The sequence below is a fragment of the Hordeum vulgare genome, chromosome 7H (genome assembly GCF_904849725.1).
Source record: "Hordeum vulgare subsp. vulgare chromosome 7H, MorexV3_pseudomolecules_assembly, whole genome shotgun sequence".
Classification (NCBI taxonomy): Eukaryota; Viridiplantae; Streptophyta; class Magnoliopsida; order Poales; family Poaceae; genus Hordeum; species Hordeum vulgare.
In genome coordinates this window covers 455,520,807-455,592,895 of record NC_058524.1, presented here as the reverse complement: position 1 = coordinate 455,592,895, position 72,089 = coordinate 455,520,807, and positions in this window count along the sequence as shown.

The following is a 72,089-nucleotide window of genomic DNA, read 5'->3' as shown; positions in this document are numbered from 1 at the left end:
CAAAAATGAAGGATGAGAGCTCGAGCTATGGGAAAAATAGAGAGGAGAAAATAGAGAGGATTAGCTCGGGCTGTATGAAGGGGTTTATATAGAGACATCTTTAGTCCCGGTTGTTGATACAAACCGGTACTAAAGGTGCATCTCTAGTTCTGGTTGATAATACCAACCGGAACGAAATGAGTTCGCTGGGACCCGAGCCGCCTCAGCATGACGTCAACCTGCCACCACTCCTTTAATCCCGATTGGAATCACCAACCGGCACTATGGGTCTCTCATAGACCGGGATTAATACTAGTCGTGCCACCGGTCACTTCTAGACGTTGAAACCAGGACTATTGATCATTTTAGTCCTGGTCTAAAATACAACCGGGACTAATGTTGCGGACGAAAGGTCATGTTTCTACTAGTGTATTGATATGTGGTTTCTAAGTCAAAAGAAAAATACATGTGTGGGCTGTCGGTGGTCGAGTGGGTCACCGTATTTGGCCGTTTATGCCCAAGATAACTGCTAAGCAGCTGTTCAAAAAAAAATGCACGCTGGCTTTTTTAATCACCACCTGGCCTTTGTTAAACGTCTGTTATTAGTGGAGCGATGCACGGATTTGGCCTTTGGGGAGTCTAGCCCGACGGATTTGGCCTTTGGAAAGTCTAGTCCGGCCATACATGTTTATCCACTCGCGATCCGTGCAGCTGGATCAACCGATAGGCTCAATCCTCTTTGCAGCATATATATATCTGGCTACGCTGACGCGACAACAGAGCTCTTTTCTTGTCGTCTTATCAACACATCCCACGTAGACGTCGCATCATGCATGAAAAGTGCCTAACGGCCGGATTATTCCTACTAAATCGAATCAAGAAAAAAATTCAGAAGCCCGCCACCATGCATCCGTACGATCGATGGATATCATCCGTTAGTTAAGCCAGCTGAACCAACAGGGGTTCCGCCATGCTCATGTTGCCAGCTAGTAATTAATTTGACCGAAAATCTCCGCTCCAAACAATAAGGCCAATTTTATTTTATTTTTAGAAGCTATAAGGCCTAGTTCGGATGTCCAAGTTTACCATTTGATCATATAACACTCGAAAAGTATTTAGTTAATGGTTATACAATCATAATCATACGGAAGTGCTTTCGAATAGAATGTTTCCGATAAAGGACCATTTTGCTAACTCAAAATATAGCATCAAGGACGCTTTGGAATAGACTATAATGGATATATTCTATGTAATACAAACTGCATCGTACTGTCAAAGTACTAAAAGGATGCGGCGCATCAGTGGCGTAGCTAGGGGGGGGGGGGGGGTCCGGGTGGTCCATGGACCACCGTGAAATTTATCTACAGCTTATATATTATAGAAAAAATGAGTAAAATTTAATATGGATAATTAAATACAAATGAAAATTTTACTACTGGACCATCCTGGATTATTGAGCTGGCTACGCTACTGGGCGCATGGTGCTCGGTCGCGTTAACAAAAAAGAGTGTATACATTTTTCATAGTCCTTGTTCGAGACTGGTCAATCGACTGAAGACATCGAATCAAGTTCCCTATATCTAGTAATCTTCTTGTCTCAAGGTGTGTTATCTGATTTGGTTTGTACAATCAACTATGAGTATAAAAGGAGCATGAGTAAGAATTTGCATACTCACCATCTAAGAATCAGAAAATCATCAAATCGATTTTATAATTCTTCACACATATCTTGATCCACTCATCTGCTGACTGTCTCATGGTTATAACTATTTCCTGCTAATAACTTGCCTATTTTTTACATATTTAATTTTGTTTTCTTAAGTTGAGAACCTATTCTTATAAATTCCCCAAAATTAAAAAATTCCCAGAAATGTTAAGCAATTAAGATGAAATTACATAGTTATGTGTACTTCTGAAGTTATTTGCCCCTTAGTAATACTTTTCCTTTCTAAACTATGACTCTAAGAGCATGCACGATTAACTATTTTCTATGATAGTCTTTCAGTTATCAAGGTATAAGAAAACACATACAGATGAGTTGTACTCCCTCTGCCGGGAAATACATGTTGTTTCAGGCGGTATCCAACACATATATACATGTACGCTAGCTAATAAAAGAACATTAAAATATATATATATATATATATATATATATATATATATATATATATATAGAAACTCTATTCATCATTCAGGGTGCAGATTAAATTATTCCTCATCCGAGGTAATTTTACGACCATTTCATAAATAAATTAAATTTGAAATGCAAATAGATACGTTTATATTGATTCACTACCAAAAATTTGACATAAGAAAACAAAAATATAGGTCATAAGACCAGAAAAATCACATTTTATGTATAATTTACACTATGTTTTTATGTTTGTAATTTTACGTGATATAAAATATTTTTTACGGTGACTATGTATTTTTTTACGGTCTCTTTTTACGTATGAGATAAGATTAAAATTTCAAAACGTAAAATTACAGTGTGTTGATGTGAAAATAGAGGGGGATGAAGAATAACTATTCCTCACCCAGGGTGACGAATAGCGCGAACATATATATATATATATATATATATATATATATATATATATATATATATATATATATATATATATATATATATATATATATATATATAGTGGTACTATTCATCATCCAGGGTGTAGAATGAGTTATCCTTCACCCGAGGTAATTTTGGGATTTTTTCATAATTTTTTTTGTTTTGTCTACAAAAATAGGTACATGCATATTCATTCATCATGTAAAATTTGGCATAAGAAAATAAAAATATATGTGAGAAGTCTAATGCATCTTATGTGTATTTTACACTATGTTTTTACGTTCGTAAGTTTGCATAGCATAATTTTTTTTACGGCGATAAAATATTTTCTTACATTCTCTTTTCAGGTAAGAAGTAAGAAAAAAATTATGGGACGTAAAAATATGATGCAGTGGTACTAAAATTAAGGGGGGTGAAGAATAATTATTCCTCACCCAGGGTGACGAATATATAAGTGTGATGTTTCAACATTTTTTTCATGATTGTTAGGAATTTTTACACCGTCGAAAACCCTAACCAGCTATATGTCGAGCTATGATAGAAAATCCTACTCCAATATAGGTAAGTATATTTTATGAAAAACCTAAGAATGTTTTCACTATCGGGATAACTACCTATGCCGACGGCCAAATGCTGTCGGCATAGATCCAAATATCATCGGCAACGGCCTATGCCGATAGCTTCCATTGGGGTAGAACACATCAGACAAGTCCTATCAGGTTGTCAGCAAACTTATGTTGTCGACATAGGCCCTATTCTGACGGTTGTCCATACAGTCGTCAGCGTGCCTTCACCGTCTGGCCAACGGCATAATTTCTATGTATGCCGGCAGCCAAGCAGTGTGCGTACAAGTGACACGTGGCGCCTCCTAGCAGCTCTTGGCAGGGAGCTGAGCCGACGTCAAGGCTGCCGCCATAGTTTGCCACAACATTTTCAGACATGTACGAGGACCCAACGCAAGATCTTGTGGCATAACTAATTTCGGAGAGCCCCCATCACATTTTTAGACATGCAACAAAGAACAATCCGTAAAGAGAAATCAATTAATATATTTAGACATCTTTTAAAATTATGAAAAAGAATATCAGATAGCTTATATCACATGCCTCTACACTGTGTAAAAAATATTCATTAATTTATCATGTTTTTACTTTTCAAACAATTCAGGCAATAGTAAAAGTAACGGAGAGTGTTAACATGCTGCTTATTCGCGAAAAAATAAGAGTGTTAATATGGTGCTGTTCCTAATTCACGCAATAGTTGTGTATAGTTGTGGTTTCTATGACAGAGAGTGTTAACATGCTGCTTATTCGCGAAAAAATAAGGGAGTGCTCTGCGCCGGCGGCGTCGGTCGAAACTTAATTTCGGCCGGCCGCGCGCGGGCCGCACGATCCACCAATCCCCGCGCGTCCGCACCATTGGATCTCCATGCAACATTTTTTTCTTCGATGTAGCAATTTTTTCAACGGTTGCAACAAAAAACAAATTTTGTAGTCAAAAAAATATCTACGTGATCGTAGCAAAAAAACGAAGCTTATGGTACGTGGTAGCAAAAGTCAAATGCCGATTGTAACAAATATTTATGTGACGTGTATGAACTTTTTTAGTGAACGGTTGCAGCAAAAAATGATGCCGGTTGTAGCAAAAATTAACACGTTTGTAGCAAAAGTAAAAAACATCGATTGTAACGAAAAATTCGACGAATTAGAGTTGCAACCAAACGTATATGCAACTTTTTTACCGGACAAATGTACCACAAAAATAACGCTTACAACAAATATGACGTTGGTTGCAACAATTTAAACGAAAAAATATTGCATGTCCAGTTAGCGGACGCGCGCGGTCGCGTGTGGCCGGCCGAACGGTTCGACCGACGCACCGGCCAGAAACGTTTCTCAAAAAATAAGTGTTAATATGCCGCTGTTCCTAATTAACTGATTGCACTCTGTGGAACCAGAACCATGCACCTCTCCCCCTCTTAAAAAAGCACTACAAAATCTACCGGCTAGCTAGTCAAAGGTAGTGTAAAGACGTAGTGCACAGTCAGACTATCCGAATCACAGTCATTCTATACCTGCATTGCTGGCTCATATTATGCTTTCGTGACACACGCACAAACGATACATTTCACTGTCACATCTCGCTAGCTAGCAAAGCTTGGCTATCCATCAAAAGAAAAGAAAAAACTAGCAAAGCTTGGCTTTGGCCTCCATAAGCAAACAAGGGTTCGACAGAGTATCAGGGTGCCGCTGCACTAGCTGTACTAAACTAATGCTTTCAGGGTGCATGCCCACGATTAACCGCCAGCTCTGGATTTATCTGAATGCACGATCGGAGTCGTTGCGATGCCGAAGCGACCCCCACTACCTCTATCACATGTCCTCTCTCTCTAAAAGATCGTCGCATTTTCGATCCGCCTACGGATGCTTGATCTGTTTTGCTTTGAATGTTTTGCTGAGTATTTAAGCCACGATTAGTTAACGTCGCCATCGATCCAACCGAATGGTCGTCTCGTTATTTCCTCACCTGGACCGGCCTGCGTATATATAAGGGTTTACAGGTGCATGCTTGACCCATCACTGGCTTCCTCCGTCCTAGTACAAGACAAATATCTCAGGGATTGATAGCAATAGAGTGGCAGGCTCGCGGCTTTATTTTCCAAGTAAGGTTTTCTGTTTGCTCATGGCTTCTTCGAGGATGGCCGTGCTGTTCTTCTTGGTTTGCATTCTCGTTGTCGCTAGGAAGATGGAAGCAGCAAGGATGATGCAGGTTGGTGAGGCTGTGGTGGGTAATGGAGGAGGTCAAGGCGGCGGCAGAGGTAATGCGCTGCAGCACGGGTTCGTCGACGGCCACCAGCCAAGGCCTGTTGCGTCGTTCTCGATGGGGGACGACGTCGTCGAGACGCCGTCGAGCCAGAGAGCTGGCGGAGACGGCGCGGATAGGGAGGTGCCAGGCGGGCCTGACCCGATACACCACCATGGCAGCGTGCCGCCAAATTCGGTCGCTCCATAGAGGCATGCAGTCAAAGAGACTCTGCGTGAGGGAGATAGTCAATGAATGATGTCGTCTTCGCGCGTGCATGCATGTTATCCGGCGAAAGCGTACGTAGGTGCCCGCGTACGTACGAGTTGTTCGCAACACCGTACCACTAGTAGTACGTCGAATAAATTTGTTGTAGTAATGCATGTGTGTCTATTACTCCAGTGGGTTTATGCCTAGTGCACCACCTCCAAGTAGTTTACAGTAGTTAATTTGGGTTTATGTGTGTGAGCGGACGAGGCCGTCTTTAGGTGTGCTGTCACCGGTGTGATGACCAGAGTTCGCAAGGAAAATACCAATCACAAGTTAGTTCGGTTGAGATTTTACTATAATGATGAAGTATAAATCTGATGATATTTTGTACTCTCCCAATATTTAATCTCCAGATACATACCGTGGTTGTGAGGCATGCATGGTGAACAATATCAAAATAAAGGCACCGTCTATGCATCAGGTGTGGAAAAATATCCATCAAAAACTTTCTAGGCAGTTGGATCATCATCCAAGATCCAACGACCAATATCCTCCCACACATTTTCATCTTCAAGACTTCAACCTCTCTCAATCACTTCCTCCATGGGCCTACCCAGCTACCTCACTCCATCAGCTTGCTCGGTGCCTCGTGGCCCACAAGCATTGCTACACCTTGCCTCGTTGCGGCGTCCTCCCCTCAATCTTAACCTCTTCCATGGTCATTGCTTGCCACCGCCGTCACAACCACCCCTCTAAGGGACACGCACCCGTCAACCTGCTTCCTCACATCTTCTTGGGACGTGCATCATCGTTTTCGTCTTCGAGGTCTTGGCTTGGCCTCGAGAAAAAAATAAATTTACTGGTGCTCAACAGAAATTAGGCATATGACGATTAGCATGCGTGAAGAAACTAGCAGGCACAAAAGATTGTCATGAAAGATTGAACCATTGTTTTTGTATGCAGTATGCTCGTTTTGTTTAAGTGACCGGTATAAGCGGTTTTGTACGTACATACGCGCATGGGTGATAATGCTGCATCATTGTGTCCATGCATGCACGATGTCATGTCACCAAATAGATAAAGGGGCAGTAAGGTCACTGACCGAATCACTTTCAATAAACTAGTTGGAAGCCTTGCTTTTGGGTTTGTTCTCCAAAAGAAGTTGACATGCACATGCATGTCTTGGACAGAATAGAACAACTTCTCTCATCTAATAAAAACAAGAACAAGAACTTAGCAATGGTTTGGGGAACTCCTTTTTCTAGGGAAGGTTTGGGGGAGCTTTATTTTGAGTCCAAACACACTTTCTATTACAAATTAACAATGTTCATAGGATACAATTTAATTCCGGAGGATTGAGGAGCCACACATTGCGTCCCAACCAAATGTTTAGCGAGACTGTATGCCTCGAAGTTGATCTCCTTACTTCAAAGATCAACGGACAAACTGTAAACTGAGCAGCTGTAGAATTGATTTTCTTGATGACACATTTCTTGATGACACTTGCAAAATGTAGTCTCGTACTTCTGCTAATGTCGTTGATGACCCCTTGACAATCTGATGCTATAATTATGTTGTTGAGATGAAGATCTATGCTAAGGCCAAACCTTCACGACATGCCATCACCTCAAGGGTAATTGGATCGGTGATGCTCGTGCACCTAATAGATGAAGATCCTAAGTGTATGCTAGTGGAGTCCCTACAAACAGCGCAAAAGGATCAATGAGAAGCTGCAGGAGACAAAACACTGTTGACTTGGATCTTTGTGAAATCCGGGGCTGGCGCGATCCATCTCATGCAGCACCTTCTGCTGTGAGTGCCAAATCGCCCACAACATGATAAGTATGTTGACAAAATCTGTGTGTGGTAGTGACTCCATAAGCGAGAAGATGAACTGTTTTGCATCCGGATCTATGTAGGATCGCAAGTAGGTCTAGAGGGGTTGATTATACTACTTGACTAGATAAAACCTAGGTGTTTCCCAATTTTAGTTTTTGACAAGTTTTAGTGATTCACACAAGTCAAATAACACCCTACACATGCAACCCTAGATAGTAGGCAGTGGAAAGTAAATACTTTGCATATGAACATAAAGGAAGGATTGGAGAAATCAAACATAATGAAGACACAGTGATTTTTGGCATGGTTCCAATAGGTGGTGCTATCGTACGTCTTTGTTGATGGAGACTTCAACCCACGAGGGTAGTGGTTGTGCAAGTCAACGGAGGGCTCCACCCACGAGGGGTCCATTAGGAAGCAACCTTGTCTATGCCACCATGGCTTACGTCCATGAAGGACTAGTCTCACTCGTGGTAGATCTTCATGAAGTAGGCGATCATCTTGCCCTTACAAACTCCTTGGTTCAACTTCACAAGATTTGGAGGCTCCCAAGTGATACCTAACTAATCTAGGAGACACCACTCCCCAAAAGGTATAAATGTTGTTGATGCTGATGAACTCCTTGCTCTTGTGATTAAAAATATAGTCTCCTCAACACTTAATCAATCTCTCATAGATTTGGCATGGTGGTGGGAGATGGATTGGAGTGGAAAGCAACTTGGGGAAGCTAGAAATCAAGGATCATATGATTGGAGTGTAATCCCTTGACTCAACACAAGTGTAGGTGGTTCTTGATACGTCTCCAACGTATCTATAATTTTTTATTGTTCCATGCTGATATATTATAATTCTAGAATACTTTTGGGATATTTATTTACCATTTATATTATTTTTGAGCACTAACCTATTGACCCAGTGCTCAGTGCCAGTTGCAGTTTTGTGCGTGTTTTTCACTTTTCAAGTTTTCCATACCAAACAGACTCCAATTGCCCTGAAACTATTTGGTGATTTTTTCTGGACCAAAAGAAGACCAACGAGCATCGTAAGAAGGCTAGAGGCCTCGCGAGGGGACCGCAAGCCAACAAGGCGCAACCTAGGGGTGCCCTGATGGCTTGTGCCTCCCTCGTGGCCCTCCCAACTATGTTCTTCGGCTTATAAATTCCCATCTACCATAAAAAAGGAGAGGGAGTCCCGAAACACTTTTTACAATGTCGCAAGTCTCTGCTCAGACGGGAGGCCATTGATAACCCACAATTATAGGGGATCAACTGTAGCCTTTCTCGATAAGTAAGAGTGTCGAACCCAACGAGGAGCTAAAGGTAGGACAAATATTCCCTCAAGTTCTATCGACCACCGATACAACTCTACGCACACTTTACGTTCGCTTTACCTAGAATAAGTATGAAACTAGAAGTACTTTGTAGGAGTGATAGGATAGGCTTGCAAGAAAGTAAAGAACACGTAAATAAAACTAGGGGCTGGTTAGATAAAGAAACAACTACGAGTGTCTAACGAGTGTGGAAAAGTGGTGGTAGGAGTTGCGGAATTGTCCCTAAGCAATTGACTACGTCACTAGATCGATAGCAAGTATTATGTGGGAGAGGCCTCTGCTAGCATGTCATCCCTTACTTGGAATTCTATGCACTTATGATTGGAACTATTAGCAAGCGTCCGCAACTACTAACGTTCATTAAGGTAAAACCCAACCATAGCAATAAGATATATTGGCCCCCCTTCAATCCCATATGCATCAATTTCTATGCTAGGTTTGAAGCTTCTGTCACTCTAACCTGCCAATACATAGTCCTATCAACATACAACTAACCCTATAGTGTGATCCATGCACACGATCATATGATGGGCACCAAAGGACAGCAACATAACCACAAGCAAATTAAACCAATCATAGCAATTCATCAATCACCGATAGGACAATGATAATATACTCAGACATCATAGGATGGCAACACAACATTGGATAATAATATGTAGCATAAAGCACCATGTTCAAGTAGAGGGTACAACGGGTTGCGGGAGAGTGAACCGCTGAATATAGATGGGGGAAGATGATGGAGATGTTGGTGAAGATGACGGAGGTGTTGGTGTAGATCGTCGTCACACGATGATGTCCCGGGCGGCGTTCCAGCGCCGCCGGGAGAGAGGGGGAGAGAGCCCCCCTCCTTCTTCTTCTTCCTTAACCTCCTCCCTAGATGGGAGAAGGGTTTCCCCTATAGTCCATGGTCTCCATGGCGGCGGAGAGGCGAGAGCCCCTCCGAGATTGGATCTCTCTCTCTCTCTGTGTCCTTCTGTTTCTCCGCTCCGAGATCCTGCGTTTCACCGTTTCTTAAATTCCCGGAGATCCGTAACTCCGATTGGGATGAAATTTAACACGATTTTCTTCCGGATATTATCTTTCTTGCGGCGAAAGAAGGGCTCCAACCGCCTTAAGGAGTGGCCACAAGCCTGCCTGCCGCGGGCCCACCGTGCATCGCCTCACGTTGATTCTTCTTCCCAAAAATCATAAATATTCCAAAAAAATCCTCGTAAGTTTTTATTACGTTTGGACTTCGTTTGGTATGGATATTCCGCGAAACAAAAAACATGCAACAAACAGGAACTGGCATTGGGCACTGGATCAATATGTTAGTCCCAAAAATAGTATAAAAAGTTGCCAAAAGTATATGAAAGTTGTAGAATATTGGCATGAATTAAACAATCAAAAATTATAGATACGACGGAGACATATCAGCATCCCCAAGCTTAATTCCTGCTCGTCCTCGTGTAGGTAAATGATAAAAAAGATAATTTTTGATGTGGAATGCTACCTAGCATAATCTTGATCATATAATCTAATCATGGCATGAATACTAAAACACGAGTGATTCGAAGCAATAGTCTATCATTTTACATAAAGACAATAATATTTTAAGCACACTAACAAAGCAATCATGTCTTCTCAAAATATCATGGCCAAAGAAAGTTATCCCTACAAAATCATATAGTCTGGCTATGCTCCATCTTCCCCACACAATGTATTTAAATCATGCACAACCCCGGTTTTAGCCAAGCAATTGTTTCATACTTTAATGTTCTCAAACCTTTTCAACTTTCACGCAATACATGAGCGTGAGCCATGGACATAGCACTATAGGTGGAATAGAATATGGTGGCCGTGGAGAAGACAAAAAAGGAGGAGATAGTCTCACATCAACTGGACGTATCAACGGGCTATGGAGATGCCCATCAATAGATATCAATGTGAGTGAGTACGGATTGCCACGCAACGGATGCACTAGAGCTTATAAGTGTATGAAAGCTCACAAAAAAACTAGTGGGTGTGCATCCAACTTGCTTGCTCACGAAGACCTAGGCAATTTTGAGGAAGCCCATCATTGGAATATACAAGCCAAGATCAATATGTTAGTCCCAAAAATAGTATAAAAAGTTGCCAAAAGTATATTAAAGTTGTAGAATATTGGCATGAAACAATCAAAAATTATAGATACGACGGAGACGTATCAACCATCTGGAGCTTCGTCCCGGCACCTTGCCGGAGGGGGGGGGGGAGTCGATCACGGAGGGCCTCTTCATCAACCTTGTTGCCCTCACGATGATGTGTGAGTAGTTCACCACAGACATACGGGTCCATAGTGAGTACCTAGATGGCAATCTCTCTCTCTCTCTCTCTCTCTCTCTCTTTGATCTTCAACAAATGATCATCGCATCTTTGCTTTGATCCATATGATGTAATTCCTTTTGTGCGGTGCGTTTGTTGGGATCCAATGAGTTGTGTGTTTATGTTCATATTATTCATGACAAATATTGGAGTCTCTCTGAATAATTATATGATTATTATGTGCAAGGTTCTGATAGCTTTGTAAGTCTCTCCAATCTATTGAAATTGTTTGGCCAACTAGATCGATATTTCTTCGGTGAAAGAGGTTTATTGTGGTAGGTTCAACCTGACAAATTTCTACATCCAAGTGATAGATGGGGAAAAGATGCGTCTTTGTGTTCCTGCTACTAAGGATAAAACGATGGGGGTTATTCATATTCCTTGAGTTTACTTTGTCTACATCATGTCATTGTTCTCCATGCATTACTCTATTTTATTTAATACTTTAGATGCATCATGTCATGGAGTAATAGTAATAGGTGTAGGAAGGAATCGGCCTATCTGTTTACGGATGTGATGCCTATATACACATGATCATTGCCGTGAATATCGCATAACTATCCACTTTTCTGTCAATTCCCTAAAAGTAATTTGTTTACCCACCGTATGCTATTTTTCATGAGAAATGCCATTAGGGAAAGCTATGGCCCCCGGGTCTATTCACAACATATTGATAAAGACTTCATTACATTGCTCCCATTTACTTGTTTCTATTTTATCTTGCTATCTACAATTATCTACACGCCTCACTTGCTTGCAAATAACAAGACAAGAGGATTAACAACCCTATTGCCCGTGTTGGGTGCAAGTTGTTTGTCCTTTTGTGTGCAGGCGCTGAATATGGTTGTGGTTGATATTCCTATTGGTTCGATAAACCTTGGTTTCATAACTGAGGGAGATACTTAACAACATTGTGCTGCAATAACCCGTTGCTCTTCATGGAAAACCCAACGCAGATCACAAGTATCAGGAAGAACTTCTAGCGCCGTTGCCGGGGAATATCGTCACCAACTATAAAGTAACTCCACACAAAATTTTATTCACTTGTTCCTCTTTTTATTTTCTGGTATATTTAGTTTGTCTCATAAAAAATAAAAATACAAACATATTTACCTTTGCTTGTTTTGCTTGTCACTAGATTCCATCTTTGCTCTCTAGTTTGCTTGAAAGTTGCTATCATGTTTGAGTTTGAAGTGAGTAATGCTTCCGCCTCCTGTGCGGAAACCCTTGATTTTCCAACTTCACCTTGCTATGAGAATGCTAAAAGAAATTTTTATGAAGTTGCTAATGAAAAACTTGATGGTCTTGCGAATGATGATCCTCCTAAGGTGGAACCTATTATGCAAACAAAGACACTCCGAACAGGAAGTGGTAATATTATTGGAAAGAGTGTGATACAAGATTTTTTAACTTGTGCGGGATCATTACCTTTGATAGGAGGTTCTATTGTTTCTATAACTACAAGTTATGAGGATGCGATATCTTTGCTTATAACAGAATTGGAGAGACAATTTGTGCACATGCATCCTTTTATACAATGGTTGTTCCTAGAATTATCTAATATCCATGAAGCTTCCACTAAATGTCTAGCCACTATATTCCTTTGTGAAGAATTTAGTAATATCATACAAGAAGCTAGGGAACGGCTAGTGCGCACCCATAGAGGGAATTCTTTATGAGTTGGAAGAAATAAGGAAACTAAGATCCATGGACTATGTTTCTTATGATGAGAACCTTAGAAAGAAGGTACCGCTTAATGTCCTAGTTGATAAGATTTCTGAACACAATGATTAGTTTGCTATACCAAAACTTGGATTGGATTATGAGCTTAAAAAAATAAGGAAATGCCTCCATAGTAATATATATAATGAGGAACTAACTATCACTTATAAAAAACCCAAGGAAGAGCCTCATGTTCCTCCAGAAGTAGACCTTTCAGATCCTAATATTGTGCTATTTAGTCCCTTCAATTATTTTTTCTTACCTATCAGAAAGCTTGCTACTGAAAGAAGGGAATATTCTTATAGCATGATGGGTCATTCCTACAAACATGACAACACTTGAAACTATGCAATATGCCTAGCTAGGGGCGTAAAACAATAGCTCTTGTTGGGAGGCAACCCAATAGTTATCTTTATTTTTGCTTTTTATTTTATGTTAGTTTGTGTTAACATGATTATTTCCTTCGTAATTATTGTGTTTTTATGTTTAATTAGTGTTTGTGCCAACTAAAGACTTTGGGATGATTTGCATGATGAGTAGAATTGGTACGGTGCAAAAACAGAAACTTTGACATCCAGTGCAGAATTTCTCTAATTTTACTAGAATATCATTTTAAGCTGAATGTTTTACACAGTATTGATATACAAATTCCTCAGTTTGTCCTATTTTTTCAGAATTTTGAACTTACATAAGTATAGGTTCATTACATATTACTACAGACTGTTATGTTTTAGTCAGATTCTATAAGCCATGAAGGAGTTATAATAGCACCTGGAAGGATAGGGTTGCCTCCCAACAAGAGCTTTCTTTTATGCCTTTGAGCTAGGCATGATGCAAAAAAGATCAAGTATTATCAACTCCATAAGAATAACTTGCCCGAATAACAGACTCATAAGGTAACTTAATCTTCTTTCGAGGGAAGTGTTCCATTACCTTTTGAAGGGGAAATTGGAATCTAATGATAGCACCAACTGTGCAGAGAAAAGGACGTCCCAAAATAATTGGACATGAGGGATCACACTAAATGTCCATAATAAGAAAATCAACGGGCACATAATTATCATTGACAACAATAAGAACATCATCAATTCTCCCTAAGGGTTTCTTTATAGAAGAATCAACAAGACGAACACCAAAAGAACATTGATCATAAGGTTTAAAATCAAGCATATCATACATTCTTTTGGGCATAACGGAGGCACTAGCTCCAACATCACATAAAGCAAAGCAAGAGATATTAATCAATTCAATCTTGACCATAGGATCCCAACCATGTTCTAGTTTTCTAGGAATAGAAGTCTCTAGCTTGAGCTTTCTCCTCCCTAGCTTTGATACGAGCATTGGTAATATGATCGGTGAAGGCAATATTGAGTGTACTAGTGTGGGGGTCTTTAGCCATTTTTGCAAAAAAGTGATAACTTCGAAAACACTACAATTGTCAAAATCAAGATTACTACCATTAATTAGAGTGGTAGTGATGCCATCTAAGATCATTCTTTTGGTAGTCTCTAAATTCAAAGGACCTTCTTGTCCTATAGTTGAGCTATTAGCATCACCATTAATAGGTCCATTGGGACTAGGGGTGTGATGGGTGCTAAAAGTTTTGAGATCCTCAACAACTGGCATAGTAGAAATGGTAGTATGTGTAGGAAGGCTCTTAATCCTATCTTCCTCTTCTTTTTCTCTAGCCCATCTATCTTTAAGTTTGGCTAGCATTCTTATGTTCTCATTAATTTGGACTTGGATAGCATTCATGGGTGTGGTGTTCCTTTCCTCAAGGTGGGAAGTTCTAATTTTAAGAATCTCTACATCATGAGCTATGTTGTCTACCTTCAAAGAGAGACTATCTAATTTTTCTAATTTCTCTTCTACACTATTGTTGAAGGCTTTTTGAGAAGTGATAAAGTCTTTAAGCATGCTCTCTAATTCAGTAGTGGAGTTTTTGGTGCTAGGATAATTGTCGTTGTTCCCATAGTTGTTGGATGGGATCGGTGTAGGATTGCTACCAAAATTACTCCTATATATAAGCATTATTATTAAAGTTGTTCCTAGAGATAAAATTAACATCAACTTGCTCTCTTTCTTGAGCAACCAAAGAATTTAAAGGAACATCATGAGGATCAATAGGAGCTTGCTTAGTGAGTAAAGTCATGATCATGTCAACCTTATCATTAAGGGAGGAGATCTCTTCAACAGAGTTTACCTTCCTACCTGTTGGAGATCTCTCGGTGTGCGAGTGAGAATAATTTGTCATCATCTCATCCAATAGCTTTGTGGAAGCACCAAGTGTAGTTGACATAAAGGTTCCTCCCGCGGCCGAGTCTAACAGATTCCGCGAGGTAAAGTTCAATCCTGCATAGAAAGTTTGCATAACCATCCAACTAGTCAAACCATGTGCAGGGCAATTCTTAACAAGAGATTTCATACGTTCCCAAGCTTGAGCAACGTGTTCATTATCCAGTTGCCTAAAATTCATAATGTTACTTCTTAACTGGATAATCTTAGCAGGTGGGTAATACTTCCCAATAAAAGCATCTTTGCACTTATCCCAAGAATATATGCTATTCCTATGCAAAGATTGAAGCCACACTTTAGCTCCTCCTCTCAAAGAGAAAGGAAAAAAAGCTTAAGTTTAACAATATCACCATCCACTTCTTTATATTTTTGCATATCACAAAGCTCAACAAAATTATTCAAGTGCAAAGCAGCATCTCCAGCACCGAAGAATTGATCTTTCATAACAAGGTTCAGTAAAGCGGGTTTAATCTCATAGGAGGTAGCCCAGTGGCGGGAGCAGCAATAGGAGTGCAGATAAATTCATTGTTGTTGTGACTAGTGAAGTCACACAACTTGGTGTTTCCAGTGGAACCCATAGCTGCAGCAACAAGCAAGAACAAAGCAACTATTTTTGTGGTTTTTGGTATAAGACTGTAAAGCAAAAACTAGAAAGAAAACTAACTAGACTAAAAAGCAAAGGTAAAAGATAGCGTGCAACTCCCCTATCTTGAAGACTGGAGTCCCCGACAACGGCGCCAGAAACATGCTTGATGACGAGTTAATGAATATACTTCTCGCCCCTCGTTGGTTACCCCAAGTGGAAGGTGGAGATGTAGTCAGCAGCAAGTTTCCCTTACACGGAGATTGTAAGGTTTATCGAACCAGGAGGACTCCGAGGATCAATAAGTAGGTGTCCGCTACCCTAGCGCTAGAAAAAGACATGGACCTGCACACACACAACAAATAACTTTGCTCCCAATGAGTACACAGAGGTTGTCAATCTCCCCGGCCTTGTAGTTTGCAAAGGATCAAAACACAAGCGGGAATAGTGATAGTGATTGCAACGGAAAAGTAAATGAAAGCAGTAAATGATGGAGGTGTAAGCAATGGTGGTGATGTGGACCTGAGTCACATGATGTTCACTAGTGATGTCTCTCTCCCAAAAGACGATAAACAACTATGCATGGGTAAACAAATTACAGCTGGACAATTGACAGAATTGTAAATGCACTACAACGCTAATTATGCTACTTGAAAGTTAGAGACTCAATAGTAATGGGCAATACGCCAAGACAATTAGACCGTTTATTCATCAGCATCTACTTACTAATCATCCACCTTGAGATATCTATCCAGAACATCTCGCTGGTATTAAGTTGCAAGCCCCATCCAAAGTGTAAACTCAAAGCAACGGAAAACTGCATTAACGAACTATGCGTAAGGTAAACAATCCTTGCAACTGTGGTCACACGCACCGTTATTTTCTCCCTGGTGGCAACAACACATCCCCTAGTCTCATGATTCTATCACGCAAGCTAGAAATCAGGGGGCATGAACCCACAATCATGCATAACGCTCCCTCTTGGAGTTACAATCTACTACTCGGCCAAAGCAATAAAGAGCAACGGAGAACATGCATGAATCACTAAACAACAAAATATAAAAGGATAATGAAATATATAACTCATAACAATCTGAACATAATCTCATAATCCATCGGATCCCAACAAACCGAGCATAGCAATAGCATGAAACTTACATAGGTGCCTTGATCATGTAGGGCAGCTCACAAGGGCTAATCACTGAAGCACAACATTGGAGAGAAGACATCACATAGCTATTGGTCATGGACTCATGGTACAAGGAGGACTACTCACAGCACGTCTAGGAAGCATCCATGGCAGTGGAGAAGCTCCCGGATGTCAATCCTCCCTCCGGCAGGGTGCCGGGAAGAGGTCTCCTGACGCTCCCAGTCTCGGAAGCGCTGCGGTGGCGGAACGATGGAATAATTCGCGGTTCTGGATATCATTGAAGAGTTTCCGATTGGAGGGGTAAATATAGGCCAAAGGAAGGCGTCAGAGGAGGTGGGGCCCACCCAGGCGGCCTGTGGGCGCGGCCAGGGGCCAGGCCGCGCAGGGTGGCCGCCTGGGAAGCCCCTGGCTCCCCTCTGGCCTATCTTCGGTGATCTGGAAGCTTCCGTCACGCTGATTTTTGTATATTTTTCTCGGGATTTTTGGGGCTTTGGAAATTTGGGTAAAAGCCCCTGCAAAAAAGACATCAACAGACAAAAACTGGCCCTGGGTGCACTGAGTTAGTAGGTTAGTCCAAATATGTGTAAAAAGATATAAAAGTGTAGCAAAACATATAACAATGTCACCCAAAATATTATGGAGCAGGCAGAAATTATAGATACGTTTGGGACGTATCAGCAGTCGTCGTCGACGGGATACGACATCTCCTGGGCTCCATCATCTGGTCGCAGCAACGGATCAAGGGGAAAAGGGGGGAGCAAAGCAACGGTGAGTACTCATCCAAAGTACTCAGAAGACTGACATCAGAACTATGCTAAGTATGCATCAGTATCAAAGGAAGGGGGTTATATGTGGACTGACTGCAGCAATGCGAGAATAGAGAGAGAAGGCCTAGTCCTATCGAAGACTAGCATCTTCAGGGGGTCTTGCAGCAATAGACGAGAGTAGAATAGGTAACACAATTAATAGTCATATTGTTGCAGCAATATTAATTAAAGTAACGCCCAGAGATCCTTCCTCGACTCCCTGCGAGGAAGCAATCCCGGAGCAAACATTACAGTTAAGTAAGAGTTGTAGTTATATAAGATCGGGGCACAACTCCAAGTCGTCCTATAACCGTGGACACGACTATTCGAATAGTTAATTTTCATCCCTGCAGGGGTGTACAAGGTTTCCCGTCAGGCTCGATAAACTCTAGCCGGACACAATTTCCTGGGTCATGCCCGGCCTCGGAACATCGACACTTCACACCCCACCCAGACTCAACGGAGAGGCCAGCCCACCGATCTAAATCCTAAGCGCAGGGGTCATGGTCCCATCGCCCATTGCGCTCCTGCACGTTGCGTGGGCGGCTGGTATCCGTCCTGGCACCTCTAATACAAGAACGGTGATAATCCAGACCACTCGGGCGCGCGCCGCTCCATTGCTGACGACTGAAGAGGTTCGGCTGATACCACGACGTCGAGTACCCATAACTTCTCCCGCATAGACGGTTGGTGCGAAAAGGTCTCCGAACAACCCAGATCAAATACGCAAATCCATTAACATTTTAATTAACTCATCGACACATCCACGCGGGGAACCACCCGCCTAACATTTATACATGAATGTTCCCAGTAACATGGCCAAGTAATTGTGTGGTTGTAACATCAGGGGGATCTGAGGTGTCACCCTCGTTGGATTCTGGACGATATAACCGTCAAGGTGGACTTAGAGGAATGACCCTCGAGGGTCTCACACTTGAGGGGTTGCGCGACAGAGTCATCATCAGGAGTGGTGAAGGAGGAATCACCCTCGATAACCACGACCGACTAGCTGCACTACAGAGATATCATCATGAGTACTTCGCGAGGTGTCACCCTCGGTACCCCATAGTAGCTCTGCAGCGTCGTACAACTAAGGGGGTGTAAGTGTTGTGTCGGGCCTTCGCTCGTCGATCAGGGATCGAGACTTCACGATAAAGCGGGGGCAACTGGTCTAAGGGGTCGGAAGGGGATGACTGAGCCACCTATACTAAGCAGTTTAAAGTGTGGTACTGGAAAGTAGCAGTTCATCAAAAACAGGCTATGCATCATAATAAGATCTATCTACAACAGTAGCAAAATTCTAATGCAAGCATGAGGGAGAAAGAAATAGGCGATATAGGAATGATCAAGGGGGTTTGCTTGCCTGGTTGCTCTGCAGACAAAATGGATTCCCAATCGGAAAGTAGTCGATCACGGGACCATCATCGATCTCGGGGTCTACCGGAAAGGAAGTAACGTTGGGGAAACACAATAAATAACAGAGCAATCAAATGCATCACAAAGCATGACAAAGCTATATGCAACGCTAGGCATGCACTAACGCAGTAGTACCCGTCATAGACGGATCGGGAAAACATTTGACGATATTTCCCGGGTCTATGGCTACTACCGGACACGCGAAACGGATGGAAAAGTTCCATGTTCGCTATGTCAGGGACGCGTGACAGACGAACATATGGCGCCGGGTTCGTCTCGTTTTTTGGGTCAACTTTCATGTATAAAATATTCTCATCCGAGTTAGAGATTATTATATATGAATTTACAAAGTTTTATTAATTTTGTGAAATTCCTGGAATTTTGTATTTACTTTAGTCCGAATTGACCAAGTCAAATTGACTATTCAAAAAGCCAGGTGTGGGACCCAGGTGTCATTGACTCATTTTTAATTGAGTGCTTTAACAAAGTTAACTAAGTAAGAGGGGCCACTAGCCACATCCTTATAGTCTAATCACTAGGTAACCTAACTACTAACTTACCTAACAAATTACCCAAAGCAAGCCGGGCCGGCCACACACTCACACTCACACATACGATGGACACACAACTCACACCACACGCTGCACACACACAATACACAACACATTTGGTCATGTCCAACACCAGCTTCAGGCAGCGGGTGTCAGCATAGTAGCAGCAAAAGAACAGCAGCGACTGCATGCAGTAGAGACAGCAGAAGCAGGCAGCAGCAAAGCAGCAATGCATCGGCATCTAGTCGCGGCAAGCACAGGCGTGCACGGGCGGGGGGCTGCGGGGGCGCACGGGAGCAGCGACCAGCGGCACGCGAGTGCAGGTGAGAGCGGCGACGACAACGGTTGGGACGGCTGTGCGAGAGTGCAGCAGTGAGCAGCGACACGACAGCAGCGGCGACATAACAACAGCGACATCATGAAAGCAACCACGATGGAGGAGCAGTAGGAAAGCAGGCGCACGTGACCCATGAGCCGCGGGCGGCAAATGCAGCAAGCGCAGAGCAACAACACGCACGCACGTACGCGTACATTTGGGCGAGCTTGGGGGCGGCAACTACGGTGACGGATCGAGTGGAAAAAAGGGGATCAACAAAGGCGCTCAGCTCACCCTGGTTCTCGTGGATAAGGTTAGGAGCTCTGGGGCGGCCCGGAGCAGCGACGACGAAGGTGAGGTGGTGGCGTCCGCGGCGGAGAAGAGCTCGATGGCGATCACACGGTTTGTCCCGACTTGAGGTGGTCCCCGAAACAGGCGAACCCGACAGCGGTGGACGTGGTCCCTCACGCGAGAGAGGCCGTTGGACACGTCAACAAGGTCAAGGCAGCGGTGACCACGTGAGCTCGTGAGCTCAAATTCGAGACAGAGAGGTGGGGAACGAAGGGGGTCGGGGGGGGGGGATGGCAGAGGGCGATCTAGTGTTTTCGGGGGACGTATTTGTAGGTCCAAGAGGGCTACGTGGTGGCCATCGAGCCGTGGTGGTCGTGGATGGCCTCCACGCCATGGCCACTACCTGCTGTGTACGAGAGGTAGGGGAAAGGGCCAGGGTTGGCTGGGCCAAATGCAATGTGGCCACTTATAGCCGAGTAGCACAATAGATCTCGCGTATTTTTCCTTCTTCTTTTTTATAATATTTTGCATCACATTTCTGTATTTAGTTTATGCATCAAACAATCTTTGCTATAACTGAAACTTCGCACATAAAATCAATCACAATATTTTGCGGTGGCACAAAGAGTTCCAAAGTATTTTGTAAGGTTTAAATATTTTAGAAATTGAAACGATCAATTTAATTGTTGTTGTCCAAGTGTTAAAATTCCTGGGGGCATTTTGGTAGTTTACATATGGAATTTTTACAACCCAACCAAGATTTTTCTTTTATAGTCTGAAAAATAATTTATCTGAATTTATTTGAAATTTGAAATTTGGCTTAGATTTTATTAAGTAAAAAATCTAGCTTAGTTAAACATGATGACCTGGCATCATTGGGGTGCGGTTACTGTAGCTTAACTACCGGGGTGTCACAACTCTCGTTGGAATAATAGGGAAAAACGTTGGAAGAACGTACCTATACAAAGTTGGGCATTTGACGGTAAAGTCACACTAGAGGACATGAATTATTCCTCAAGTTGTAGCTTACGGAATTCATCTGGAATAATACCTCGTGGTACAAAGGTTTCAAACGGTTAGGCAATCCTTTGATGCCTAATCAGATATGAAAGGGGATTTAGAACAACGGAAATAAGTATTGTGTGTGATACAAGAATAGATCGTCCCATTGGACGGTGGCTCGAGAATTTCACATGAAGCCAAGTGCAACGACTACTTTGGAGTCAAAGATGTACATGAGAGTCAGGTTTCGATCCTCTGGAACTTTGGGTTATGGTCCCATCATGCGGGCGAAGAGTAGGCAGAGTGGCGACATCTTGTACGGTCTTGATAGCAAGACATGTCAGATGATAACATGTCAGTTATGTTGGCAAACAACGTCGGTACCAAGGGCGAAGGACGAATAGAACCATTTTCCCTGCTCGTTGAAACGAGGCGGACCAATAAGCAAGGATCTCGTCCACCGGCGGCTACCGGAATGTTATCCATAATAGTAACAGGGTCTTACTAACAGAGTTGCACACCGAGGATTTCACCAAAGCAGAGAATTACCACTGCTCACATAAGTTCAGATTCAAGAAAGGTTAAACTGACCAATGAGAAGGAAAAGGTGACTGTTATGTCAAACAGTCCAAATGGAAAGGAAAATGCGTTCACACACAAGTATTAGAGTATACCATTTCCGAGGAAAAATAGAGTATGGTATACATGATAGCTCATCAAGTACATAACCATTTTAATAAAAGGGGAAGGAGAGTCATGATGCTTACCCATACCATACAATTTGGTTAACTGATCAGGAACAATTTAGCATTGCGCTTCCAATGTTCCTGTTGACATTTGACGTACCACATCCGTGCTCGAGGTAGCATCGACATGACCATCATATAAGGGTCGGACTTTGTGTACACAAGGGATACATGAGGAACAACTTATAACACAAGTCTTATAATTTCCTCATGGTAGAATGGCTAACCTTACACATGGAAGAAATTATAACAATAGGTCCTTCGACCCGGTGTGTTGGACAAGACAGAGCCGTACCGGTTTACCTAAAGACCAAAGTTATAATTATTGGGAAAAGTTCCAACCATCGTATCTGCCCGAGATTCAGATCTCGTGTAAGGACACCTCAAACTCAAGATGCCTAAGAAGAAAAGGGGACCACCAAAAACAGACGAGATGATGATGCACGATTCTCGGGATATGAACTACAGAAGCAAGTATTGGATCATGAGTTGGATTGTAAGACACATGAACACAATGTCAAGACATTCGTGCCCACGTGGAATTCTTACAACACTATGCAACCAAGTTCTGATTTGAGAACCATCATCGAGGATATCAAGGCCGTTGTGTATACCCGGATTAGCTCTTATGAAGGAACGTATTTTCCTTGGTCAAATCAGCCAGTGGCTTCGGGTGCTAATAGAAGTTATATGAAGTGAAGACATCAAATCTTCAAAACATATAACACTCCGCACATGCATGAATGATTTGGGATTACCCGAGAGGAAGCGAAACAAAACATTCCCATATTCACGGCGGCAAGAATGCACGCGAACTTTGGGAAAACACATCTTTGATCAAACATTTCTTCATGAGCTAGGCACAATGTAATGCTTCCAAGAGCTTCATCGTCGAACAAGGAGAAATTGAGGGTGTGGCCGATGGGCTCAACAACAATCCCTCAAGATTTCGATAGGGATGAATGTCCAAAATTATAAGAACAAGGAGATAGCATTTGTCGGATCAAATGATATGATGACGTATGCTCGATGGAATATCAACAATTAAACAATGATCGAAGGGTGCACTCGAAAATACGGAATGAGTAGCACGACCAATGCTAGAATGGTGAGTCACCCACCAACACACCAAGAATGAAACAATCAGTTGTTAACCTTGAGGCAATAGGGTTGTCAGAAGTATTGGAATCACACATCAGAGTTCACTTGTTAGTATTCCGGGTTGACACAACATGGGACCAAGAAATGAATGGCGATGGCGAGAAGTATCACTTATATCAAGAATTCTTAAGAGGTGCAACAATTCTCACATCATTTTTGACATAGAAGATGCTAATACTCCAAGGTATAAGATGGATAGCAAGAAACTCAAGGGATAACACAAAACATGAACAAGTTTCTGTTTGGAGGGAAGGCAAAAAGGTTGTCCATGAAAACACAAATCATTGAGGGGCAAGGATGGTATTTTTCATCATGCATCCGATTGATACCCTGAAGGAGGTCAGAATGCTAATAATGACGATCATGACACATTTGTCGAGAAGTTGCATGAAGATGTAATCATTCAACGATGACATCAAGCAAAGGAATAGTGAAGCGAAAGGTTGTCGGAACCACAGATAAAACTGCTAGCTCCGAATCTAGATTGCCTCTTGCTACGACAACAAACAACAGCGCCAGAGATTGACACGTTGACGGAGGCTGGGCTTGCGTTGTTTTTTTCCTTGAAGAGGAAAGGGTGGTGCAGCACAGGAGCAGTAAGTATTTCCCTCAGTCTGAGAACCAAGGTATCAATCCAGTAGGAGAATCTCGTCAAGTCCAGAGTACCTGCACAAACACAAAAGCATTTGCACCCAACGCTATAAAGGGGTTGTCAATCCCTTCAAGATCGATTGCAAAGTGAGATCTGAAGGTGGAAAGTGCAACGAAGTAAAAGAGTAAGGCTGAAAATATGGTGTGGCGTAGATCCAGGGGCCATAGTGTTCACTAGAGGCTTCTCTCAAAATAGCAAATATTACGGTGGGTGAACAAATTACTGTCAAGCAATTGATAGAACCGTACAAAGTCATGACGATATCTAAGGCAATGATCATACATATAGGCATCACGTCCGAGACAAGTAGACCGATACTTTCTGCATCTACTACTATTACTCCACACATCGACCGCTATCCAGCATGCATCTAGTGTATTGAGTTCATGACAAACAGAGTAACGCCTTAAGCAAGATGACATGATGTAGAGGGATAATCTCAAACCAATGATGAAAACCCCCATCTTTTTACCCTTGATGGCAACAACACGATGCGTGCCTCGCTACCCCTTCTGTCACTGGGTGAGGTCACCGCACGGTATGAACCCAAAACCAAGCACTTCTCCCATTGCAAGAATCATAGATCTAGTTGGCCAAACAAAACCCACAACTCGAAGAGAATTACAAGGATATGAAATCATGCATAAGAGAGATCAGAAGAAACTCAAATAAGATTCATAGATAATCTGATCATAAATCCACAATTCATCGGATCTCGGCAAACACACCGCAAAAGAAGATTACATCGGATAGATCTCCATGAAGATCATAGAGACCTTTGTATTGAAGATCCAAGAGAGAGAAGAAGCCATCTAGATACTAGCTATGGACCCGTAGGTCTATGGTGAACTACTCACGCATCATCGGAGAGGTCATGGTGTTGATGAAGAAGCCATCCGTATCCAAATCCCCCCTCCAGCAGGGCACCAGAACGTGGCCCCAGATGGGATCTTACGGAGACAGAAGCTTGCGGCGGCGCAAAAGTACTTTCGCTGATCTCCTGATTATTTTCTGGGATTTTAGGGAATATATAGGCGGAAAACCTAGGGCAGAGGTGGCCCAGGGAGCCCACAAGCCTCGGAGGCGCGGCCCCCCTGGCCGCGGCTAGGGGCTTGTGGGGTCCCTGGTGGCCCCCTGCCCTGATTCTCAGGTTCCCCGATCTTCTTCTGTTTCGGAAAAAATCTTTTTGGAAGTTTCGTTCCGTTTGGACTCCGCTTAAAATCCTCCTCTGAAAGGGGTCAAAAACACGAAAAAACAGGAACTGGCACTTGGCACTGAATTAATAAGTTAGTCCCAAAAAGATATAAAAGGCATACAAAACATCCAAAGTTTGACAAGATAATAGCATGAAACCATCAAAAATTATAGATACGTTGGAGACGTATCAAGCATCCCAAGCTTAACTCCTGCTCGTCTTCGAGTAGGGAAGTGATAAAGACTGAATTTTTGATGTGGAATGCTACCTAGCATAGTTGTCCTTTGTAACTTCTTTCATGTGACATGAATGTTCAGATCCGTAAGATTCAAAACAATAGTTTGCTATTGACATGAAAACAATAATACTTCAAGCAAACTAGCAAAGTAATCATGAACTTTCAAAATAAGAAGGCCAAAGAAAGTTATCCCTACTAAATCATATAGTCTGGCTATGCTCCATCATCCTCACACAACTAATGTAAATCATGCACAACCCTGGTATTGGCCAAGTAATTGTTTTCACACTCTTACTTTCTCAAACCTTTTTATAACTATCACGCAATACATGAGCGTGAGCCATGGATATAACACTATAGGTGGAATAGAGTGTGGTGGTGGTTGTGAGACAAAAAGGAGGAGATGGTCACATTGACTCGACGTATCAAAGGGTTATGGAGATGCCCATTAATAGATATTAATGTGAATGAGTAGGGATTGCCATACAAAGGATGCACTAGAGCTGTAAGTATGTGAAAGCTCAAAAGGAGAACTAGTGGGTGTGCATCCAACTTGCTTGCTCACGAAGACCTAGGGCAATTTTGAGGAAGCCCATCATTGGGATATACAAGCCAAATTATATAATGAAGATTCCCACTATCATATGGTGGTGACGAAACGAGAGGCTCTCAATCATGAAGAACATGGTGCTATTATGAAGCACAAGTGTGGAAAAGGATAGTAGCATTGTCCCTTCTCTCTTTTTCTCTTTTTTTATTTGGGCTCTTGGGCCTCTTTTTTTTTCTTCCCCTTTTTTTTATTTGGGCTCTTTGGCCTCTTTTTTTCCTCACATGGGACAATGCTCTAATAATGATGATCATCACACTTTTATTTACTCACAGCTCAAAGCTTAGAACGATGGTGACTATAGGAAATGCCTTCCGCAGTGTACCGGGATGTGCAACGATCTAGCTTGGCGTATGACGTTGAAACATCTCGCTAGCTATCTTACGATCATGCAATGGAAATATGAGAGTGACGGCACAAGTCATGAGACGGAACGGTGGGAGTTGCATGGCAATATATCTCGGAATGGCTATGAAAATGACATAGTAGGTAGGTATGGTGGCTGTTTTGAGGAAGGCATATGGTGGGTTTGTGCACCGGCGAGAATTGCGCGGCACTAGAGAGGCTAGCAATGGTGGAAGGTGAAAGTGCATCTATACCATGGACTCACATTAGTCATGAAGAACTCACATACTTGTTGCAAAAGTTTTTATTAGTAATCGAAACAAAATGCTAAACGCATACTCCTAGGGGAAGGGTTGGTAGGTGTTAACCATCGCGCGATCCTGACCTCAACGCAAAGGATGACAATGAATAGATCAATTATGCTCCAACTTCCTAACATAGCGGTTCACCAACGTGCATGCTACGGGAATCACTAACTTCAACACAAGTATTTCTAGATGCACAACACCTTACTAACATAACTCTTAATATTACCAAATCCACGTCTCAAAACTAATTGAGAGGAATCAAGACTTATCTTTCTACTCAATGCACATGAAGATGGAGGTTTTTGTATCCTCTTTGGGTACCTATCACCTTTGGGACTACTTTCATATCATAAGCCAACTACCAAGTCACGCACCGCCGTGCTCTAAACGATCTAAGTGAAGCACATAGAGCAAAATTATCTAGCTCAAAAGATATAAGTGAAGCACTATGAGCATTCTAGCAAAATCATGATGAGTGCATGTCTCTCTCAAAGGGTGTGCAACAAGGATGATTGTGACACAACAAAAAGAAAAGACTCCTACGATACAATACGCTCGAAGAAAAACACATACCATGTGGTGAATAAAAATATAGCTCCAAGTAATGGTACCGATGGATTGAAGACGAAAGAGGGGATGCGTTCCCGGGGCATCACCAAGCTTAGGATTTTTGGTGTACTTGAATTTGGCTTGGCATGCCTTGAGCATCCCCAAGCTTGAGCTCTTTCCACTCCTTATTTCTTTGTCCATGAGAACATCACCCAAAACTTGAAAACTTCACAACACAAAACTTAAACAGAAACTCGTGATAACATTGGCACAAGAAAACAAATTACCACCTCTTTAGGTAATGTAGCACTCTTGATTTCTATTTATATTGGAGTTATATTACTGTATTCTCACTTTTCCATGGCTAGTACCCCCCGATACTATCCATAGTTTCATCAAAACAAGCAACCAACTCAACAAAAATAGAATCTGTCAAAAACAGACCAGTATGTAGCAATCTGTATACTTCGTATACTTCTGGTACCTCAAAACTTCTGAAAAATTATGGCTGCCTGGGAAAAAGGCATATCAACCAGAAGCAAAAAAGAATCAACTCAAAATCTCTTTCTGAATAAAAATTAAAAATAATCTCGTGAGCGAAAAGTTTCTGTCTTTTTGCAGCAGGATCAAACAACCATCACCAAGACTAGTCATAAAGGTTTTGCTTGGCTCAAACACAAAAAGAAACACAAAAGACACAATAATGACAGAATTATGATGGTGTGGACACAACAAAACATAAATAAAAAGAAATAAATTCATTGGGTTGCCTCCCAACAAGCGCTATTGTTTAACGCCCTTAGCTAGGCATAAGGTGATAGAATCACGTATCGTCGTCTTTGGTGCTCAGACCATAACTAGCGTGATCACTTATCATCTTAAGGTTTTATCTTTCTTTCTAGATGATTCACCACTATTTTTGGGAACAAAAACAGACTTTGTGACCTTATTGTGGGAAAATTTTGGAGTATTCTGCACAGCGGCAAAAGCGGAACCCAAGTTGGTTATAACATCCTCTAGTTTGCCAATCCTAGCGGAATCATGACCTATTTTTTCGTTAACTGTGGGTTCCTTCTCCTTTAAATTTTTAAAAACCATTCCCACCTTGCATCCGTACTGAGTGATTTGATTGTGGATCTTTTTATCCAAATTCTCAATAAGTTCGATCGTAGAGACTTTATTTTCAATGACATCCAGCCTACGCATCACATGTTCCAGAGTTAAGGTAGTTCCATTAACCATGAGTGGGGGTGAGCCTAACAAATTTATTACTGCTCCATAAGACACAACAGTATGGCTACCCAAGAAATTTCCTCCTACGATAGTGTCAAGAATGTACCTATTACAAGGAGAAACACCCACATAAAAACTGCGAAGCACGACGGTAGTGGATTGCTTGTGAGTAGATCTACTCTGAGCATTGCAAATCCTATACCAAGCGTCCTTTAAGTTTTCTTCCTCAATTTGTTTGAAATTGAGAACTTCGTTCTCGGGAGTATCTTTCAAAGTGGTGGATCTAGCCATGAGGATAGACTATCCCACACAAACGAACAGAAAACAAGCAAGAAAAAAGGGCGAACGAAAAGGCAAACGAAAAAGGCAAATATTTTTTTGTAAATTTTTGTTTTTCATAAGCGGTAAAGAGGAAAAGGAGGGCAAAAAAGGTAAATGCAAGAGATGAGTTTGCGACACTTACTTGGATGAGTTCTTGACTTGATCCTCCCCGGCAACGGCGCCAGAAATTCTTCTGCTACGACAACTGACAACACGGCCAGAGATTGACACGTTGACGGAGGCTGGGCTTGCGTTGTTTTTTCCCTTGAAGATGAAAGGGTGGTGCAGCATAGGAGCAGTAAGTACTTCCCTAAGTTTGAGAACTAAGGTATCAATCCAGTAGGAGAATCTCGTCAAGTCCAGAGTACCTGCACAAACTCAACAGAGCTTGCACCCAACGCTATAAAGGGGTTGTCAATCCCTTCAAGATTGATTGCAAAGTGAGATCTGAAGGCGGAAAGTGCAACGGAGTAAAAGAGTAAGGCTGAAAATATGGTGTGGAGTAGACTAGGGGGGCATAGTGTTCACTAGAGGCTTCTCTGAAAATAGAAAATATAATGGTGGGTGAATAAATTACTGTCGAGCAATTGATAGAACCGCGCAAAGTCATGACGATATCTAAGGCAATGATCATACATATAGGCATCACGTCCGAGACAAGTAGACCGATACTTTCTGCATCTACTACTATTACTCCACACAACGACCGCTGTCTAGCATGCATCTAGTGTATTGAGTTCATGACAAACAGAGTAACGCCTTAAGCAAGATGACATGATGTAGAGGGATAATCTCAAACCAATGATGAAAACCCCATATTTTACCCTTGATGGCAACAACACGATGCGTGCCTCGCTACCCCTTCTGTCTCTGGGTGAGGTCACCGCACGATATGAACCCAAAACCAAGCACTTCTCCCATTGCAAGAATCATAGATCTAGTTGGCGAAACAAAACCCACAACTCGAAGAGAATTACAAGGATATGAAATCATGCATAAGAGAGATCATAATAAACTCAAAGAAGATTCATAGATAATATGATCATAAATCCACAATTCATCGGATCTCGACAAACACACTGCAAAAGAAGATTATATCGGATAGATCTCCGTGAAGATCATGGAGAACTTTGTATTGAAGATCCAAGAGAGAGAAGAAGCCATCTAGCTACTAGCTATGAACCCGTAGGTCTATGGTGAACTACTCACGCATCATCGGAGAGGTCATGGTGTTGATGAAGAAGCCCTCTGTATCCGAATCCCCCCTCCGGCTGGGCACCAGAACGTGGCCCAGATGGGATCTTGCGGAGACAGAAGCTTGCGGCGGCAGAAAAGTACTTTCGATGATCTCCTGATTTTTTTCTGGGATTTTAGGGAATATATAAGCGGAAAAACTAGGGCAGAGGTGGCCCAAGGAGCCCACAAGCCTGGGAGGCGTGGGCCCCCCTGGCCGCGGCTAGGGGGCTTGTGGGGTCCCTGGTGGCCCCCTGCCCTGATTCTCAGGTTCCCCGATCTTCTTCTGTTTCGGAACAAATCTTTTTGGAAGTTTCGTTCCGTTTGGACTCCGTTTAAAATCCTCCTATGAAAGGGATCAAAAACACGGGAAAACAGGAACTGGCACTTGGCACCGAGTTAATAAGTTAGTCCCAAAAAGATATAAAAGGCATACAAAACATCCAAAGTTTGACAAGATAATAGCATGAAACCATCAGAAATTATAGATACGTTGGAGACGTATCACCTCTCAAGACAACCAACATGATATTGAAAGCTTGATGTAAGCTTAACGCACCGTTGGAAATGTGTTCCACTGATGGAGGACATAGATAGCATGGTCAAGCTCTAGCATGACGATGATAATGCAGCCTAACGGCTTGAAATGACAAGATCAAGCACAAACTCATAAACAAAGAAGATTATTAAGAGTTGAGGAATCGCAAAGCGTACTCGATTCAGTTATCGGTGTCCTTGAGTGTCCAACAACTTAGAACACGAGGAAAACCGGAATCAATGAAATATCATAGTTGATGAGGAACACACAAGAAGTTTAAATAACTCCATGGTATTCTCGATATACCAAGGATAATACTCGGAGGAAACTAAGGATACCTTTGATATCTTTAGGACATGGCATCTTTTCAATTGCATCAATTTAGCCTTATCCACCTCAATACCCCGTTCGGAAATTTTATGGCCCAAGACAATACCTTCATTCACCATAAAGTGGCACTTCTCCCAATTCAAGACAATGTTAGTTTGCTCACATCTCTGCAAAACTCGATCAAGGTTGCTTAAGCAATCATTAATAGAAGTTCTGCAAACGGAAAAATCATCCAAGAAGACCTCAACAATCTTTTCACAAAAATCAGAGAAATAGTTGGCATACATCTTTGAAATGTAGCAGGTGCATTGAACAATCCAAAAGTCATACGTCATTAAGCATAGGTTCCAAAAGGACAAGTAAAGGTGGTTTTCGCTTGATCAGGTTGTGACACATGTATTTGAGACAAACCACAATAGCCATCTAGAAATAAATAATGTGTGTGCTTCGATATCTTTCTAGCATTTGGTCCATGAATGGTAAAGGATAATGATCTTTTCTAGTAGCTTTATTTAACTTTCTATAATCAACTATAATTCTATATCCAGTCATAGTTGTTTGTTGGACAACAGTGATACCTTCTTTCTTAGGAACACAATGAATGGGACTTACCCATCTACTATCAGATATGGGATAAACTATACCTGCTTCCAGAAACTTTAATATTTCATTTCTCACCACTTCTTTAATTTTGGGATTCAGTCTTCGTTGGTGATCAACAACGGGTTTAGCATCCGGTTCCATATTAATCTTGTGCTGATAGAGAGTGGGACTAATGCCCTTAAGATCATCAAGAGTATACCCTATAGAAGCTCGGTCCTTCATGCTCTCTAAGGTTAGCACTGATAATAACATGATATATCTTCTTCTCATCAGGATAAGCATATTTCAAAGTGTTAGGTGACTACTTTAATTCAAACACAGGATCACCCTTGGGTGGAGGAGGACCTCCTAGAGTTTCAACAGGAAAGTTGTGTTTAAGAATAGGTTTTTTCTCAAAGAACATATTATCTATTTCATTTCTTTCATGCATATGCATATCATTTTCATGGTCTAGCAAATATTGTTCTAATGGATCTGTGGGAGGAATGGCAATAGAAGCAAGACCAACTACTTCATCTTTACTAGGCAATTCTTTATCATGGGGTTGCTTACTAAACTTGGAGAAATGAAACCGATGAGACGTACCACCAAAATTAACACTGATAATTTCCTTCTTGCAATCTATTTGAGAATTGACAGTGTTCAAGAAGGGTGTACCAAATATTATGGGACAAAAACTATCTTGTGGTGAGCCAAGTACTAGAAAATCAGTAGGGTATTTTAGTTTCCCACACAAGACTTCAACATCTCTAACAATCCCAAGTGGTGTAATGGTGTCTCTATTAGCAAGTTTAATAGTAAAATATATGTCTTCTATCTCACCAGGTGCTATCACATGCATAATTTCTTGATATAAGGTAAAAGGAATAACACTAACACTAGCACCCATATCACATAAGCCATGATAGCAATGATCTCATATTTTGACTAAAACGACGGGCATGCCAACAACCGGTCTATTGTTGTCTTTAGTATCAGGTTTAGCAATTCTAGCAGCTTCATTACAGAAGTAAATAAGATGACCATCAATGTTGTCTACGAAGAGATCTTTAACCATAGCGGTACTAGCTTCTACCCTGATTTTCATAGAGGGTTTGGTTGTCCTAACATAACTTTTATTAACCACATTTGAAGCTTTAGCATATTCCTTTATCCTAACGGAGAAAGGTGGTTTCTCAATGTAAGCAGTAGGCACAACTGGGTCAACATCGTAAATACAAGTTCCAGCTTCAACTTTAATTGGTTCTTCAAGTTTTTCTCCAATAGGTGGATGATATTTAAACCACTTGACTCTAGGTAGATCAACATGTGCAGCAAAGGTTTCACAAAATGAGGCTACTATCTTAGATTCAAGTCCATACTTTGTGCTAAAATCATTGAAAGCAGCGGTATTCATAAAAGATTTCACACAATCAAACTTGGGTTTTATACCTGACTCTTTACCTTCATCGAGCTCCCAATCCTCAGAGTTGCACTTAGTTCTTTCTGAAAGATCTCACCTGAATTTAATAGTGTTCTTCATAAAAGAACCAGAGCAAGAAGTATCGAGCATGGTTTGACCATTACGAGAAAGTCAAGCATAAAAATTCTGAATAATAATTTCTCTCGAGAGCTCATAATTGGGGCATGAATATAACATTGACTTCAGCCTCCCCAAGCTAGAGCAATACTTTCTCCTTCACGAGGCCAAAAATTATAGAGATAAAATTCCAATCACGATGAACAAGATGCATAGGATAACTTTTTTTGGTGAAACTCCAATTGCAATCATTTCCGGTTCCAAGATCACGTATCGTCACATAGCCTATACCATGTTAATGCTTTTATCCCCAAAGGTAAAGGGAAAAACTTCTTCTTGACTTCATCTCCGGATAAACTTGCAAGCTTAAATATTCCACAAACTTAATCCACATGGATTAGGTGCATATCGGGAAGTTTTGTTCCATCTCCTTCGTAAGGATTAGCTAGCAGTTTCTCTATCATACCTGAAGGAATTTCATAATAAACATTTTCAGTAGGTGCAGCAGGTTGAGGGACAACTCTTGGTGCTTCCGTTCGAGGTGAAGATACCCCGAGCAAGCCCCTCAAAGGATTACTTTCCATAGTGACAAGTAACAGTAAATTTCAGCACGTAATATAAAATTTCCCTTACCAAATTCCACTTAGCAAAGTCACTTAAATCTCCGGCAACGGTGTCAGAAAAGAGTCTTGATTACCCACAACTGTAGGGGGTCAATCGTAGTCCTTTCAATAAGTAAGTGTGTCGAACCCAACGAGGAGAGGAAGCAAATGACAAGTGGTTTTCAGCAAGGTAATTTCTGCAAGCACTGAAATAGTGGTAACAGAGTTGTTTGATAGCAAGATAATTGTAACAAGTGACAAGTAGAAATAGTAACAATAGGTCCAGCAATGATTTTGTATCAAAGTACATGCTAGAACAATTCCTTATAATAGGCAAAGCGTTCTTGAGGGGCACATGGGAATTTCATCTAGTCAATTTCGTCATGTTGGGTTAATTCGCCTTCAGTATTTTGATAATTTGATATGTGGGTGAACCAGTGCTTTGGTGTTGTTATTATTTGAAAAAACCTCCCACTTATGATTGACCCTATTGCAAGCAACTACAACTACAAGGAAAGTATTAAGAATAAATTCTAAACATAGCATTAAACATACAAATCCAAATCAGCCCCTTACGAAGTAGTGCATAGGCTGCGGTTTAAGTTTCTATCACTCTCACAATCCACCCTCTAATTAATACTCCACAATTCATTCCCTTAGGACCAAAATATGGTGAAGTTTTATGTAGTCGACATTCACATAACATCACTAAGGGAATCACAACATTCATATCATCAAAATATCGAACGAATATCAACTGCACATGACTACTTGCAACATGGTTTCTCCCGTGGCCTCAAGAACAAGAGTAACTACCCACAAGTGATAAACATGTTCCTGATCAGATAGGTATTATATATCATAATGAATCTGAACATATGACCCTCCACCAAATAAAGTATAAAGCATCAACTACAAGATGTAATTAACACTACTAGACACACCCCATGTACCAATCCGAGGTTCCAGTACAAGATTGAGTACAAGAGATGAACTAGGGTTTTGATAGGAGGTGGTGCTGGCGAAGGTATTGATGGAGATCGGCCTCCCCAAGATGATAGGATTGTTGGTGATGACGATGGCCATGATTTCCCACTCCGGGAGGAAGTTCCTCCGGCTGAATCGCTCCGCGATAGGGCAAAAGTGCTCCTTCCCAGGTTCCACCTCGAGACGTCGACACTTCGTCCCGAAAGTCCTCTCCTTAATTTTTTTAGGTCGGAGGAGAATATATACCAAAAGATGGGCGCCAGAGGTGGGCCAGGTGGCCCACTAGACATAGGTCGCGCTAGGGGTGCCTAGCACGCCCTCATGTCTAGTGGCCGCTTGGTGACCCCCCTTCCGTCACTTCTTCGTTCTAGTATTTTTATATATTATAAAATAAATCCCCGTAAACTTTTAGCGTAATTGGAGGTGTGCAGAATAGGTATCTCTGATGTAGCTTTTCCATGTCGAGAATTCCATCTGCCTGTATTCTCCCACTTGATGTAAACCTTGCATATTATGAGAGAAAAAACATAGAATTACTCCATCAAGTGGTAAAATGCATAAAAACACTATAAATAACAGTAATAAAGCATGATGCAAAATGGTTGTATCAACCGGCACTAAGGTGATGTTGTTACTTTAACTAAGAACATACTTATGATTAAACCCTCTCGCAAGCATCCGCAACTACGAAAGAAAAATTAAGATAAATCTAACCATGGCATGAAACATGAGGATCCAAATCAGCCCCTTATGAAGCAACAAATAAACTGGGTTTTAAGCTTTTGCCACTCTCGCAACCCATCATCTCCTTATTACTCCACGATAACTTCCCTTAGGCCCATAACATGGTGAAGTGTCATGTAGTCGACGCTCACACGACACCACTAAAGGAAGTAACAGCATAGATATCATCAAAATATTGAATGAATACAAACTTTATATGATTACTTATAACCATACCCTTCCCATGTCCTCAGGAACAATAGTAACTACTCACACCTCATCAACATGTGTAGCATCATAGGTATAATAATAATGATTAAGGACATGAACATAATGTCTTCCACCAAGTAATCCAACTACCATCAACTACAAGATGTAATTAACACAACTAGCAACCCACATGTACCAATCTGAGGTTTTGAGACAAAGATTGAATACACGAGATGGGCTAGGGATGGAGATGAGATGGTGTTGGTGAACATGTTGATGAATATTGGTCCTCCCACAAAGGAGGAAGCATTGGTCATGATGATGGCTTTGACTTCCCCCTCCCGAAGAGCAATTCCTCTAGCTGAATTGCTTTGTTGGAGAGCAAAAGGGCGTCCACCCAGGTTTCTGCCTCGAGACAGCAGTGCTTCATCCTGAATGTTATCTCTTAGTTTTTTCTAGGGTAAAACATGTTGGGGAACATAGTAATAATTCAATAAATTTCCTACATCACACCAAGATCATCTAGGAGATACCAGCAATGAGTGAAGTAGAGCATCTGCATACCGTTTAAGATCTCATAGCAGAAGCGTTACTATGAACGCGGTCGATGCAGTCGTACTCGTGGCGATTCAAATCGCGGAAGATCTGATCCAAACACCGAACGTACAGTGTCTCCGTGTTCAACACACCTACAGCCCGGGGACGTCTCTTCCTTCTTGATCCAGCAAGGAGGGAGGAGAAATTGAGGGAGAACTCTGGCAGCACGATGGTGTGGTGGCGGTTATGGTGGTGCTATCCCGGTAGGGCTACGCCCAGCGCTACCGAAACCGCAAACGGAGGAGAAAACGATCTAGGGAGAGAGAGGGGCGCCAAGGGCTTCGTGTGTACTCCTGGGGCACCCCCTCCTCTCTATATATAGGTGGAGGGGGTGAGGAACAGCCCCTCCAATCCCTAGGGCGCAGCCAATGGGAGATGAGGTGGTATCCTAGTCCCCTTCCTTCCCTTCCATACAAAGGTGGACTTTCCACCTTTCCCAACTGCATTGGCCTTGAGGGACTTGCGTGCTTGGCCCAATAAGGCCACCACGTCTACCCTCGGCCCATGCACACCCTTGGGACGTGATGAAACCCTTGGTGGACTTCCGGACTCCTCCGGAAGTTTTTGGAAGCTTCTAGAAGCTTCCCGGTACAATACCGGAAAAACCAAAAACTTTTCCGGTACCCAAAATATGACTTCCCATATATAAATCTTTACCTCCGGACGATTCTGGAACTCCTCGTAATGTTCGAGATCTCATCTGGGAGCCTGAACAACCTTCAGTAACCACATATACGATTCCCATAACAACTCTAGCGTCACCGAACATTAAGTGTGTAGACCCTACGGGTTCGGGAAACATGCACACATGACCGAGACATCTCTCCGGCCAATAACCAACAGTGAGGTCTGGATATCCATGTTGGCTCCCACAAGTTCCTCGATGATCTCATCGGATGAACCACGATGTCAAGGATTCACGTAATCCCGTATGCAATTCCCTTTGTCTACCGGTATGACACTTGCCCGAGATTCGATCGTCGGTATCACTATACCTTGTTCATTCTCGTTACCGACAAGTATCTTTACTCGTTGCGTAACACATCATCTTGTGGCTAACTCCTTAGTCACATTGAGCTCAGTATGATGATGCATTACGGAGTGGGCCCAGAGATACCTCTCCGTCACACGGAGTGACAAATCCCAGTCTCGATTGGTACCAACCCAACAGACACTTTCAGAGATACCTGTAGTGCACCGTTATAATCACCCAGTTACATTGTGACGTTTGATAAACCCAAAGCACTCCTATGGTATCCGGGAGTTGCACAATCTCATGGTCTAAGGAAATGATACTTGACATTAGAAAAGTTTTACCAGACGAACTACATGATCTTGGGCTATGCTTAGGATTTAGTCTTGTCCATCACATCATTCTCCTAATGATGTGTTCTCGTTATCAATGACATCCAATGTCTATGATCAGGAAACCATGACCATCTATTGATCAACGAGCTAACCAACTAGAGGCTCACTAGGGACATGTTGTGGTCTATGTATTAACACATGTATTACGGTTTCCGGTTAATACAATTATTGCATGAACAATAGAAAATTATCATGAACAAGGAAATATAATAATAACCAATGTATTATTACCTCTAGGGCATATTTCCAACAAAACATTCCATATAGGAGAAGAGGGACGTCGGAGGGCCAGCAGGGGGCCCATAAGCCATCAAGGAAAGGCATGGGACGCGCCCTGTTGGCTTGTGCCCAGCTGGCTTCCCGTGTACGGTGTATTTTTGGTCTAATAATTCTCATATATTCCTGAAAAATTCTCCGTGAAGTTTCAGGTCATTTGGAGCAACTTGATTTTTCTGCCTTTTTCTCGGTTTCTCGGTACAGAATTCCAGTTTCTAGATACTTCCTTCTTCGTGATGTACCTTGCATATTCAGAGACAAAAGTCATAAGAATTACATAATAATAGGGAATAATGGACAATAATAAGACAATTATCAATAAAGATTCATGATGCAAAATGGACGTATCAACTCCCCCAAGCTTAGACCTCGCTTGTCCTCAAGCGAAAGCCGAGCTCGAAAATAATGGCCACATGATTTGAGAGGGAGAAGTCGATAAAAAAATTACAAACATGAGAGCATCATGAATGTTAGCATATCAGCAACTATTTTATCATATATCTTCTCATAAATAAGTAAAAAACCATTCACAAATATTGGAGTACGAAGCATAAACTTTGTTGACAAATAGCAAACTATGTTCTCAGTAATTATGACAATCATAATTAAACATTTTTGAGAGGAGAGTCTATGTAAGAGATTTCTTATTGGCAAGTTCACATACTCAACTATCATTTATTATTCTATGATTGCTCATACTCAAGTCATATTTTTGGAGCTCATGTTTTCATGGGGCACATAGGAAGATATGGGCTTAAATGATCACCGCCCAACTCATTTACCTCAAGCATGATGTAAACAATAATGAATCGTGGTAATCTACATTCACTTGGATATATAAATCTGAATCTTTCATCAATGCATGATGCTTTCCACTATATAATTAATAGGTAGAGAGAATAATGAATTTAGTGACTCATACACAAGCGTAAACTTCAAAGATAAAAGATAGGGCCTTAGCATAGGGAAGCACAGGTTGTCATGCACTTTTAGGTTTTTGAATGTGCAAACTCTTAATGCAAAGGAATGTCACTTTATATTACTGTGACAGCCCGATGCCGACGTTCCAGAAGATTCCCTTTCCTTTCCGTTTTCGTCGTGTGTCTATTTTATTTTGTTGCATCATTATTGCATCATTCGCGTCATCTGCATTGCATCGGCATCTCCGTTGCCACCAGTTTTCAAAACTTGCATCCGTTGTTAGTTGCCGGTTCGCGTCGTTGTCCGTTCTGAGCCCGACCGCACACGCACGCGCCCGCGGCACCGTCGAAACCCTGTTTTAAAAGTGTGCGTAAAACTTTCTCTGGTCGGGTTGAGATTTGACATGCGGTGTTATTTTAATATAGGTAGGCCGCGTGTCGAATTTCGTCGCGATCGGAGTCCGTCTGGTACCCGAACGATCGACCGTAGCGGCACTGTCTTCGGTTATTCGTCGGACGTTTGTCAGTGTTTTTAAAATTCGTGCCGCGCCGCCCGTTCTCCCTCTCGTCTCCGGATATCCCCTCTACACGGCCGCATACCCATACCCGCGTTTGGAATCGTCCGAATCCGACCGCACGGTTGGATCCGGAACGCGATTCCGGTTAATGGAGCCCCTCTTTTCTCTATAAATACCCCTCCATCATATTTTTAGACAGCCCCCTCTCCCTTTGCCTCGAAATCCGAGCCCCCCCCATCAAACCCTAGCCGCAGCACCTCCTTTCCCCAGCCGCCGCGGCCCGCCGAGCCCATCCGGCCGCTGCCCCCGTTCTCCTCCCTGCCCGAGATCCTGCCCGTGCTCCTCCCGGTTGTGCCGCCGCCAAGCCATCTGCGCCACCAGCCCGGCCGCCCGCGCCTCGCCGGAGAGCCCCGCCGGACCCAGGCCGGAGCTCCCTCCTCTCTCCTCTCTTCTTCTCTCCCTCACCCGGATCTCTCTCTCCCCCGCAGGTCGCCGCGCCATGGCCGGCGTTCGTCGAAGCTCCCCGAAGGCCGACCGCCGCCGGGAATGGAACCCCGACGGCCGGATCCGTCCAGCCCGCCGGGATCCGGCCTCCTCTCGCCCCCATCGCCGGGGTCTGGCCTCCCATGTCCTGCCGTTGGTCATGCTGCTGCGCCGCTAGAGGTGCGTGCCCACGAGGAGGACGACGGCCACCGAGCGCAGCGCTACTGGTGGGCCTGCTCCACGCACTCGTCCCGTGGGCCTCCTCCGTCCCGGCCCAACCGGCCTCTCCAGCAGATCCCCAACAAGCCCAAGGTGAGATCCTCAGCCTCTATCTTGCACCGCAGGTGCATTGTTCTATATTGCGCTCAATGCCCGTTTAGGCCCAGTGCAAGGATTCGGCCCGATAGTATTTTTTAGGGTTTTCCGAATTAGTTAATTCCAGAATTAGGCAAATATATAACCCCCATAACTTTTAAACCGTAAATCGGATCGAGGCGTATTTTATATGGTTTTGGTGTAGAATTCCGCGTAGTATCCGTTTTTGCAACTTGCATAAATGTTTGATGAGGTTTGACCCACTATTCGCCTAGAGTAACGTGCTGTCCCATTAGAATAGTGCCCGTAATTATTTTTCGCGCAAGACCGGGTTGTTCGTATGCCGTATTAGAAATGCCCATGTTTTAGGAATCATTTTTGCATGTATTTTAGAGCGGCCATTTGTATTTTTACGTTTATGATTTGCCGGTAGTTTATTTTCCCGTATATAGGTGTTTATCTCGCATTAATGTGTGGCATTATTTTGTGTTGCAACCCCGCATATTTTATATGTTTTCGGGGTAGAAAAATTCGTGTGATTTTTCTGTGCAATTAGTTTTAGCTTTTGAGTAAGTTAGTTCGGAAGATATTTTGCCATGTTGCCCTTTTGTTTGATTCGTAGGATTTAATCCGTTCTTCGTTTGACGGAGTTGTCAACTAGAGAGTTGATCTTGGATGTTTTGTTTAGCCCCTGGTATTTTTGGTTGCAATAGAAATGCATGTTTAGGTGTGGTTTGCTTGCTCTCAAGTTACTAGAAATAGTGCTGATTTGGAGGAGCTGAAATATTTCTAAGTCTGGAATCTGTTATTATTTTGTTGCTGTTTTGTTTTGCTTCTAGCTTGTGATCTGTAGCTCTTTTGAGGTTGGTCCAATAGAGTTAGTTGTACCCCTTGTGTTTCTCTAGCATGCTGTAAATTTTCATGCCATTTGGAGTCCTGTAGATATAGGTTTTTCTGCTGTCAATATTGCTTCAGATCGAAAACTGCACTTTCATGAGGTGTAATTTTCACTAAGTCTGAAATAGTGTGTGAGATGCCATTTTGTGTCTTCTTTCCCTAGTGATACATGATGCCATGCTAGTTTTTGTTAGTTGTTTGTAGTAGTGCTTCTTGCCCTCTTCCGTGCCATGCCTTTCTTGAGCATATCGGAGTTGTGTAGCCGTAGTTGTGGGGTGTAGAAAGTGCTATGTGGCTGATTTTGGCAGATTGTAGCGTTTTCTTGTTTTGCTCGTAGTTGTTGAACCGTAGCTCCGATTTGATCGTGTCCTACATGAAACTTGCTTAAAATCTCGTGTAGTTTCATTTTCTCTTGCTGTTTGTATGTTTTGAAGTGCTCGTGTCCGTCGTTGCACACATATTGCATTCATGCCATCATATCTTGCAATGCTTGCATCTTTTGATCCGTAGCTCCGTTGGAGATGATCTCTATGTGTAAATTGCTTGTCATGATGCGTAGAATCACGTGAACCTATTTGTTTTGCTGTTTAACAACTAATTAAAAGCATTAGTTCAGATCTGGACAGAATTGTAAATTAACTTGTGAGGTTGTTTCGGAGGTGCTATAAGACATTTCCGACCTCATTTAAAATGCCTAGATAGATAGGTTATTTACGCTTCACCTCTTGCCATGTTTAACCACATTTAATATTGCCGTGTACCTAACCGGGAGTGAACTAAATAATTCCTATGTGGGGTTTCGTCAATATGCAACCCATTGCATATTGAACTTCACTTAATGTGTAGCGATTAATTGTGTGATTTGTCATGTCGTGACTTGCTTGCTTTCAGCTGCTCATGCATCATATGTGTTGTGCATCGTGTGGTGAATTCTCTGTGTTGATGCTTGTTTCTGGTTTTCCCCGTCTCGTTAGAGTTCCGCAAGCGTGTCGGATTGTGAGGACCCGTTTGACTACGTCGGTTCGTCTGCTTCACGGAGGCATTCTTCTTCCAAGCGGGATCTCAGGCAAGATGACCATTTCCCCAGATACCATTACTATCATTGCCATGCTAGTTATTTCGATGCTATCGATTATGTCTCGCTGCCTACCACTTGTTAAATATCAGCCTCTCAACAATGCCATGATAACCTTCAACCTGTTCGACCTAGCAAACCACTGATTGGCTATATTACCGATTGCTTATCCATGTTGTTAGTGTTGCTAGTTGCAGGTGCATATGCTTCCATGCGAAAGCATGGGTTACTTGTTATATCACCATATTAATGCTATTTAATTTAATGGACCTATATACTTGGTAAAAGGTGGAAGGCTCGGCCTTTCTAGCCTGGTGTTTTGTTCCACCTTTGCCCCCTTAGTTTCCGGCTACCGGCGTTATGTTCCATAAATGAGCGCTCCTAACACGATCGGGGTTGTTATGGGGACCCCCTTGATAATTCGTTTTAGATTAAAGCTGGTCTGGCAAGGCCCAACTTTGGTACTACATTTGCCTAAACACCTAATAAAAATTGCATAGGGACTTTCCGGACCCCGAGTATAATTTAATCAACCCCCGGGCCAGTGCTCCTCATGAGTGTTGGTCCCACCTGAGCGATGTCCGGCGCCCCTCTGGTCACCCGGAGGTTTAGCGATCCCGACGTCTAGCTCATCCGCCGTGTCCTGAGAACGAGGTACGCGACTCCTATCGGGATCGTCGACACGTCGGGCGGCCTTGCTGGATTAGTTTTACCTTTGACGAGATATCTTGTGCATCGGGATTCCGGTGATGCTTTGGGTAATCTCAGAGTTGAGGTTTTCCACTAGGGAATCCGACGAGATCGCTAGCTTCGTGATTGAGGATTTCCATGCGGCTTGTGGTAATTTGTGATGGACTAGTTGGAGCACCCCTGCAGGGTTAAATCTTTCGGAAAGCCGTGCCCGCGGTTATGTGGCAACGTGGAAACTTTGTTTAACACTGGTTCTAGATAACTTGAAATTAACTTAATTAAAACATGCCAACTGTGTGCGTAACCGTGGCTGTCTCTTTTGTGAGTTCCTTCTCCGATCGAGGACACGGTGGGGTTATGTCTGACGTAGGTAGGTGTTCAGGATCATTCATTTGATCATCAGTAGATCACGTCCATTATGCGTAGATCTTCCCCCTCTTATTTCTTGTACTCGTAAGTTTAGCCACCAAATATGTGCTTAGCCGCTGCTGCAACCTCACCACTTAACCATACCTCACCCATTAAGATTTGCTAGTCTTGATACCTTTGGAAATGAGATTGCTGAGTCCCCTGTGGCTCACAGATTACTACAACACCAGTTGCAGGTACAGGTAAAGGTTACTTGACGCGAGCGCGTTGATTGTTCATTTGGAGTTGCTGCTGCTTCTTCTTCTTCATCGATCTAGGATGGGTTCCAGGCCGGCAGCCTGGGATAGCAAGGATGGACGTCATTCTTATTTTTCTTGTTTGTTTTCGTCCGTAGTCGGACCCTGCTCTTCCTCTTGATGTTATGTAATGTACTCATGTGACTCTGATGTAGCTTGTGGCGAGTGTAAGCCAACTCTGCATATATATCTCTTCTTTTCAGTACATGTACTTGTAACGATATCCATTCTCGTGACACGACGAGATGCGCTTCTATCCCTGACGAGGCCTTCGTGCCAAATTGAGGATAAGGTCGCATCTTGGGCGTGACAATTACCCCTTGTGATAACAAACTTTATTATGCAGTCTCTTGGTTTTATTTCTTTGCCATCATAAGAGTGTAAAAAGTTTATTTTCCCTTGCAATAGAAGATCATACATATTTAGGAAAAACTTTATATTGCTTGGTGCACCGATGACATCTTACTTGAAGGATCTTACTCAATCCATGGGTAGGTATGGTGGATTCTCATGGCAAGCAACTCGGTTTGAGGGTTATGGATGCACAAGTAGTATCTCTACTTAGTGCGATGTTTTTGGGCTAGCAAAAGGTCTAAGCAAGCATCACATATTAAAGGATCCAGGACCATATAACTTCTATATGAATGTGAAATACCATCAGTGTTATGTTATCTTCCATGTCCTACGTCAACACTTGATCATTATATAATATTTGATGAGGGCTCACAATCACAAAAGATGTCCAATATAGTTTATTTATATGAGAATCTCCTCTCCTCTTTTATAGTCTAGCTCAGATTGTAACCATGAGTATACTATGTTTGTTTATTTCAACAATCTTCATCACTGATACTCTTTACTATGAGAAGTCATTACTTATCATGGGATGAGCATACGATCTATATCTTTCTTTATATTGACATGCTATGATGATGGGTGTCCCCGGGTAAACCACAAAAACTCAAATAATCTTTATTATAAATATCGCATACTCAATTACAAGCGTAGATGGAACTCAAAGCAAAAATACTAAGCAAAGAAAAACTAAAATTTATTTCTCTAAATCGCAAAGAAACTAAGGATCAAACTAAAATATATAGTAATGATGATGGAAGTGATGGTGATACGATACCGGGGCACCTCCCCCAAGCTTGGAACAAGCCAAGGGTGGTGCCCATACCCAAGTACTCAAGCACCCTTATGATGTGATGGTGGTGGTGTAGTCAAGGTGTCCTCTACCTTCCAAGGTGTAGACTCCCCATCATAATAAGATAATTTTGTCTCAGGAGTCCTAAAACCGACAATAAAGCTCATCCTCTGAAACACTAGATTCATACTCACGGTTTTGGCTTTGGAGTTCATACACTTGATCTTGGAGGTGATCGACCCGCTCTCTAAGTTTGAAAAGAACCTCCCCCACTGTCTTGGTGTACAACTTGTTCTCCTGGATGAAGTCCGTGATCATGGAGTGGCTAGCACTCAAACCACATTCAACCATTCCTTGGCACTTGAAGATCTAATGTTCCATCGCTGCAAGCCTAGCCTTCTCGCCTCCCTTTTTCTTGGGACCTTGAACATCCCGGACGTGAAGCACCCCCTCATGCATCTCGATGGCTTGAGGGTTCCTCATCACCTCCGACACATAGGGGTTGATGACCTTCTTGAAGAGCTTGTCCTTGGAATGGCTTGGTGAAATCATGGAGATCTAGATGTGTCAGAAAAACAGCGTGGAACAAAGAACAGAGAAAAATCCCGCGATCTGATAGTCAAAACAACCGGGAGTATATATAATGATTTTTTCTGGACCAGAATACGTGCTCGGGAAGAAGTCAGAGACCACGAGGCACATGAGAGCCCCACAAGCCATCAAGGCACGGCTAGGGGCGAGCCTTGTTGGCTTGTGCCTCCCTCGTGGATCCCCTATACTCCTTTTTATTTTTGTAATTTTTCTAAAATAACAAAACCGACAGAAATAAATTTTTTGGAACTTTTGGAGTCGGTTTACTTATTGTACCACATACCTACCCTTTTTTAGGCTTCTGGAGTGTTCCGGAAGACTTCCTTTATGTGCTCTTCTCGTGTTATGAATTGGATGATATTAGTCTCCTCATTAATGGGTTCACGTGAAGTATAATGTTTGATTCTTTGTCCATTCACCACTGTCGGGTTTTTACCTTCGAAGTTATTAATTTATATGGCACCAGAGCGATAGACCTCCTCGACAACATAGGTCCTTCTCATTTGGAGAGGAATTTACCTACAAAGAATCTGAAACGAGAATTGTACAAAAGCACTATGTCACCTATACTGATTTATCGTGTTTGAATTATCTAGTCGTGACATATTTTAACTTTATCTTTAAATAACTTATCATTTTCATAAGCTTGCATCCTCCATTCATGTAATGAGCTAATATCAAATAATCTCTTTTCACTGGCAAGTTTGAAATCATAATTAATTTCTTTAATTGCCCAATAATCTTTATGTTCTAGCTCAAGAGGTAAATGGAAAGCTTTTCCATAGACCATTTTGTACGGAGACATCCCCATAGGATTCTTATAAGCAGTCCTATAGGCCAAATAGCATCATCTAGTTTCTTAGACCAATTTTTTCTCGATCTATTAACAATCTTTTGCAAAATTAATATTATTTTGGGATTTCTCAACTCAACTTGTCCATTAGATTGAGGATGATAAGGTGATGCAATCATATGGTTAACATCATATTTAGCTAACACTTTACGGAAATCACCATGAATAAAATGTGAACCACCATCACTTATTAAGTATCTAGGGACACCAAACCTCAGAAAGATAATATCTTTAAGCATTTTAATAGAGGTGTTATGATAAGCACTACTAGTTGGAATATCTTCTACCCATTTAGTAACATAATCAACAGCAACTAGAATATGAGTATATCCATTCGAAGAAGGAGAAGGTCCCATAAAGTCAAAACCCAACACATCAAATGGTTCAATAGCAAGTGAGTAGTTCATAGGCATTTCCTGACGTTTACCAATATTACCTACTCTTTGGCATTCATCACAAGAAATGATATACTTACAAGCATCTTTAAAAAGAGTAGGCCAAGAAAAACCGGATTGTAATACCTTGTGTGTCGTTCTGTCACCAGCATGATGTCTTCCATAAGCTTCAGAATGATACTTAATTAGGATCGGTTCCTATTCATGCTCGGGTATACAACACCTAATAATACCATCTACTCCTTCTTTATAGAGATGTGGGTCGTCCCAAAAGTAATGTCGTAAATCATAGAAGAACTTATCTTTTGTTGGTAGGTGAAACTTGGTGGAATGTATTTAGCGACAAATTTAATTAGCGTAATCTGCATACCAAGGAGTACTATGTGGAGTGTTTACAACAGAAAGTTCCTCATATGGAAAATTCTCGTCAATAGGCAGTGGGTCATCAAGAACATTTTCCATCCTAGACAAGTTATCTCCTACACGGTTATCAGCTCCCTTCCTATCAACGATATGCAAATCAAATTCTTGGAGTAGTAGCACCCATCTAATGAGTCTAGGTTTACCATCTTCCTTTTCCATAAGGTACTTAATAGCAGCATGATCAATGTGAATACTTACTTTAGAATCAACAATGTAAGGTCTAGACTTATCACATGCAAACACAACTGCTAAAAATTCCTTTTCAGTAGTAGCATAATTTGTTTGTGCGGTGTCTAGGGTCTTACTATCATAATGAATAGCATTCGATTTCTTGTCCACTCTTTGCCCTATTACAGGACCAACACCATAGTCACTAGCATCACACTTAATTTGAAATGGTAGGTTCCAACCAAGTGGTTGAACGATAGGTGCAGAAATTAAGGCTTTCTTAAGTATTTCAAAGGCTTCTACACAATCATCATCAAAAAGAAAAGGAACATGTTTTTGAAGAAGATTAGTTAATGGCCTAGAAATCTTTGAGAAAACTTTAATGAAACACCTATAGAAACAAGTATGACCAAGGAAACTTCCTATACCTTTGATATCTTTTGGGCAAGGCATTTTTTCTATTGCATCAACTTTGGCTTTATCCACCTCAATACCTTGTTGGGAGATTTTATGCCCAAGCACTATACCTTGAGTCACCATAAACTAGCACTTCTCGCAACCCAAAACAAGATTAGTTTCTTCACATCTTTGCAAAAATCGATCAAGGTTGCTTAAGGAATCATCATAAGAAGTATCGTAAATGGAAAATTCATCCATGAAGACCTCAACGGTATTTTCAGAAAAGCCAGTGAATATAGAAGTCATACATCTTTGGAAGGTAGCACGTGCATTACATAGACGAACACGCATATGCCTATAAGCATAAATTGCAAAAGGGCATGTAAAGATAGTTTTCTCTTGGTACTCTTTTGACACGGGTATTTGAGAAAATCTAGAATACCCATCAAGGAAACAAAAGTTTGTGTGTGCTTAGATAATCTCTCTAACATTTTATCAATAAAAGGCAAAGGGTAATGACCTTTCCTAGTTGCTTTCCTATAACCAGTTACTATCCTTTGTGGAATGAGATCATTTTTATAGTTGGGAACAACAGTTATACCACCTTTCTTAGGAACACAATGAACATGACTTACCCATCTACTATCAACAGTAGGCTAAATTATACCTGCTTCCAGAAGTTTTAGTATTCAGTTCTTACCACCTCCTTCATTTTATGAATGAGGCGACGTTGATGATCAACGACTGGTTTGGCATGTGGTTCCATATTGATCTTGTGCTGACAGAGGATAGGGCTTAGGCCTTTAAGATCATCAAGAGTATAGACAATAGCAACCCTGTATTTCTTTAAGGTTTTGAGTAATCTCTTCTCTTCATGCTCTGAAAGGTTAGCACTAATAATAATAGGATATATCTTCTTGTCATCAGGATAAGCATATTTCAAAGTATGAGGTAAATCCTTGAGCTCAAACACGGGGTCTCCTTTGGGTGGAGGAGAATAACCTAAAAATCCAACTGGTAAGTTGTGCTTAAGAATAGGTTGTTGATGTAGAAGTACCCTATCTAATTCATTCCTTCTATTTAAGTTTAGATCATTCTCATGGTCTAGTAGGTACTGTTCTAATGGGTCTGTAGGAGGTACAACAATAGAAGCAGGACCAATTATTTCATCTTTATTAGGAAATTCCTTTTCATGCAATTGTTTACCAAACTTAGAAAAACTGAACTCACGTGACATATCACCAAAGGTAACTTTGACCTTCTCGGTAGCACAATTAATTTCAGCATTAACGATATTCTAGAAAGGTCTACCAAATATAATGGGGAAAAAGTTATCTTGTTCTAAACCAAGTACTAAGAAATCAATGGGATATTTGACTTTTCCACACAATACTTCAACATCTCTAACAATACAAAGTGGCAATATAGTATCTCGGTTTGCAAGTTTAATAGTAACATCTATGTCCTCAATCGAAACGGGTGCTATTTCATGCATAATTTCTTGATATAATGTAAAAGGTATAGCATTAATGCTAGCACCTAGATCACAGAAGCCATGGTAACAATGTTCTCCAATCTTAACCAAGATAACATGTGTGCCTACCACTGATTTATTTTTATCAAGTTCATCATGTTTATTTCTAAGAGGCTTTGCAATTATAACATCTACATCACAGAGGTAAATAACTTGCCCATCAATGTTATCACCTAAGAAATCTTTAACCATAGCAACCTTAGGCTCAACATTTATTTGCTCAGAAGGTTTAGGTGTCCTAACATGACTTTTATTAACCACTATTGCAGCCCTAGCATGCTCTCTTATTTTAATAGGACAAGGGGGTTTGTCAATGTAAGCAATAGGAATAACTAGATCCACATGGTTAATAATTATTTCTTCCTTATTTATTTCAACAAGTTCATCATGTAATTTTTCAGTAGGAGGGTGGAATTTAAACCACTTCTCCTTGGGTAGATCAATGTAAGTGGAAAATGTTTCACAGAAGGTAGCTACTATCTCAGGATCAAGATCATATTTGTTGCTAAACTCAAGAAAAGGAGAAGTATCCATGAAAGATTTAACGCAATCAAAATTAAATTTTATACCTGATGCCTTACCTCTATCGAGTTCCCAATCTTCAGAATTGCATTTAATCTTTTCTAGAAGATTCGATCTGAATTCAATAGTCTCCTTAATATAGGAACCAACCTATCGGTGCACTCGTAATGGGGTACCCAGTGCCCCTGGCTTATGCACGCGCGTTAAGAGCATAACCCCTCGAAGGCAACCGTCAACCCAAGCAAGTATCCCAAACCAGACATGAGCAAGACCTACACAGCAGCCCAGGACGGGCCCAATATGCACCAAGAACCCTCGACACCTACCGGGGACCAAGGCACAAGCACCATCAAGAATACCCCGCAAGTCACCCCTCCGGCAAGGGCAAGCCAATCTGCCACCGCTCCACCTCATCGGCACACGAGTCGCTTATCGATGAGGTGTCGATCCCTTAAGTGGCTAAGTGGCTCTCGCTAGATGTGTGGTGACGCACCAGAAGACAGATTATGAACAATTGACACCCTTCCACAGGCGTGTCAAGACACCAAGCAAAAGCCACCTAAGCGATGGCAGGATCTTGTTGGGAACGCACCCCTCACGCCACCTAAGGCTGCATTTATGGCATTTTGTCTTGAGTGCCAGAGTTAGGTATGATAGCACCGTTAGCTATCTATAATCATGTCTGTTTGCCACGGTGGACACCCCTTGAGATATAAAAGGAGGCCCAAAGCAACCTAGCATGGGATTCGAACTCCAGAAGATTCAGAACCCAGAGGATTCAGAACCCAGAGGATTCGGCAACCCTTGTCGGGGTAGAACACTGTGCGAGTTCCATCTTCCTCGAATCAATCCACCAAAGCAGGAGTAGGATTTTACGCTTCTCAGCGGCCCAAACCTGGGTAAACATCTCGATTCTCATCATCGTGATGTCTCGTAGTTTTTGCTCTTTTTGCAACGTGCCCCCCCCCCCCCGCCGAACCACGAAGGGGCCAATGGTCCAATAGGTGATCGAGTGCACACCTGCCTCGACATCTTTGGCGTGCCAGGTAGAGGAAATCGTTTGTGCAAACCTGAGATTACGAGCAGCATGCTCATCTTCATCGCTATTTCGTTTTCCTCATGGCTCCCAAGAACAGGACCGACACAGACACCCATCCTTCTACTTCGAAGGCCACGACGCTTGCCGATGCGGACACTGTTGGCGCCGTGGCGGCGTCTGGCTGTGCAAGTGTCGCGGACGATGCGATCGGCGCAGGAGGCGCCACCGTCGTGTCCCTACGGCCAAAGCCGGAACAAAGAGCATCGAAGGCGAGCAACAACGACGTCCTGGTGAGGTTGGCCCTGGTGCTGCGGGCGGAAGGGACATCCAGAATCCACGCTTATGCCATGTCAGTGGCCGCAGTCACAACAGCGGTACCCAATCCAAAGCAAGTCACGATCCACCGGTTGCGCCCATCACACGCGCGGCTGCTGGGCGCATGCCTCGTCCAGAGCAAGATGGGTGTTGAGCAAAGCCACGGATCAACAAGCTCATCATCCCCCATGTCAGACCACGATGAGAAAACAAGGGAGTGACGATGCTCCTCTTGGTTCCACCAGGAGTCAAGCAATGTCGCGGTTCGGCTCTCTGCCCATGCCGGATACGGGCATGGAGGTAATGGTGCGGGCTCAGTTGCTGTTGAACATTCCATCAACGGCTCACAAGATGGACAAATGGAGGGCCACCATCTAGAGTTTGATTGGCTTCGCCGAAGCCAGAAAATTGCAACAAACAGAATCGTCCCGTTGTCCACGGACGGCGACGACAGCTTGGACTAATGATCATGTTGAGGGGGTCACACCAACGATGCAGTCCCCTCCTCAACAGCAAACCCAAGGACCCACGCAACAAGCACCGCACACTGACGGGCCCGACGAGGCACACATGGACTTGATAGGCCTGCGCGACCAATGAGACTAGAGGTGTGTCCTAGAATACTAGCATAAGGAGGACGCGCGTATCACCATTGAACAATGCCGAGAAGGACACTGTCCATGTGACAAGTGCAACAACGTAGACACTCGCAATCCCGCGCCTAGTGCTGGCGGATACCTACCTTATGAGGTTGGGTGTCCTGCCTTCACTCGCGAGCTATGACATGTCCGCTGGCCATCGAGCCGAGCTTTCAAGCCTGAACTAACAGAGAATTATGATGGAAAGCTCAACCCGGTAGAATTCCTGGGCACCTATATGATCGCCGTCTAAGCTGCCAGAGGAAGAGATGAGAAGGTGCTCGCCAACTATTTCCCTTTGCCACTCAAACCAAAAGTGAGGTCATGGCTGATGCACCTGTTGGAGAATTCCATTTTGTCATGGGCTGACTTGTGCAACGAGTTTGTTGGAGCCTTCATGGGTGGCAATCACGAGCCAGGACAGCCCAGCGACTTGTAGGTCCTCCCGCAGAAGGAGAGGGAAACCCTGTGGAAGTACATCTAGAGGTTCAGTAGAGTGCACCGAAACATTCCTAAGATACACCCGTAGCCGTGATTGCTGTATTCCATTCGAACGTGTGTAATAGGAGGATGCGGGCCAAGATGAATTTCAAACTCCCCAAGACCTTCAACGAGTTGTATACGTTGGCGTATAAGTGTGCTCAAGCTGAAGAAGGGAGGCGATGTAATACCCGAGATGTAATCCTTGCCATATTGGGTTCCTTTCCTATTTTGTGAACCATGTTTGGATGTTATAAAGTTGTCATTTTAGGTGGATCATCTCATGTCATCATCTTGCATCATGGCATCCCTTTCAAGTGCATTGTGTTCAACTCCATATTGGTTGTGATAGCTTGCCTTGGTGTGATGAGTGTTGTGGTGTTCTTATACAATGTTTCCAAACATGCTTTCAAACATCAATGTTTTTCAAAAAATGCAAAGCTCTTCCCCCTTTGCATTTTAAAACTTGTGTGTCAAACCTTGATTGAACCTGATTTAAAAATGTTATACATTCAGAGTATTAACTTGTGGTTGAGGGGGTAATTCTCATGTTGTTTTTAAGCTTTAAGTCTTTTGGGGTTTTTATTAAAACAACACTATAATCCCTATTTTGAATATAAATTTACTTGTTCCAAAAATCAGGTTTGCATTTTATTCAAATAGGGCATAAATCCCTCATGCCCTAGGTGTTTTTATTTTATTTTCAAAACCCCTGTGTTGCTTTGGGTATTTTGCTTTCTGTTTGGTTTATTTGAAAATAGGAAAACCATTTTAATTCTTTTCTGTTTTATCAGGCGCCCCAGGTGGGCCGGCTCCCTCCTCTTACCTGGGCCTCGCCTCACCCCTTCGCTAGCTCAGCCCGCTCGGCGTCCCTCTTCTTCCCCAGACGTCGTCGCTTTTCCCCCTCCTTTCCGTTAGAGAGAGGGTCGTCGTGAGAGAGAGTTCTCCCGACGCCGTGGCTTCACGGACGCCGAGACCGTCCCTCCCCTCGCCTATTTATTCCCTCGGCGTGCGAGCCCCTCGTCTAGGGTTCCTCCTCTGCCGCCACCTCATTCCCATCTCTCTCCCTCTCCCTCTGCAGGTAAGATTCAGAGAGTGTGAGAGATTCAGAGAGAGAGAGCCGTGTCGTCGCCATCGTCCCTCCCCTCATCGCCGGTGCGTCCCCGTCCAGCCCGAGGCGTCCACGAGGATGCGGGTTCTCCCTCCGGTCCATTTCCGTCGTTAGCGGGGCCGATCCCCCTCCATGGCGTCTCCTCAGCGTCGACGTCGCCGAAGCAGAGCTGCTGGTCGTCGCGGGCGCTCCTTCCTTTCTTCCTCGTCTCGGTAGCAAGCTCTTCTCTGAGAACCCCTGGGTGAGAAGCTCATCCTCCTCCTTCCTTCTTCCCCTCTCCGTAGAGCCGTTGATCGCCATAGAGTAGTTGTCGCCGCCGACGTGCTCTGCCATGGCCAGGAGCAGTAGCTCCGTTGCGCCGCCGATGCAGTCGTCCTCTCGCCTAGTTAGGCGCGGGAATGGAACCCCCAGGGCTCCCTCTTCCCCCTCGTGGTGCTAGCCTTAGGGTTAGCCGTCGGACTAGCGCCGATGCGCCTCCCCTGTTCCGGCCGTTGCATTAGGTGCAATTAGAGCAGAGGGGGTTGCTCAATAGAGCACACTCCCCCTATCTGTTGAGTTACGCATCAGTAGCGCAGTGGCAACCGAGCGGCGCGTTGTCGCCAGCGTCGTGGGTTCGATCCCCCGTGGGCCCCCTTTCGATATCTATTTTTCTCTAGGGTGTAGTTGCAGGTGTAGAGAGGGCTTAGCTTGCTTAAATCCCCTCTCTGGTTAAGTGCCGACGTTGTAGCCCAATGGTGCATGTGTGTGTAGTCTTGTAGAGGGGTTGTGGGTTCGATCCCCATGGTCTCCCCTTTTTGTTTTCCTTGTTTTATTTTTTTCTTTTCATTTTTCTTTTGCTGCATATTGTTGTTTTGTTTCTTCTAAAAAACCAGGGGGTGTTGTTTTATTTCTTTGAGGCATAGGGTGTAGTGTATGTGTGAGCGTATACACTTGAGTGTGTGTGTGAGCACATGTATGTGTGTGTGTGCTCATGTATGTGAGTGTGTGTGCATGGGTGCATATGCACTTGTGCAAGAGGGTCTAACCCCTCATGTTGCACGTAGTCATGTGGTGTTGTGTAGTAGTGCTTATGTGTGTGCATGTGTAGGTGTAGATGGTGTGGTGTGAGTCCATATACACATGTGCATGTGTATGTGAGTGCACATGTATGTGTGTGTGGGCAACCACATTTCTAAATGATGGTGTGGCATGTTAGTGAATCCATGCTATGCCTAGTTGGGTTGTTATTTCCCTAGTGATGTGTATATGTAGGTGATGTAATATGTGCTAGTTTTCACATGTGATGATAGTCATTTGTAGTTTGTAGGATTCTATGTGATAGTTTCGAGCTAGCTTTGCGCTTTGTTGTTACATGAAAGTACCTGTGTATGATATATGATTTTGGGGTAGAATCATCCCAGGAATCCATTGGTGCAATCAGATTTCACCTTAGAGCAACTTCATAAAACTGTTATTTCTGATATAATGCCATGTTTAGTGCTTTACATTAGGTGGTTCCTTGACCCTTTGTGGATGAATCCCTTATGGAATGGTAGTGCGTGAACCCCTCTACATCATGGGGTCTTTATTTTGTTCTTAGGAATTTGTATGCACCTATTTTGCCCTTTCAGAGTGGACACTTGGCTGAAACTGACAGATTTGTGAAACCTTGTGATTTTCACTAGGTCTGGGAATCTGATGTTATTTTCTTCCCCTATTGTCTTGTGTGAATTAGCTCATGTGTTGGGAATCATCACATGCAACAAACTAAAGTTTGTGAGATTTTATGTTTGTTTAGCTCCCTCTTAAATTTCATGCTTATGCACTTCCTGTAGATATCATTTTGGAGGCTGCCAAAATGCTTCAGAGCATAAGAGCTGGTGAAAATCTGTGATTTTCACTAAGTCCCAGAATCTGTGATATTTTTTCCAAGTTAGTGTTTATAGATCTGCTCTTGGGTGATTCCTTTGAATTAGCTTCTTGTGCAGGGTTGTAGAGCTTTTGGATGGCTTCTGTCTCATATCTTGTTTGATTCATTTAGGTGGTTGTAGCTACTTTAAATGTTGTAGACAAACTGCCATGTTGCTGTTAAAAACAGATTGTATGCTTGTGTTGTTTTGAAGCTTTTGTGGGCATTGTTGATGGTGTGGTGTGTTCCCATGCACTACCTCACTTATTATTTGTTGCTTGATCATGTGGCAACCTGGTTACACCAGGGGGTGCCCATTAGAGTGTGTTTGTGGTTGTTTTGAACTGTAGGCCTTTTGAAACTTGTTTTGTAGTTTCCGGTTGATCCGTGGCTCCGTTCTCTATGTTGTTTATATGTTTTTGCATCGTTTTCTCGTTATGCACATGTTCATTCCATATTCATGCATGTCAATATAACTTAACATGAGGTTCTGTCCAGAATTCAACCAACTCAACTAATGCATGTGAAAGTGACTAGAATAGTGGTGCATGATTCCTTCTTCATACATGCATCATGTGGCTTGTTGCATTATGTTGTGCTGGTGTTCATTGGCTATTATCTTATCTTGGGTAGCATCGGGATCAGAGAGCGAGTACGTGGATTCTGGAGAATACGTGTAGGAAGAACAAGAGCAGTTCCAAGCTGAAGAAATCACAGGAAGATGACCGTGACCTTGACACCGTTTCTAGCTTTGTTATGCTTAGAATCACGTTTCCTTCGTTACATGCTCGCTGCCTACCACTTGATATAAATGCCACCTGTCTTTGCTATGAACCCAAACACTTCCCTATCCTAGCAAATGTTGTTTGGCTAAGTAGGCTTGCTCAACCTCTAATGTATAGCTTTGCTAGTTGCAGGTGCCAGCTCTCTCATGTGATAACATGGGTATTTTATTTTGATATCATTATGTCAACTGCTATTTAATTAATGCACCTATATACTTGGTAAATGATTGAAGGCCTAGCCTTTTGCCGGGTGATTTGTTCTGTTATTGCCGCCTTAGTTTCGGTTACCAATGTTTGATTCCATAACTGATCACTCCTAACACATGCGGGGTTGTTATGGGGACCCCCTTGATAAATCGTGTAGTGTTAAGGCTTGTCTGGCAGGACCCAACTTTGGTTTTATGCTGCTAACAACTTAATAATAATTGCATAGGGAATAGCTACCCCGAGGTATCAATCAACAACCCGGGCCAGTGCTCCTCATGAGCGTTGGTCCAAACTAGAGTCGTGTGCGGGGACAACCCGGGGCAACTCGGGAGATTTCTATCAGGCCACTGTACGCTGCGCTCATCCGACCGTGTCCTGAAAACGAGATATGCGGCTCCTATGGGGTTCGTCGACACGTCGGGAGGTCCTGCTAGATTCGTCATAACATAGCGATATATCTTGCGTACAGGAATCCCGATGAAACTTTGGGTCTCCTCAAAGTTGAGGTTTTCCTCTAAGGAATCCGACGAGATCACGAGTTTTGTGGAGCACCCCTGCAGGGTTTAATCTTTCGGAAAGGCGTGCCCGCGGTTATGTGGAAAATGTGGAAACTTTGTTAACATCCGGTTCTAGACAACTTGAATTAATTCTAATAAAACTGCCAACTATGTGCGTAACCGTGACTGTCTCCTTCGGAGATCGCTCTTCGATCGAGAACACGGTGGAGTTATGTTTGATGTAGGTAGGTGATTAGGATCACTTAGTGATCAATCTAGTCTTCGATCACTCGCGTAGACTGATAACCCACAAGTATAGGGGATCACAACAGTTTTCGAGGGTAGAGTATTCAACCCAAATTTATTGATTCGACTCAAGGAGAAGCGAAAGAATATTCTCAAGTATTAGCAGCTGAGTTTTCAATTCAACCACACCTAAAAGATTTAGTGTCTGCAACAAAGTATTAGTAGCAAAGTAGTGTGATAGCAGCAGTAGCAACAATAACCAGTAGCAGCAAAGTAACACCAGTAGCAACAGAGTAATAATAGGAGCAGTGACAACAGTAGCGGCAAAGTAACGTAGAAAGGACCAGTAGGAAAAGACTCATAGGCATTGGATCGATAATGGATGGTTATGCCGGATGTGATTCATCATGTAACAGCTATAACACGGAGAGATAAGTAACTAGCTCCCGTTCGTCAATCTAATGTAGGCATGTATTTCGTATGTAGTCATACGTGCTTAGGGAAAAGAACTTGCATGACATCTATTGTCCATCCCTCCCGTTGCAGCGGGGTCCTAATGGAAACTACGGGATATTAAGGTTCTCCTTTTAATAAAGAATTCGACCAACACATTAACACTTGTGAATACATGAGCTCCTCATACTACGGTCATCTCTGGGAGTGGTTCCGGCTATTGTCACTCCGGGGTTGCCGGGTCATAACACATAGTAGGTGACTACAACTTGCAAGATAGGATCTAAAACACACATATATTGGCGACAACATAATAGGTTCAGATCTGAAATCATGGCACTAAGGCCCTACTGACAAGCATTAAGCATGGCAAAGTAGTAGCAACATAAATATCAGAACATAGTGGATACTAGGGATCAATCCCCGTCAAAACTAACTCGATTACATGATAGATCTCATCCAACCCATCACCGTCTAGCAAGCCTAAAATGAGATTACTAACAAACGGTGAGGAGCATCATGGAATTGGCGATGAAGGAAGGTTGATGATGATGATGGCGACGATTTCCCCTCTCCGGAGCCCAAAACGTACTCCCGATCTGCCCTCCAGATGAAGAACAGGAGGTGGCGGTGCCTCCGTATCGTAAAACGCGATGAACTCTTCTCCTTGATTTTTCTCCGGACGAGACGGATTAAATAGAGCAGAGATTGGAGGCGGTGGAGCAACGTGGGCTCCACAAGCCTGCCAGGCGCGGCCAGGGAGGGCCCACGCCTGGTGGGCTTGTGGGCTCACGGCTCGACTCCCTCCCCTGATTCCAGAAAAATTCTCCGTAAATGTTCAGGTCATTCCGAGAACTTTTATTTCAGCGCAAAAACAACACCATGGCAATTCTGCTGAAAACAGTGTTAGTCCGGGTTAGTTCCATTCAAATCATGCAAATTAGAGTCCAAAACAAGGGCAAAAGAGTTCGGAAAAGTAGATACAACGGAGATGTATCAACTCCCCCAAGCTTAAAGCCTTGCTTGTCCTCAAGCAATTCAGTTGAAAAACTGAAAGAGACAAAAGAAAAACTTTGACGAACTCTATTTGATCTTGTTGTTGCAACTATGTCTAACTCATATCCAAAGTTTCAGCAAGATCACAAGCTAACCACATAAGAAAATGACATCAAGGTCTCACGGTAAACTCATATCAATGGCATAATCAACTAGCGAGCAAATAATAATAAGTCTCCAACGTCAACACTTCAATCAAAACAATCATGAAGCAATACGAATAGATGGTATCTCGCTAGCTCTTTCTGAGACCGCAAAACATAAATGCAGAGCACCTTCAAAGACCAAGGGCGGACTAAACATTGTAATTCATGGCAAAGAAGATCCAGTCACACTCATACTCAACATAGTTAAAAGCAAAGCACAAGAATGACAGAGGTGCTCTCTAATTGGTACTTTTATAAGGAGAGGATGACTCAACAGGAACATAAATAGACAGGCCCTTCGCAGAGGGAAGCATTGATTTGCAGAGGTGCCAGAGCTCAAGCTTTGAAAAGAGAGATAATGGTTTTGGGTGGCATGCTTTCATTGTCAACGCAATGACTAAGAGTTCTCACCATCTTCCACGCTACCCATGCTATAGGCGGTTCCGAAACAGAAAAGTAAAGTTTTGACTCCCCCACCACCAATCAATCACACTCCACGGCTAGCCGAATCCTCGGGTGCCGTCCATACCAACATCAATCCTGGGGGAGTTTTGTTTGCAATTATCTTTTCGATTTGAGCACGGAACTGGGAATTCCAATTACTGGCCCCTTTCTCGTGAATGATAGTGAATAAACACATATCGAGGATAACACGCCTAGCATGGAAGATACTGATAGCCCCCTGTCACCACATGAGCGGTTCGGGCATGCAAAACAGATTATTTCTTGAAGGTTTAGAGAGTGGCACATGCAAAATTACTTGGAACGGCAGGTAGATACCGCATATAGGTAGGTATGGTGGACTCATATGGAACAACTTTGGGTTTATGGAAGTGGATGCACAAGCAGTATTCCCGCTTAGTACAAGTGAAGGCTAGCAAAATACTGGGAAGCGACCAACTAGAGAGCGACAACAGTCATCAAAATGCATTGAGATTAACTAACATTGAGTGCAAGCATGAGTAGGACATAAATCACCATGAACATGAATATCATAGAGGCTATGTTGATTTTGTTTCAACTACATGCGTGAACATGCGCCAAGTCAGGCAACTTGAATCATTCAAATGAGGATACCATCTTATCATACTACATCATAGTCATCTCAAAATTCATGTTGGCATCCAAGGAAAACCATTATAAGCTCCTAGCTAATTAAGCATGGCATCAGAAACTATGATCTCTAAGTTGTCATTGCAAACATGTTTCTCTCACAACAAAGCTTGAACTAGGAACAGTGAGCTAGTCTTATTTACAAAAACAAAATAGATCGACTTCATACCAGCTTTTTCAGGCTCAGTCACTTCATCATATATCGTCATTATTGCCTTTCACTTGCACGACCGAACGATGTGAACAATAATAAGAGTGCTCGTGCATTGAACTAAAGCTGGAATCTACAGCAAACACAAAGGAGAAGACAAAGTAATATGGCTCTTTGACAGATAAATAGATATGCATGCGAGACCACTAAACATTGTAACCATGGTCTTCTACCTTGACCCAAAGAAAAAGAAAACTATTTACACAGGAAAGCTCCCAACAAGCAAAAGAAGAAAAAGAAAATCTTTTTGGGTTTTCTCAAACTAGATAGACACACGAAAAGAAAACTAGAAAAAGAAAATAAACTAGCATGGATGCTACAGTGGCAAAGTGTGAACACCGACGAACAAAGTGAAAAGCATAAGCAAGAATGTAAAGTCGGTGAGAAACACGTACTCCCCCAAGCTTAAGCTTTTGGCCTAAGTTGGTCTACTCCCATGGATGGTGTGGGCGATACCCAAAATCATAATGAGGGTTGTACGGGAGCGCTGCAGCCACTGCCTGAATAGCTGCCTCACGGAGACGAGCAACCTTTGCCTCCCTCTCATACTCCTCTACCTCTCCTCTGGTTATGTAATATCTCCGTTTTACCTGAAAGTCAAAGAAGGCAGGAGCAGGAAGGGTAATATGGAAAACACACTGCCGGTTAAATATCAAACGGTATAGGAGGGATTCATCATCCCTCTCAAGGAACTGGTAGCGTGTCCAAGCGACACGGTCATGGAAAGTTGTATGGAGCGGGAGATCTCCTTCGCGGATGGGTACTCCAAGAAAATTTGCTATGCGAGTGGCATAGATCCCACCAAAGAAATCCCCTTCATTAGCAATATTATTCAGCCTCCTTGCCATAATAGCTCCCATGTTGAAACTTTTATCACCCGTTACTGCGCTCTTAAGAATATTAAGGTCGGGTGCGTAGAGGTGACAATGCTCAATCTTGCCATTAATGCATGTGCCTATGAAGAGGGAAAAATAATGCAAGGCAGGAAAATGAATGCTCCCCATGGTAGCCTGTGTAATATCTCTAGTTTCTCCAACAGTTATACCAGAGAAAAAATCTCTAACCGAAGATTTAGGAGGATCATTTTGACTACCCCAGTAAGGTATCTTGCAAATTCTATTGAAATCCTCTAAATCCATGGTATACAATTTGTCATAGAGATCAAACAGTACAGATGTATCACGGCCAACTAAAAATTTGAATCTACGAACAAAAGAGGCAGTGAGAGCAACATACTGTTCACATTATTGGAGATTAATTCTTGGAGTCCGACGTTGTGAACAAGTGTATCAAACTCGTCTTTGAAACCTGCCTCAATCATAAATTCATCAGAAGGCCATTCACATGGTTGCACCTATGCATTCCTCGGTTGGTAAGGATCGGGCTCCCAAATCGCAAGACGGGGACCTCTCTTGCTTGAGGAACCACCATGATAGTGTCTCCTAAACATCTTCCTTTTCTAAAATTTTCAGCGACCCAAAGGAACAGTGAACAAGGCTCAACTAAACTCGTAGCAACTACTCCCATAAGTGCCTAGAGGCCATATTACGCAACAAAACTACTTGGGACCAGCTAAAATTAGCATGCAAAGCTCAAGAACAGGGTCACCAAGGTAGAAAAAATACGCAAAGTATAAGGCACTAGAGAAAAACTAATTGGACCAATGAAGGAGTCACTTACCAAGGAGTAATTTCCCCAAAACAGTTCGGAGAATGGTGCTTTGAGCAAGGAGATCGAAAATCCCAGCAAGAAGAGCAAGAACACGGGTTTGAGCTACGAAACGATTTTTTCTGGAGGTAGGAGAAGCAGATGGGAGCTAGAATGAGTGGAGGGGGTGCACGTGGGCCCCACAAGCCTGGTAGGCGCGGCCAGGGGGTGCCCGCGCCTCCAGGGCTTGTGGCCCACTGGTGCAGCCCCCTGACTAGCTCTCCGTCTCAGTATTTTTAAAAAATTCCAGAAAAAATCATACTTGATTTTCAGGACATTCGGAGAACTTTTATTTTCGGGGTACTTTTTGACGCGATGCTAAAACAGAAAACAAGGGAAACTAAACTAAACCTATCATTTTTCTTCTAGGAGCTTGGAACAGAGGTTTGTGACTCCTCGATTCATCCATCTCATGGTCATCGAAAGGAATCCGTCAATGAGGTTGATCAAGTCTCTTTGACAAACTTTTTTGAATCGCAAAAGAGAATGGAGAATTTTTGAATAGTCACTAGGTTACCTCAATGGGGATGTGTATCTCCCCAACAAGCAAATCATACTTCATCTTAACAAGAGGAATAGGGCATTCAAAGATCCCAATGAGAATCGATGAAGTTTTTCGATAGCATTGATGCATTGTACTCGATATTGTTTCTTCGGAAAGTGCACCGTATGCTCATTACCGTTGACATGGAAAGTGACATTGCCTTTGTTGCAATCTATAACAGCCCCTGCAGTGTTTAAAAGGGTCTTCCGAGGATGACCGCCATGGCATCGTCCTCGGGAATTTCCGGAATAACAAAGTCTATTAAGATAGTGACGTTTGCAACAACAACAGGCACATCCTCGCAAATGTCGATAGGGAAAGCAGTTGATTTGTCGGCCATTTGCAGAGAGATTTTAGTGGGTGTCAACTTATCCACTTCAAGTCTATGATAAAGAGAGAGAGGCATAACACTAACACCGGCTCCAAGATCGCATAAAGCAGTTCTAACGTAGTTGCCTTTAATGGAGCAAGGTATAGTGGGCACTCCTGGATCACCTAGTTTCTTAGGAGTTCCACCCTTGAAGGTATAATTAGCGAGCATGGTGGAAATCTGAACCTCAGGTATCCTCCTCTTATTAGTCACAATATCCTTCATGTACTTAGCATACAGAGACATTTTGAGCATATCTGTCAAACGCATTTGCAGAAACACAGGTATTATCATTTCGACAAATCGCTCAAAATCCTCATCATCCTTTTTCTTGGATGGTTTGGGAGGAAAGGGCATGGGTTTTTGAACCCGTGGTTCCCTTTCTTTACCATGCATCCTAGCAGCAAAGTCGTTCTTATCATATCTCTTATTCTTACGCTGTGGGTTATCAAGATCAACACTAGGTTCAATCTCCACGTCCTTATCATTGCTAGGTTGAGCATCATCATGAACATCACTATTGATATTATCATTAGGCTCATGTTCATCACCAGATTGTGTTTCAGCATCAGAGACACATACATCGTTTGAACTCTCAGGTGTAGCAGCAACAGGGTTGCTAGAGTGCAAGTTCCTACCATCTTTCTTCTTCTTTCTAGGATGAACAGGTGCATCAGTGCTAACTCCTTGAGAATCTTGTTCAATTCTCTTCGGATGACCCTCGGGATACGAAAGTTCCTGGGTCATTCTACCGCCTCTAGTGACGACTCTGACAGAATTGTCATTCAACTCATTGAGCAAGTCATTCTGAGCCTTAAGTACTTGTTCTACCTGAGTAGTAACCATAGAGGCATGTTTACTCAAGAGCTTAAGATCATTGACATTTCTGTCCACACGAGCACTTAAATGACTAAGCATACGAGCATTCTTTTCCAGTTGTCTGCTAACATAATCACTGAAACTCTGTTGTTTGGCAACAAAGTTATCAAATTCGTCTAGGCATAAGCTAGCAGGTTTACCAAAAGGAATATCACTCTCATTGAACCTACGTAGAGAATTTACTTCTACTACCTGTATCGGGTTATCAAGACCATGGATCTCTTCGATAGGTGGTAGATTTTTGACATCTTCAGATTTAATGCCTTTCTCTTTCATAGATTTCTTAGCTTCTTGCATATCTTCGGGACTGAGGAATAGAATACCTCTTTTCTTCGGAGTTGGCTTAGGAGGTGGTTCGGGAATAGTCCAAGCATTCTCATTGCACAAGATGTTATTCAGTAGAATCTCAGCTTGTTCTACAGTTCGTTCCCTAAAAACACAACCAACACAACTATCTAGGTGGTCTTTGGAAGCATCAGTATGTCCATTATAGAAGATATCAAGTATTTCATTCTTCTCAAGAGGGTGATCAGGAAAATCATTCAGTAGCTGGACAAGCCTTCCCCAAGCTTGGGGAGACTCTCTTCTTCAGCTTGTGCAAAGTTGTATATTTCCTGCAAGGCTGCTTGCTTCTTATGGGCAGGGAAATATTTTTCAGAGAAGTAGTAGACCATATCCTGGGGGCAACGCACACAACCAGGAGCAAGAGAAGTGAACCAGGTCTTAGCATCATCCTTTAGTGAGAAAGGAAACAGCTTGAGGATATAGTAGTGCCGGATCTTTTCCTCACTAGTGAATAGGGCGGCTATATCGTGCAGTTTGGTAAGATGGGCTACAACTATTTAGACTCATAACCGTGAAAAGGATCAGATTCGACCAGAGTGATTAACTCAGGGTCGACAGAGAATTCATAATCCTTATCGGTCACAAAGATATGCGAAGTGGCAAACTTCGGGTCGTATTTCATCCTAGCGTTCAGAGATTTTTCTTTCCACTTGCGCAGTAAATTCTCGACATCATAGCTATCCTTACACGCAAGAAAGTCCTCAGCTATCTCTCCCTCCATAACATAACACGTATCAGGCATATCAGGAAAAATAGCAGGTTCTACTTCAATAGTATGAGCAGTTTCAGAAGTATCATCACATCTAGCAGCAACTCTAGCAATTTGTGCATCAAGGAATGCACCTGGTGGCAAAGCAGTATCAGGCATAGCATCATCAAGCAAAGTAGTATCAAGCATAGCATCATTAGGCAAAGAAGTATCAAGCATAGCATCATTAGGTAAAGTAGTATCAAGCATAGCATCATCATAAGCATCATGGGCAGCAGAAGTAGCATCATCAAGCAGATGCGACATATCAAGATTTCTAGCACGAGGTGGTGTCGCAAACTTACTCACAACTGAAGGTGAATCAAGTGCAGAGCTAGATGGCAGTTCCTTACGTGTCCTCGTAGTTGAGGGCAAGACTTTAGTTCTTGGACCTCTCAGATTCTTCATAGTGACCAGCAGATGTAAATCCCAAGTGACTTAGAGAATATAGCTATGCTTCCCCGACAACGGCGCCAGAAAAAGGTCTTGATAACCCACAAGTATAGGGGATCGCAAAAGTTTTTGAGGGTAGAGTATTCAACCCAGATTTATCGATTCGACTCAAGGGGAAGCGAAAGAATATTCTCAAGTATTAGCAGTTGAGTTGTCAATTCAACCACACCTGAAAGATTTAGTGTCTGCAGCAAAGTATCAGTAGCAAAGTAGGGTGATAGCAGAAGTAGCAACAGTAACCAGTAGCAGCAAAGTAACAACAGTAGCAACAGAGTAACAATAGGAGCAGTGACAACAGTAGCGGCAAAGTAACGTAGCAAGGACCAGTAGGAAAATACTCGTAGGCATTGGATCGGTGATGGATGATTATACCAGATGTGATTCATCATGTAACAGCTATAACACAGAGAGATAAGTAACTAGCTCCCATTCGTCAATCTAATGCAGGCATGTATTCCGTATGTAGTCATACGTGCTTAGGGAAAAGAACTTGCATGACATCTATTGTCCATCCCTCCCGTGGCAGCGGGGTTCTAATGGAAACTACGGGATATTAAGGTTCTCCTTTTAATAAAGAACCGGACCAACACATTAACACTTGGTGAATACATGAACTCCTCATATTATGGTAATCTCCGGGAGTGATTCCGGCTATTGTCACTCGGGGGTTGCCGGGTCATAACACATATTAGGTGACTACAACTTGCAAGATAGGATCTAAAACACACATATATTGGCGACAACATAATAGGTTCAGATCTGAAATCATGGCACTTGGGCCCTAGTGACAAGCATTAAGCATGGCAAAGTAGTAGCAACATCAATCTCAGAACATAGTAGATACTAGGGATCAATCCCCGTCAAAAGTAACTCGATTACATGATAGATCTCATCCAACCCATCACCGTCCAGCAAGCCTACGACGAGATTACTCATGAATGGTGAAGAGCATCATGGAATTGGCGATGAAGGAAGGTTGATGATGACGATGGCGATGATTTCCCCTCTCCGGAGCCCAAAACAGACTCCAGATCTGCCCTCCAGATGAAGAACACGAGGTGGCGGCGCCTCCGTATCGTAAAACGCGATGAACTCTTCTCCTTGATTTTTTCCCGGGCGAGACGGACTAAATAGAGCTGAGATTGGAGGCGGTGGAGCAACGTGGGCTCCACAAGCCTGCCAGGCGCGGCCAGGGGGGCCGTGCCTGGTGGGATTGTGGGCTCACGGCTCCAATCCCTCAACTGATTCTTGCGCCCGTATTTTTCATTAATTCCAGAAAAATTCTCCGTAAATTTTCAGGTCATTCCGAGAACTTTTATTTCTGCGCAAAAACAACACCATGGCAATTCTGCTGAAAACAGCGTTAGTCCGGGTTAGTTCCATTCAAATCATGCAAATTAGAGTCCAAAACAAGGGCAAAAGAGTTCGTATAAGTAGATACGACAGACATGTATCATAGACCACCATATGAACACTCTTATCATCGTAAGTTAGCCACCATATATGCTTAGGTTGCTGCAAACCCATACACTAAACCTTCCTCATCTAATAACTTGGCTAGATTCAATACCAAGGTCATTAGATTGTTGAGTCCCCGTGGCTCACAGATTACTACAAACCCCAACAGGTACAGGTACACCTGACGCAGGAGATTCCAATGAGAACCAGCTAAAGTGGGAGTTCGATGAGGACTCTGGTCGTCTGTACGCGAACTATCCGGAGGATTGAGGCCCTGGTCGTGATCGTGGGCCAATATTCGGGATGTTTTAGTTCACCTGTTTTTTTATGTTTAAGTCCGTAGCTGGACCTTCTGCTACTCTGAATAATTGTGTGTCTGTAAGCTTTATGCTATATTCTTAACAGATGGCAAGTGTATGCCCTACTTGTTACTCTTTAATTATGTATTGCGATGGTTATCCCGTTTCCGAAACGCATAGATGCGCCCCTTTCCCCTTTTGAGGCATCGCCCCCAAATAAGGAAAGGGATGCATCCTAGTCGTTACAAGTTGGTAATCAGAGCCTTCCGACCATAGGAGCCTTTGTGTGATCGAACTTGGCCGAGTCGAGTCTAGTAAAATGTTTTGAGTCTTAGTTATATCGGAGGGTAGGTTTCTTTTTTCTCCTCTTCTATGCTCCGGTGAGGTTCTCGACTTAGGAAATCTTAATTCTACTCCTCTTCTCGCTCAAAAAAAATTTAGGATCACGCAGATATTTCGAAATCTATATGATATCGATGTGATAGAGTTCTGTCTTGGTGCCTCCTGTCTGACTTGATTTCTTTCGGGGAGTTGAGCTCTAGGGGATTCTTGTGGCACATCGCTATCATTCAGATTTCTTGGTATCTCAAAACGGAGGATGTTCGTAATTTCTTCAATACTAGTTGTTACGAGAGGAGTCCGGCTTCCCCTGTACTAGTGCAAAGAGTTCCGAATGTATCGCCACACTTTGTATCGTTGTGATCACGAGGGTCTATAGTAGATGAAGGTTCGAGATTCTGGTTATGTTTTGACAGATGTGATACACTGGACGGGTTAGTATAGGAGTTGTGTGACATATTACTCCTTGTATCCGTGTACCAGATTGCATGACCAGATATTTTGGGAATTCATAGGTGGGATATCAAGTAGTGACTTATAGGATAATCTTTCTACAGATGCATGATGTGAGGTTGGGATTCGACATTCAGTGGGTTCGATTGTTCACGGTCGTCTTACAACGGTTTTCGTTGTGTCTTAAAGAGTCCTTGTAGCTTGCTACGACTCGGGGATGCTTCGTAAGTCATGTGCACTGCCTTGCACAGGATAGCTACTATAAGTTCGAGCCCGTGCGATCATATCCATGAAGATATCGGATGGAATCTCTGTCATATGTTTGTTCCGAGAAGTTCTAGCTCATACTTGGTTTGCAAGTGGTGTGTAATCAGATGTTGTCGTCAGTCACTTTGAGGAAGCATTCTTACTATTTTGTTTGAATGCAATTGCTAATATTCTTGTTTAGATATTTTTGCCTATTGATTCAGCTTACCTTGAATATATTCTCTGGTCTAATGTGTTGTCCGTCTTCAGGATAGCTCCACCAACCCGCCAGAATCCAGGTCGCAAGGGTACTGATACTCCGCCACCACCCCCTCCGCCTCCTTCGCCTCCTCCTCCTCCCACACAGGCTTGGCAAGCGGTGATGGCTACAACAAATTCCAACACCCAGATGTTAATCCAGTTGTGGCAAGAGAGGACCAATCAACAGCAAAGCAATTTCAACCATGGTGGTAATCAATTTTCTTCTCTCAATCAATTCCTGGCGAATCAGCCGAAGACCTTCACGTCTTGTGATCAGCCGTTTGACGCTGAGGACTGGATTCGGGACATGAACAAGCATTTTGAGTGCAGCAATGTCCGTCCAGAGGACTTCGTCAAGTTTGCAACATTTCAGCTCAAGGGGCAGGCAGCAGTCTGGTGGCAACAGTTGAAGGACTCCAGGGGAGACAGAATGAACAGTTGGGACGATTTCTGCAGAGATATCAGGTCTCACTATATCCCGTCTAGCTTTGTGGAAGAGATGCGTGAGAAGTTCAGACGCTTGAAGCAAGGTGGATCCTCTGTGTACAAGTACAACGTTGAGTTCCATGAGCTGGCTCGATATGCTTTGCAGGACATTCCAGATCAGAAGAGCAAGATCTATCAGTTCAGAGGTGGTCTGAAAGAGGACTTGAAGTTGGCCCTTGGCTTGCACGATCCGGATGAGTTTGATAAGTTCTATAACTTGGCTCTCAGGGCTGAGGCAGCTTTGCTCAGAGTGGAGAATTCGAGGAAGCGTTTCAGGGATTCCAGCTCATCGCCCTCTACTCATGTGGTCTAGAAACAACACAAGTATTGGGTGTCTCCTCCTCCTCCTCGGTAGACTCAGCAGTTCAAGAAGTCAGGTGGTCATGGTTCTTCCCACCCACCCATCCCATCTTTCCAGCAGAGGTTTCAGCAGCAGAAGCAAGGGAATCCTCAGGTACAGTTCCGTCAGCCGACAGATGTTACTTGTCACAAGTGTGGGCAGAAGGGTCACTATGCCAACAAGTGCACCTCTCAGCTGCGTCTTCTGCCCCCTCCTCCAGGGAAGCCTCCAAGCAATGCTATAGTGAAGTTCAACCCCAGGTATGCGAGAGTCAATATGGTGAATGCAGCTGAAGCAGACAACTCCTCACACGTGATTACGGGTAATCTTCTCGTTAGTGATTTTCCTGCAAAAGTCTTGTTTGATTCTGGTGCTTCGCATTACTTTATGTCAAAGTCATTTTTTGTCAAGCATGAGTTTGATTATCAAGATTTGCCTAAGCTGATGTCGGTGGTCTCTCCTGGTTTGATTTTAAATTCTAGTCACATAGTTCCTGATGTCTCTGTCAAGATGGGTGATTATGCCTTTCTGGCTTCTCCTATTGTCCTTGGCAATTATGATATTGACTTGATCCTTGGGATGGATTTGTTGGCTATGAACAAGGCATCAATTGATTGTGAAGTTAAAGAAGTGAAGCTAACTCATTCTTCGGAGGACGTGATTATCTTCGCAGCGCGTGATGACACGGTCCTTCTGTTTTCCTTGAATGAGAAGGGTGAGATCTCTCCAATTTTGCAAGTCCCAGTGGTCTGCGAGTATGAAGATGTTTTTACGGAAGAACTGTCAGGAATGCCTCCGCACCGAGCAGTTGAGGTCGTAATTGAGCTTGAACTGGGTACTTAGCCTGTGTGTAAACGCCCGTAAAAACTGGGTCCAGAAGAGCTGAAGGAGCTGAAGAAACAACTTGATGAGCAAGAGCGCATGGGTCTGATCAGACCAAGCTCATCTCCTTGGGGCTATGGAGTCCTTTTCGTAAGGAAGAAGGATGGTACGGAACGACTCTGTGTCGATTACCGTCCATTGAATAAGAAGACGGTCAAAAACAAGTATCCACTTCCTAACATCAATGAGTTGTTTGAGCAATTGAAAGGGGCTAAGATCTTCTCGAAGCTTGATCTCAGGATGGGTTATCATCAGATTCGCATTCGCGAAGAGGACATTCCAAAGACTGCATTCAGAACAAGCTTTGGCTCGTATGAGTACACAATGATGTCTTTCGGTCTGGCTAATGCTCCATCGACCTTCTGTCGGATGATGAATTATATCTTCTCCCCATTCAAGAATGAATTCGTCTTGTTGTATCTCGATGATATTCTGGTCTTTTTGGAAACTGAGGAAGAGCATGAAGAACATCTCAGGCTTGTGCTTAATAAGCTAAGAGAGCATAAGTTCTATGCTAAGTTTTCCAAATGTGAGTTCTGGTTGAAGGAAGTTGTCTACCTTGGGCACATCATCTCTGCCGAGGGCATCAAAGTTGATCCGTCGAAGGTGCAGGCCATTGTTGAGTGGGAACCTCCGCAAAATGTGAAGCAACTTCGAAGCTTTCTCGGGCTTGCAAGCTATTGTAGAAGATTCGTTGAGAATTTCTTCAAGATTGCTAAGCCTCTCTCAAGTCTTCTTCAGAAGGGTGTGAAGTTTGTCTGGTCTCGAGAGTGTCAGTTGGCTTTCAACACACTCAAAGATAAGCTCACTTCTACTCCAGTCTTGGTTCCTCCTGATGACTCCAAACCTTATCAAGTGTTCTGCGATGCCTCTCTTCAAGGTCTTGGTGCAGGGTTGATGCAAGACAAGAAAGTGGTAGCTTATAACTCGAGGCAGTTGAAGCCAAGTGAGAAGAATTACCCCACTCATGATCTTGAGTTGGCGGGAGTGGTACATGCTCTGATGACTTGGAGACACCTCTTGTTGGAAAGAAACGTTGAAGTGTTCACCGATCACAAGAGTCTCAAGTACATCTTCACCCAGCCTAACCTCAATCTGTGGCAAACTCGTTGGGTGGAAATGCTCCAAGATTTTAATCCGAGTGTTGAGTACACTCCAGGCAAAGCTAATGTCGTGGCAGATGCTTTGAGCAGGAAGGCTTACTGCAACAGTTTCATTCTGAAACATCTCCAGCCTGATCTTTGTGAATCTTTCAGAAAGCTCAACCTTGAGTTAGTTCCTCACGGATTTCTTGCTAATCTTCAGATTTCTCCTACCTTGGAAGACCAGGTCCGACAAGCTCAACTTCTTGAGGCAATGGTGAAGAAAGTTAAGATTAGCTTGGCAAAGGGAGTTCCCAAATATAAGTGCTTCAGTGTTGATGCCAGAGATACTTTGTTCTTTGAGGATCGTCTTCTCGTTCCGAAAGGGGATCTCAGAAAGGTTATCATGGAAGAAGCTCATAACTCTCTTCTCTCCATACATCCAGGAAGCTCCAAGATGTATCAGGATTTGAAACAGACCTTCTGCTGGACTCGCATGAAGCGTGAAATTGCTCAGTTCGTAAATGAATGTGATGTTTGTCAAAGGGTGAAAGCAGAGCATCAATGTCCAGCAGGTCTTTTGCATCCCTTGCCCATTCCCGAGTGGAAGTTCGACCATGTTGAGATGGACTTTGTCACCGGGTTTTCGAAGTCCAAGAAGGGTAACGATGCCATCTTCGTCGTCATCGACAAGTTGAGCAAAGTCGCTCATTTCCTTCCAGTCAAGGAGACTATCTCGACAGCTCACCTTGCAGAGCTATATACGTCAAGGATAGTTTCTTTGCATGGTGTTCCAATGCTGATTTCTTCGGATCGAGGAAGCATCTTTACTTCCAAGTTCTGGGGCTCATTTCCGTCTGCGATGGGTACTAAGATTCGATTCAGCACAACCTTTTATCCTCAGACTAGTGGGCAAGTTGAGAGAGTCAATCAGGTCCTCGAGGATATGTTAAGAGCCTGTGTCATCTCCGCTAGCATGAAGTGGGAAGACTGCCTACCTTTTGCTGGGTTTTGTTACAACAACAACTATCAGGCAAGTTCAGGCAAAGCTCCGTTTGAGATTCTCTATGGCAGGAAGTGTCGTACCCCGCTCAATTGGTCAGAGACTGGTGAGCATCAGATTCCTGGTAATGACATGATTGAAGAAGCTGAAGGGATGTGTCGTGTCATTCGGGATAATCTCAAAGCAGCGCAGTCCCATCAGAAGAGCTACTACGATAGCAAGCATCGTGACATGGCTTATGAGCTCGAACTTTGTCTATCTCAAAGTGTCTCCCATGAAGGGCACTCAGCGCTCCGGCATCAAAGGTAAACTTGCTCCTCGTTTTGTTGGGCCTTTCAGAATTTTTGGCAAGAGAGGCGACCTTGCATATCAATTAGAGCTCCCTTAAAACTTTTAAAATGTGCATGACGTGTTCCATGTCTCTCAGCTCCGGAGGTGCTTCAAGACTCCCGAGCGCACAGTTGATCTTCAGGATATCGACCTTCAACCCGACCTATCCTATCGTGAGCATCCAGTTGCAGTTCTTGAGACGACTGAGCACATGACCCGCAATAAGTCAATCAAGTTTCTCAAGGTGCAATGATCACATCATTCCGACAAAGAGGCCACTTGGGAGCGCAAGGATCACCTCCGTTCCGAATTTCCAGGGTTCTTTCAGTCCTAGATCTCGGGTCGAGATCTTTTTGTAGTGTGGGAAAATTTGTAACACCCCAGAAGTAATCCTTGCCATATTGGGATCCTTTCCTATTTTGTGAACCATGTTTGGATGTTATAAAGTTGTCATTTCAGGTGGATCATCTCATGTCATCATCTTGCATCATGGCATCCCTTTCAAGTGCATTGTGTTCAACTCCATATTGGTTGTG